At 37.4% G+C, this 60,610-nt stretch overlaps 1 protein-coding gene and 1 pseudogene across 1 annotated transcript; one reads left to right on the forward strand and one right to left on the reverse strand.

The window, feature by feature from the left end:
- Positions 1–3,197: 3,197 nt before the first annotated feature.
- LOC116898442 lies at positions 3,198–16,056 on the reverse strand (annotated as a pseudogene).
- A 12,354-nt stretch (positions 16,057–28,410) lies between these two features.
- Positions 28,411–32,822, forward strand: LOC116898443 (exocrine gland-secreted peptide 1-like). Its single transcript, XM_032899711.1, has 2 exons — positions 28,411–28,479; positions 32,325–32,822. The coding sequence occupies exons 1-2, from the start codon at positions 28,411–28,413 to the stop codon at positions 32,820–32,822; spliced, it is 567 nt and encodes a 188-aa protein (XP_032755602.1).
- Positions 32,823–60,610: the final 27,788 nt, after the last annotated feature.

Below are 60,610 nucleotides of genomic sequence, written 5' to 3' on the forward strand. Positions count from 1 at the left end.
CCCATGTGTTTGCCCATGGTCAGGGAAGGGCTGCTGCCTACAGGCATCCTCTGAAGGATACCAAAAGAAAATAGTAAATATCAATGAAACCACAAAACCCTATATCTACCATCTGTGAGGATACAAATTATGCAGGTACAAGGGTGACTCTAACCATATGGAAGACGTTTGCTTTGACTTAACGTCCACTCCATGATATCCATACTTGATACTGCTTGGGTGACCTGGACCCAGAATATAGATGGCATAGAGACCTTATCTTACTTGTCTAAAAGATGGAAGCAAAAAAGCTAAAACAACCAATGACCCAAAGAAACAAACAGAAACACCCAACACTAAAATCACTATTAATAAAAATCTGCTACAATTACACATTTGAGTCTTATTCTGCCATCACCAGAGAGGTTTCCTCCTGTATTAGATGGGAATAAATCCAGAGATACATAGCGAGATATTATGCAGAGTGAGAGATTCCTTGGAAGGCATAGCTCAAAACATGATGTCTCCATCACATACTCTCCTTGGAACTCAGTGAACTCCTTAGAGGAAAAGAAAGAATAAGTGATGGAGAGTAGAAGGGACAGAGGACATCAGGAAAACAAAGTCTTCTATAATAACTAATCAAGGCTCAGATGAACTTATAGAGAATGAAGCACCAAGCACAGGATATAGGTGTAGACATCTCTGTAGCAGGTCCTCCGCATATACACTAGAGAATTCTGTAAAGTACCTTCACAGCATTTCTGAATATGTAGATGATGATGTCTCTCATTCTTGAGCTTTCTCTTGTGGCTCTTTTATTATTCTGTTGGATTGGATTTTCGAACTTCAAATAGGATTGTTTTCCTTTTCTCTTATTACATTTTACTTTGTTAAAATCTTAAGAAATTCAGAAATATGTTTTGTTATATTTGCCTTTATTTTAATGCATTTTATATTTTGTTATTTACTGAGATTACAACACTTCTGATCTTTCGTTTCCTTTATTTTAATTTTGTTCCCTGTGTCTTTTGAGAATTCCATGCATGAGAATAATGCATTTTAGGTGATCATAAACTTCCTACCCTCATCTATTTCCTCTTATCTTGTCGCTATCCTCCCACTTTCCCTACATTCACGTACTTGTGTGAGAAGCTAAAGAGAAGTAAGATGGCAGTTATATGACATGTAATATAAACTGACGCAAAACATGTAAAAATCAACCTCCGGGATTTCCATTACAAAATATTATCTGTTGTCAGATGGAGTAAATAAAAAAGAAATGACATGATAAAAATATTGTCTTTGAGCCAGTTATGATATCATTCCCTGACAATTTTATTACTTTAGAAGCTAAAAGTGGAGAGTTGCTAAGAGCTCAGGTTTAGTCTGAGCTACATAAAAAGATTTCATCTAAAATAACCTGGAACATAATAGTTGAACAAAATGTAATATTTGTTTTAAAAAACACCTCACAGCCTTAAAAATACCAAACAAACAATGTTCATATAGGAAAGGTATTTTTGGATATATTAACATCACCTAGTAACAACATGTATGTCTATATACAATGTCTTTCATAATTATACTAATGATAAATTTCAGATTATATTTGAATACATTTCAGTTAAAGGCAACAATTAAGAGTTGAGATTGGCATAAATATATGTAGCAACATTTCTTATACTATGTGGCATGGTTTCTGTCCTATTGCCTATTAGTATAGTTTGTTTTTATTCTTGAGTGTAATTGTTAATTTATCTACTCTTTTATATTAAATAATTATTAGTCTAATACTAGAAAATGAAGATGATAAAATTTAAAAGAACAGGCCCCGTGTTTCCCTTAAATTTATATTTGAGTATTTTCTTAAATTTGTAAAGAATATTCAAGATAACCTGGTGGCCCTGCTGGAAATCCTCAAGCTAATATGTGCTCCTGTTAAAAACAAGGATGCAGGAACACAGTAATATATGATAAAGATTGAAAGGTGAATGTGAAAAGATGACAAATTGAAATGACTCATTACTTTGATATGAACAGAAAATATTTAGATTGGCATGTCCTCTCCTAGGAGCCCAGGAAGTCCACTAAAGTTGCCCTTTCTTCCCCATGAATTGGCAACTTTTCTCTAGGATCCTGAAAGGTCAAGTGTAGTCTCAGCTTTATGTTCTTTGTGTTTAATAATGAATCACAAACTTCAGCCATCTTTCTGTTGTTTTTAGTACACATTCTACCTAGTCCCTGAAATCCCTTGTTAATATCAAGTGAAAATTCAAAAGGATTTTAATTTTTGAGATTAATACTCCTTTTATGGCATATTAAAGTGATTGGATACTTTCATTTGGTTTTTATCTTGTCGTTTTTTTCATTTTGTCATAGTTTCATGCAGAACTCTAACATTTAATGACTGTGTGTAACTGTATGTATGGATATTGCGTTTGTGTGTGGTTTGGTGTGTGTATGTGTGTTTATGTGTCTGTGTTTATATGTGGATATATGTGTGTATGTGGTGTGCTTGGTGTAGTGTGTGTTTTGTGTATGATGGTCTGTATTTGTATATCTATCCTAGAATTTCCACCTATCTACTTTTTTAAAAAGGGGAATTACATAGATTTTAATATGAATACTTTAGGTGTATATAAAATTTTGTACTATAATCATTCTATTTGCTCCTTTCCACCAATAAATGGTCCTACTTCACCATCAGTATTCTTCACCAAATTCTAAACTTGGTGTAATCCAATTCACCTACTGTGGTCTAAAACCCTTATCTTTTTAAATAGAATTCATTTCCAGGGTCAAGCAATCTGGTTTTTGATATGTGTGTTAATTGCTTCCACTGGTCAAGTATCAAAAACCAAATTTTCCTTGCCTTTAAAGACCCTTAATTTCTCCCTTTGTTTTCTTTTTCCTGTGTCACTGCCTCAACTCTTTTCATATTTCCATAGTTTTTTATGTTACAGAATGCAACATAGTATAACAATTATTATGTGTTTGAACAAACAGATCCGAGAAAGTTAAGAATACCCAGTAGAAAGAATGTACATGCTAGACATTAGACATTTATCTAAGACAAGGTTGCTATACAATTAAGCTTGAACTAAATAGAGAAATAAAATAGTTCAAAATTAAAAAGTGATTTTCTAGAGAGAAGATAATAATAATTTTCTATTTACATACTTTTTTGTTTTGTATATGTGATTCTTCTTTTTTTGTTTGAAAGGTCAAGATTTTATTGTCTTCATAACAAAATCAGCTTAGAACTGGATCACTTGGCCCTTTCTCTTCTTGTCACCTCCTAGTTCAAAATGCTTGCATCTCTTAATAGCCAGTATCCTCTTAAATCTGTAGTTCGGCTCAACACACTCCAGTCTCAGCACAATCTTCTTTGCAGTTTTAGCATTTAGGAAATGGGCTTAGTCTGCCTGCCATAGCCACTCTGTTTACTGTCATAATGCTGCTTTCCTGGGACATACTTAGAATCTTTGCCCTTCTTGTACTGTGTCACCTTGTGGGATTGGTGTTTCCCACATTTCTTGCAGAATGTCCGGCAGGTCTTAGGAACGTTCACATGTTTGCAGGAGTGCTATCAGCTCAGAAAGAAAGAGGATAGAGTAGCAATAGAAGTTTATATCATGAGATTCTTCTAAAGACATGTGTTTTCAATTGAGTTTCTGTGGCTCTTTTATTAGGATAGCAGAATTTTTAAATCACATTTTCCCAGACATAGCAACATTAGTATTTAAAGAATGGTTGGAAGTACCCCAAGGTCAACTACAAATAACAAATGTGATGGAGAGGTAGGTAAGATAGAAAAACAGAACAGGGAGTGAGATAGGGAAAGAGGTTCAACTGGAGACTTGGAGAAAAGTGATACAAAGACTGAGGTCCCTTTTGAGGACCCATCTGTGCCCAGAGCTGGTGCTGTTCCATAGCTCTTGATCCAAAACCTGCTGGCACAGAGCTGATCTGACAGGAGCACTCACTCCAAAGATCACAGGGTCAGAGGCTCAGTGGCTCAGAGGCTCAGAGGCTCAGAGGCTCCCAGGCCCACAGTCAGGACAAGCTCCAGTCAGAGACAGGAAGACCAACTGACTTCAGAGAAAACCAGATGGCATGAAAAAAGGACATGAACCTAAGCAATAGAAACCATGACTACTTAGCATTATCAGAACCCAGTTCTCCCAACACAGCAAATAGTGGATATCCCAACATACAAGAAAAGCAAGATTTGGATTTAATATAATACTTCATGATGGTGATAGAAGTATTTAAGAAGGACATAAATAATGCCCTTAAAGAAATACAGGGCAATAACGGTAAACAAGAAGAAGCCCTTGAAGAGGAAACACAAAAGTCATTTAACGAATTAAAGGAAAATACAACCAAACAGATAAAAGAATTAAACAAAACCATCTAGGATCTAAAAATGGAGACAGAGAAACATTAAGAAATCACAAAGGACAACAACACTGGAGGTAGACAATCTAGGAAAGAGATCAGGCATCATGGACACAAGCATTACCAACATAATACAAGAGATAGAAGAGAGAATATCAGGGGCAGAAGACACCATAGAAACCATTGACACAATAGTCAAAGAAAATGCAAAAAGCTCCTAACCCAAAACCTGCAGGAATTCCAGGACACAAGGAGAAGACAAAACCTAAGAATGATGGGTATAGAAGAGAGCAAAGTTTCTCAACTTTAAGGGCCAGTAAACATCTTCAACAAAATTATAGAAGAAAACTCCCCTAACCTAAAGAAAGAGATGCTCATAAACATACAAGAAACCTGCAGAACTCCAAATAGATGGGACCAGAAAAGAAATTGCTCCAGTCATATAATAGTCAAAACAACAAATACACAAAAGCAACAAAGAATATTAAAAGCAGTAAGAGAAAATGTCAAGTAACATATAAATGCAGACCTATCAGAATTAAACCAGACTTTTCAACAGAGACTATGAAAGCCAGAGAATCCTGGGCAGATGTCATACAGACCCCCAGAGAACACAAATGCCAGCCCAGGCTACTATATCCAGTAAAACTCTCAATGACCATAGATGGAGGAACCAAGATATTTCATGAAAAAAACAAATTTGCACACAATCTTTCCACAAATCCAGCCCTATGAAGAATAATAGATGGAAAACTCCAACACACACACACACACACACACACACACACACACACACACACACACACTACCCCCCAGAAAAAGCAAGAAAGTAATCTATTTGCAATGAACCCAAAAGAAGAGAGCCAAACAAACATAATTCAACCTCTAACAACAAAAATAGCAGGAAGCAACAATCACTATTCCTTAATAGGTCTTAAAAAATCAATGGACTCATTTCCCCAATAAAAAGACATAGACAAACAGACTGGATATGTAAAGAAGATTCAGCAATTTACTACATACAGGAAACACACATCAGTGAGAAAGACAGACACTACCTCAGAGTAAAAGTCTGGAAAAATTTTTCCAAGTAAATGGTCCCAAGAAACAATCAGGAATAGCCATTCTAATATCAAATAAAATCAACTTTCAAACAAAATTTATCAAAAAAGATAAGGAAGGACACTTCATATTCCTCAAGGAAAAATTTACCAAGATGAACTCTCAATTCTGAACACATATGCTCCATGAGACAGGGCATCCACATTCATAAAATAAACTTTACAGAAGCTCAAAGCATACACTGCATCTCAAACAATGATAGTAGCAGACATCAACAAACAACTCTTCTCAATGGACAGATCATGGAAACAGAAATGGAGACACAGTGAAACTAACAGAAGTTATGAACCAAATGGATTTAATAGACAGCTATAGAACATTTCATCCTAAAACAAAAGAATATGCCTTCTCAGCACCTCATGGAACCTTCTCAAAAATTGACCATATAATTGATCACAAAATGGGCCTCAATAGATTCAAGGAGATTGAAATAATCCCATTCATTTTCTCAGATCACCATGGACTAAGGCTGGTGTTCAATCACAGGAAAAACAAGAGAAAGCCTACGTACACATGGAAGCTTAACAATGTTCTCCTCAATGACAACTTGGTCAAGGAAGAAATAAAAGAAGAAAAAAGAGTGTTTAGAATTTAATGAAAACGGAGGCAGAACACATCCAAACTTATGGGACACAAGGAAAGCAGTGCTAAGAGGAAAATTCATGGCTCTCAGTGTCTCCAAAAAAGAATTTGGTGAGAGCATCCACTAACTGCTTGAGAGCATACCTGAAAGTTCTATAGCAAAAAGAAACAAATTCACCTAAGCGGAGGAGCAGCAGGAAACAATCAAACTCAAGATTAAATCGACCAAGTACAAGCAAAAATGACTATACAAAGATTCAACAAAACCAGCAGCTGGTTCTTTGACAAAATCAACAAAATAGATAAACCCTTGGCCAGCCTAACTGGAAGGCAGAGACACAGTATTCAAATTAACAAAATCAAAAATGAAAAGGAGACATAACAACAGAAACTGAGGAAATTCAAAAAATTATCAGAACCTACTACAAAAGCCTATATTCAACAAAACCAGAAGATCTGGAGGAAATGGACAGTTTTCTAGATAGATACCAGGTAACAAAGTTAAATCAGGATCAGGTAAACCATCTAAAGAGTCCCATAACTCCTAAAGAAATAGAAGCAGTTATTAAAACTCTCCCAAACAAACAAACAAACAAACAAACAAACAAAAAGCCAAGGAGCAGATGGGTTTAGAGCAGAATTCTATCAGACCTTTAAGAAGACCTAATACCAATACTCTTCAAAATATTCCAGAAAATATAAAACAGAAGGAACACTATCCAATTCTTTTTTTTTGAAACCACAATTAAGCTTATATGTAAACCACACAGAGACCCTAAACTTCAGACCAATTTCCCTCATGAATATTGATGGAAAAATACTCAATAAAATTTGCAAACGGAATCTAAGAACACATCAAAACAATCATTCATCATGATCAGGCAGCTTCATCCCAGGGATGCAAGAATGGTTCAATAAAAGGAAATCCATCAACATAATCCACTATATAACCAAACTCAAAAACAAAAACAAAAACAAACAAACAAACAAACAAATGATCATCTCACTAAATGCTGAGAAAACATTTGAAAAAATTATACATCCCTTTATGATGAAAGTTTGGAAGAATCAGAAATTCAAGGGCCATACCTAAACATAGTAAATGCAATATACAGCAAATTAGTAGCCAATCTCAAACTAAATGGAGAGAAACGAGCAATTCCACTAAAATCAGGGACTAGACAAGGCTACCCACTCTCTCTTTACCTTTTCAATATAGTACTTGAAGTTCTGCCAGATCAATTAGATAACAAAAGGAGGTCAAAGTGATACAAATTGGAAAGCTAGAAGTTAAAATATCACTATTTGCAGGTGATATGATAGAATGTTTAAGTGACCCCAAAAATTCCCTCAGAGAACTCCTAAATGTGATAAACAACTTCAGCAAAAGAGCCGGATATAAAATTATCTCAAAGAAATCAGTAGCTTCCTCTTCTCAAACGATAACCAGGCTGAGAAAGAAGTTAGAGAAATTACACCCTTCACAATGGCCACAAAAAAATATAAAACACCTTGGTGTGATTCTAACCAAGCAAGTGAAATATCTGTATGACAAGAACTTCAAGTCTCTGAAGAAAGAAACTGAAGAAGATCTCAGAAGATAGAAAGATTTTCCATGCTTATGGATTGACAGGATTAATATAGTAAAAATGACCATGTTGCCAAAAGCAATCTACAGATTCAATGCAATTCCTATCAAAATTCCAACTCAATTCTTCATAGAATTAGAGCAACTTTCTAATTCATTCGGAAAAGCAAAAATCCCAGGATAGTCAAAACTATTTTCAACAGTAAAAGACCTTCTGGAGTATCACTATCCCTGTCCTCAAGCTTTATTACAGAGCAACCATGATAAAAACTAGGTGGTATTGGTGTAGACACAGGCAAGCAGATCAATGGAATATAATTGAAGACCCAGAAATGAGTCCACATACATATGTTCACCTGATATTTGACAAAGGAACTAAAACTATCCACTGGGAAAAAGGGAACATTTTCAACAAATGCTACTGGTTCAACTGGAGGACAGCATATTGAAGAATGAAAATCAACCCTTATTTATCACCCTGTACAAAGCTTAAGTCCAAGTGGATCAGAGACCTCCACATTAAACCAGACACTGAAAATAATAGAAGAGAAAGTGGGGAAGAGCCTCAAACACAAAGACACTGGGGAATATTTCCTGAACAGAACACCATTGTCTTATATTCTAAGATCAATAATCCACAAATGGGACCTCATAAAATTGCAGTTTCTGTAAGGCAAAGGACACTGTCAATAGGACAAAACAGCAGCCAACCCATTGAAAAAGATCTTAATCAATCCTACATCTGAGGGAGGGCTAATATCTATTATATACAAAGACCTCAAGAAGTTAGACTCCAAAGAATCAAAAATCTTGTTAAAAATGAAGTATGAAGATAAACAAAGATTTCTCATTTGAGAAATATTGAACGGCTGAGAAGGACCTAAAAAATGTTCGTCATCCTTAGTCATCAGGGGAATGCAAATTAAAACAACTCTGAGATTCCACCTCACATCAGTCAGAATGGCTAAGATCAAAATCTCAGGTGACAGCAGATGCCAGCAAGGATGTGGAGAAAGAGGAACACTCCTTCACTGTTGGTGGGATTGCAGACTGGTACAACCTCTCTGGAAATCAGTCTGGAGGTTCCTCAGAAAATTGGACATAGTACTACCTGAGGACCCAGCTATCCCACTCCTGGGCATTTATCCAACAGATGCTCGAGCGTATGCAAGGATACATCTGCCACTATGTTTGTAGCAGTCTTATTTATGTATCCAGAAGCTGAAAAGGAACTAGATGTCCTTCCACAGAGGAATGGATACAGAAAATGTGGTACAGTTAAGTAATGGATTACTCCTTGGCTATTAGAAACAATGATTACATGAAATTCTTAGTCAAATGGATGGAAATAGGAAATATCATCCTGAGTAAGGTATCCCAGTCACAAAAGAACCACATGGTATGCACTCACTGATAAGTGTATATTAACCCACAAGCTTGGTATAACTAAGAAAAAAATTCACAGATCATATGAAGCCCAAAAAGAAAGTAGACCATTATTACCATGGACCACTCAGATGGAGGACTCCACGGAAAATCAGGGCTCTGGTACTCAGGAAGGCACAGGTTTGGCAAAATGACAGATAGACACTCAGGGTGCTTTGAATCTGCTGCAATTTTACTGAAATCTGCTTTGTGGTTATATATAATGCTTGAACAGGATCTAATTTTTTGGCCCCTTGCCGGGGTACACTCAAACAATAACCAAGAAAAAGTTTAACAGTTTACATGAAGTACAGAACAGAAAGCAAGACAGGAAATAAATTTCCCTGAGAATCGGACTGGTGCCAGGTGGTTGTCATAAACCTCATTTACCTCCATCTCTAAATATCATCTCTCAGATAACAACAGGACTGCCAGCTGTCTGGAATCTTTAGTCGTTTATTCTCTCTTAGCCAAAATTTATGCAATTGTCTTTTTAAAGATAGGAAAGCAAGGGGATGTGATCTGGTCAATCGTTCTATAAAATTTAAAGAATAATATAATAATATAACACTCTCTGTCCATCAATATTGACCCATCTATCGTCTTCTTCATCATATGTCTCTGTGTTGGGCAATTACTCCGCAGTAGTCCTGTATCTACTCATGCTGTTTTTACCTAAAGGAGGGGCCCACCACCTTCCTCTAATAAAATAATGTTTTTTTCCATGTAACTACTATATTTTTAATTCATTTCCATAACACTCTAGGGAGCCTTATTTATTTATCTCTGCCTTGACCCAGTAGTCACTCAATAGAGATTTGTTCAGTTTCCAATACTTTGTAGGCTTTCTATTGTTTCTGATTTTGAAATATAGCTTTATTTTTTAGTGGACATATAGAAAATAGGGGTTATCTTAAACTTTCTTGTACCTGTTGATGCTTGCTTTGTGACTAAGTAAGTGGTCAATTTTGCAGAAGCTGCCATGAAGTTCTGAGAAGATATTTTGTTGTTGTTTTGGTAAAATGATCTGTAAATATTTGTTAGGTCAATTTGGTTCACAATGTTTGTTAGATCCAGTACTGAGCTGTATAATTTTTGTCTAGATAACCTTTTTATTGGTGAGAGTGTGATAATGAAGTCTCACACTATCAATGTATGGGGTTTCAAGAGTGATTTAAGATTTAGTAGTGTTTCTTTTATAAACAATTGTGTCCCTATGCAGGGGAATATAGGAGGGGGCAATAAGGAGGAATACTTGTATGGGGGAGGTGAGGGAAGTGAATGGGGGCTTATGGACAGGAAACCGGAAAGGGGAATAATGTTTGAAATGTAAATAAAGAAATATATCTAATAAAAAATTTAAAAAAAAGAATTGAAACATCTTCTCAGTTGATTTTTCTATGAGGAGTAAAGATTTCTTTCCCATATCTTTTGATTAACTTTGGTTTAAAGAGTCTTTGGTGAGATATTAGAATATAGCTACCCTCGCTTGTTTCTAAGGTTTATTTTCTTGGAAAATCTTTTCCGTCCCTTCATTCTTTGGTGATGACTAGCTTTGAATTTGAGGTGTGTTTCTTGTATACTCAAGAAAGAGGGATTCCATTTTTTTTAACCTGTGTCATTTTATAGGTAAATCAAGTCTATTGATATTCTGAAATATTAATGATCAATTATTGTTAATCCCTGTAATTTTGTTGTTGTTTGTCATGGTAATTTTACTCTCTCTGTATCTCTGTCTCTGTCTTTCTGGCTCTGGCTCTCTTTCTTTTCTTTGTGTGTGTGTGTGTGTGTGTGTGTGTGTGTGTGTGTGTGTGAGAGAGAGAGAGAGAGAGAGAGAGAGAGAGAGAGAGAGAGAGAGAGAGACAAAGAGAGAAGGTTTTTGTTTCCCTGTTCAGGATTTTGATAATATTAGATTACTGGCTTGTATTTTCATGGGTTGGAGATTTCATTTTTGTACTGTCTGTAGGTCTGGGTGTGTGCATAGACATTGTTCAGGTTTGACTGAACAATGAAATATATTGCCATTTCTGTTAATTATAATTGATAGTTTTGCTGAGTATAGTAGTTTGAACTTACATCTATGATTACATATATTGTTCAAGATCCTTCTTGTTTATAGACTTCATTAAGAAGTCAGGTCTAATACTTATAAGTCTGCCATTGTATGTTACTTAGCCTTCTTCCTTTGCATTTAATATTTTTCTTTGTTCTCTATGTATGATTACTATGCAGTAAAGGGACTTTCTTCTCCGAATCTAGTGTTCTTAACCTGGTACTTTTACAGACATGTCTTTCACTGGGTTAGAAACATTTTCTTCTCTGATTTTGTTAAGAATATTTTCTGAGTGTTTGAGTTGGGATTATTTTCTGATATTCCTAAAATTCATCAGTTGGACTTTTCATGGTATCACAGATTTCCTGTAAATTTTGTGCCAAGGATATCTGAAATTTAACATTTTCTTTGACAGTTGTACTTATTTCTTTTGTGGTTTCTTCAATACCCAAGATTCCCTCTTCTATTTCTTGTACTCTGTGGGTGATATTTGAGTCTGTAGTTCCTGTTCACTTACCTCTATTTTTCTACTTGCAGAATTCTCACAGTTTCTGTTCTTTTTTATTGTTTCTAGTTTCATTTTTTTGTGCCTTGAAAAGTTTTATTTATTTTCTTGAAGTGTTTGTGTATTCTTGGCTTTCTTGGGTTTCTTTAAGATATTTGTTTATTTCCTCTAATTTCGTTTTTCTTTTTCCTTCAATTCTTTGAAGAATTAATTCATTTCCTGTTTAAAGATTTACATCATCTTTATAAAGTTGGGTTTGAGGTCATTTTCTTGTGTTTTAGTGGAGGTGGATAGTTAATGCTTAATGTAGTAGGATGGCTATGCTCTGATGGTGACACATTGTCCTGGGTGTTTTTGATTGTGTTCTTATACTGGCATCTGAGTTTGGAGTAATTATAGGTATAGTTGTTGATTTTGATGAACAGATTTTTTTCTTTTATTTCTTTGTTTTCCTCTGGTCTTCTAGCTGGAGAGTGTTGTGGTTGAGTGGAGGATCTAGGTCCAATCTGGGTGCTAGATGGCTGGCTTGGACTCTGGTAGAGCAGGAAGTTTCTACACAAGATGGTGAATGGAGTTCTGACAACCTTCCTGGCTGCTGGTCTAACTGGAGATCTTCCAGGATTCTGGGTGCTGCTGTGACTTCTGGGTTTTTCAGTGCTGGCTTGGCTCTGGAGACTTAGATGCTAGTAAGACTTCTGGGGGAGCAGAGGTGTGAGCAAGGATAAAGTCCTGAAAAGAGAGGAGTGGCTGGTGAGTTAGGCTGGGAAGATTGTGGGTTACTGTTGAGAATCCACAGCAGGAGGCTTACCAGGGGATCTATGTGCTAGTGTAGCATCTGTTGGAGCATGTGTCTCCAATTAGAGGAGTAAACCAAAATAGCATAACCAATAGAGGGTTTTTTTTTAAAGAGACTTCAGATGTACTGCTAAGTTTCTAGTATGAGATTTTTCCATTTTTTTCATAAAGACACCCAGTGAATTTACCTCATAGCACCACTTCCATTGTGTTCTATTAGTTTGGGTATGTTGTGCATTCATTTTAATTGAAAAATTTTAATATCTTTATTTCTTCATTTCTATCTTGATATATTAGGTATTCAGTAGAGATTGGTCCCATTTCCATGAGATTGTAAGACTTGTGTTGTTTCTATTGTTGAAATCCAGCTTTGACCTGTGTTGATCTGATAAAATGTTGGGGGATATTTTAATTTTCATGCGCCCGTTGAAACTTGCTTTGTGACAGAATACATAGTCAGTTTTGGAGAAGGTTCCATGATATGCTGAGAGAAAGGTATAATCTTTCGTGTTTGGCTAGACTGTGCAATTGATATGTTTTTGATTTTAACATGCTAACTCCAATATTTTTCTATTCAGCTTTTGTCTCTCCCTGTTTCCTGGTGAGAGTGGGATACTGAAATCTCCTAATATTGCTGTGTGATTTTCTATGTAATTTAAGTTTTATTAATGTTTCTTTAACAGCAGCAGGTACCCTTGCAATCCATGCATCTATGTTTAGAATTAAGAAGCCGTCATGGTAGATTTATTTTCCTTTGGTGACTATGAAATGTCCTAATCCTTCTCTGTCAAATAATTTTGGTTAGAAGTCTATTTTGTTAGTGAATAGAATAGGTTCATCACTTGCTTAGAAAATCATTTCCCAACGCTTTATTTACTCTGAGGTAAAGCCTAACATAGGTATCAAAGTGTGTTTCTTATATGTAGCAGGATATTAGAACTTGTTTTTGTACCCATTTTGTTACTCTTTCTTTATTGGTGATTATATCCCTTGATATTGAGAGATATCAATGAAAAATTGTTAATTATTTTTATTTTGTTGTTAGTGGTGGTAGTGATTTTGGAGGTGGTGATGGTGGTGGCAGTGTGTGTGTGTGTGTGTGTGTGTGCGCGCGTGTGTGTGTTTTCTTACCTTTGTTGGGTTTTGTTGGTATAAGATTATTTATTTCCTGTGTTTGTATGGATGTAGTTAACCTCCTTGGTTGGAATTTTCCTTCAAGTGTTTGCTATGGGGCTGGATTTGTGAATAGGTATTTTTTTTTCTTTTTTTCGGAGCTGGGGACTGAACCCAGGGCCTTGCGCTTGCTAGGCAAGCGCTCTACCACTGAACTAAATCCCCAGGTATTTTTAAAGATTTTTTTTCATGGAGTATCTTATTTTTGATATATATGCTGATTGAAACTTTGCTGGATATAATAGTCTGGGCTGGCCTATGTGAAGTCCTAGGGTCTGGAAGATATTTGTTTAGGCCCTTCTGTCTTTTAAAGTGTGGGTTGAATGGTCAAGTATGATACTAGTAGATCTGCCTTTATATGTTTCACGGTCTTTTTCTCCTGCAAGCTTTTACTATTCTTTCTCTGTTCTACATGTTCAGTGTTTTTATTATTATGTGGCAAGGGGACATTTTTACTGGCCCAATAAGTTTCTTCTGTACATTTCTTTGACTTTTAAATGAATGTCCTTCTTTAGCTTAGAAACTTTTTTATTATTTTGTTAAAAATTATTTCTGGGACAATGAGATGGGATTCTTCTCAATCTTCTATTCTTCTTGGTCTTGGGCTTGGGCTTTCATACTGTCACAGATTTCATGGATGTTTGTTTTCTTTTGCTTTTTAGCTCTCTTCAAGGGACTTATATATTTTCTCCAATTTTTATTTCTCTTTTCCTTGATTTCTTTGAGGGATTTAATCATTCTCTCTTTAAGTGGTTCTATCACCTTCATTAAGTAGGTTTTATGGTCATTGCCTTGTGTTTCAGCTTTTGAAAAAATTCAGAGCTTGCTCCAGTAGCATAGCTGGGCTCTAGTGGTGACTGATTCTGACTAGCTGTCTTAGACTTTGTTAACTCTGTCCATTAAAAAGAAATTTATTAGATATATTTCTTTACTTACATTTCAAATGTGATTCCTCTTCCCAGTTTCCTGTCCATAAGCCCCCATTCCCTCCCATCACCCTCCCCCATAAGGGTATTTCCCTTATACCTCCCCCTTATTGCCACCCCATATTGCACTGGGCGTCCAACCTTGGCAGGACCAATGGCTTCCACTTCCATTGGTGCCCCAACAAGGTTATTCTCTGCTACATATGTAGTTGAAGCCCTGGGTCAGTCCATGCATAGTCTTTCAGTAGTGGTTTAGTCCCTGGGAGCTCTGGTTGGTTGGCATTGATGTTTTTATGGGGTTGTACGCTCCTTCACCTCTTTCAATCCTTCCTCTAATTCCCCCCAAGGGGGTCCTGTTCTCAGTTCAGTGGTTTGCTGCTAGCATTGACCTCTGTATTGGACATGCTCTGGATGTGTCTCTCAGGAGAGATCTATATCCAGTCCCTTTCAGAATGCATTTTTTTAGCTTCATCAACCTTATCTAGTTTTGGTGACTGTATACATGAATCACATGTGGGTCAGGCTCTGAATGGATATTTCTTGAGTCGCTGTTCTAAACTTTGCATCCATATCCCCTCCTATGGATATTTTTCCCCTTTTAAGAAGGAGTGGGAATGGTATCTTGGGATCAAGTCTTGGGATAATTGAAGGACTGGGTGCTGAATTCTGAGTTTGGTTTGGTTTGGTTTGGTTTGTTTGTTTGTTTGCTTGTTTTGGGTTTGGGGGGAATTTTGTTCATTTATTTGTGACAGAGACCTTAAAGAATATGAAGAACTGGAATATAAATTTTATAAAAGTGTATAAAAAAGATAATAGGAAAATGGGGCAACTTAAAAGCACACCTCCTAATCCTTCCTAGTCATAACCTCCAACTGGGAACCAAGAATTCAGAAGACAAAGCCTGTGAAGGAAATTATTATTCAAGTCACCACATGATGTAGACAATGATACTTATAACATATAGACAGTTATGCATGTGCATATTTGTTTGATAGAGTTACATTACATGAAGTTATGATGCTCCCAACAAGAGCCATGAACTATCTAAAGAAAATATCAGTTTCAGCCATGAAAAAGTTTTCTTTGGTCTCTTGACTGGAACAATACAGTAGTCTCACAAAACAATATAGGCTTTTATAACTGTGTAGATGAATTTTAGATGTTGAAAAGGTCTGATATTTTTGAAGACATCAGGTTCTTTGTACAGAGAACTTGGAGGAAGTGATCTGAAACCTCTCTGATCACTGGTAGCCTCTCTGATGACTCTAGTATAGGAAAGTGTTGTGCAATTTAAGGAAAACTAATCAGTTGCACTATCCACCTGCATAGCTGATAAAACCCAATAACAATTGTTTCAGGAAGATATACCCAACATTCCAATACTGACATTTTTATATTGACATTAACCAACATAATTGCTTAATTAAGGCTGCCTAAATGACCATAAGATACAGTTAATGAGAGTCAGTTAACATCTAGTAGTATAACTTACCAAACCCATCATGGTTCTAGAGGTCATAGACCCTAGATGGGAACCTAGAACTACCATTATTCCTCTAACATAAAATAGTGGTATTCTAAAAATTATCTTTATACTCACTAATAAGTATGGTATCACCCCTGATCAAAGCTAAAAATTGTTGCAAAAGATGATGAGACAATTACAGAGACCTCAAACTGGTGAAAATGCAGAGAACTATCCACTAGGTGCCTAACCTTAATTGATACATTTTAAAAAAAGAACATCTAATTAAATGTAAGGCTCATGCAAAATGATTACCAGAAAAAGACCTCCACAATGGTACCACAAAATGTCATGTGGGCACAGATTGGTGACATGGCTGCTGAGGGACAATCAATGTCCTCCAATGTAGAGAACCAGCACACATTGTCGACTTTCAAGTGGTCAGCCCTGGACACATGTTCATAGCATCAATGCTAAGTGGACGCAATAAGTTGTTTATGCATTAAGAAGAGGAAATGTTTGGGGAGAGAGGGTGGGCTCAAGGAAAGTTGGTGCAGGAATGATGTAGATGCAGTGCTTATGTGTGAAGTTCCAAAAAAGATAGGGTAAAGAAACAGCAAACAAACAACTTCAATCCAATGCACTCGACAAATACAGCAGAACAAGCCCATACAAAATGCTGCAAATCAAAGTCAAGAACACATTTTAAAAATTAAACATTAGTCTATGATCCAGTTGTTTTCATTTCAAAGAAGTAAGGATGTTTCAGTATGTCAGAGGTAATGGATGTAAGAAAGCTGTGATAGTTAATGTTAATTCTCAGCTTGACAGACTCTATGCTCATCCAGGTGATGGGCCTCTTGTAGGATTATTTTAACTATGTTAGTTGATGTGGGAAATTCATTTTGATTATGAATGTACAGGATTGTTCCGTGGGCATGGTATACCAGCCTGAATAAAGTGAAGAAAGCAAGCTGAACAGAAGCCTGCATTTGTTGACCCATTTACACTTCGTAGATGTATTATATCCAGTATTTTGAAATGTTTTAACTCAATAAGGTATGTTTTTTAAAAGAATTTTCAAAATATTGAACCAGGAAACCATGTGCAATTAAATGCTTCATGCTGTCATAGGCTGCTATGGGCAAGGAAACATCTCCTGAAGTGGTATTGATGACTCCAAAATGAGAAACATTGAAGGCTTCTTCAGCAACCTCTTCCCCTCACCCCAAGAAAAGTTACAGTCTAGGAAAACATTGAAGAGAGCCATTAAGAATGGCTATAAACATGGTAAAGTGTAGGTTTCACAGTTGATGCCCCTTTTGGCAAGGAATTCAAAATATCTCAGTTATCTTTAAGAGGCAGGTCATGAAGAGGTATGACGATGCACTAAAAAGTACAAGTGTGGATAGGATAACACTAATGTAATGACTACATAGTTCTTTAATTGGAAGGAGAAAAAAGCACAAAATAGGGGATGTGGACCAGCAAGAAGAGAAAGTGTCCTACCAGGGTACATTGTGTAAAATTCCTGAATAAACAATAAAAACATTACATGGTAAAAATAGAACTGGGCATATTTCAGGTTTCAAAGAATTAATCTCATCTGATGAAAAGAAATAACCAGTTTCAATATCTTCTATTTCTATCATTGGGAAAGGAGAACTAAAATACATGATAAGAGTTTGCCATGTGCTAGTCTGTACTTTCTACAAAAAAAAAAAAAAAAAAAAAAAAAAATGCTAATGAAAACAAAGCAAAGAGCCCAGGGGGAAAGGCTCACTAACCAAAACTGGTACCTAAGTAAAAGAATAGAAGCCATTATTATAATGGGTAGAGTCTTCTCAACAAATGATACTGAATAAGTGAGTGTACATAAATCTAGACTGAGATGTTACATTCATCACAAAAAATAAATTCAAAACAAATCATAAATATATACTGAAACAGTATTAAAAGAACTTTGATAAGATACGTGAGGAACTCAGGAAGATCTTAATTATTTGATACGCACAAAAAATATCTTCTAGGCAAAACATACTTGATTATCATGTCTTCACCAGACTAAATCTCTCATGTAAGAGACTAGTTGAAAAGGATGGGAGGATACACAGTTAACATTATAGAAAAAAATGTAAAATACATTTTAATAAATGACTGATATTTTGAACACATAACCCTTCATAACTCTGTGGAAATTAAGGCAAATAGATAGCAAGTAGGTAAATGTATTTATGTGTGACTGTGATGACCTGTTTTAAATGCCCACAACTCACATAGAGGTAGATTCAGCAGCATTAGCATCTATAACCACAGTGTGTCCCTCCTGGGTGACAGGAGCGATTATAAAAAGACATTCAAAGACAGGACAACATAAACCCTCACAGCAGTCAACCAAAATGCAGTTTTGTACTCTCAGAAAATATTACACAGAGAAAATGCTATAGGGAATTAAAAATCAAAAGAATGAAATTAAATTGCATCCATGTTTGCATGTACAAATTCCAAATACTTCACCATTCAATGCATGAAGAAATTATTTTAACATTAAACCTAATTGATTAATGATGGCATTGGAAGACATACAACCATTAGGAATACCTTTTGGCAATCTCCAATAAAACCTAGAAATGTAGTCTTAACTTATGATCCAGTAAGCACGTCCCTTTGAATATAGCAAGGAATTTTAATATCATCGCCTCACAAAAGCCTCTATATGGATATCTGTAATATCTTGACTTATACCTGAAAAACACTTGATTTAAATTGTCAGAATAGGAATATTAATCCAACAAGTTTGAAAGTCCTTCATACTAACAAGAAATTTTAGGAACTAGGTAGAAACTTTACTAAAAAACCATGAAAAGATAGCTGAAATGGGTGAAATGTTATCAGTGAGAAAATAAAGATGAGATTACATATGAGGTTTTCGCATCCTGGAGAATTTTTTCCAGTTCATGGGGAAGAATGGTCTACCTCACTGAACTTCCTGGTGCATACCAATCCAAAAATTTTCTGCTCATATCAATGTAATGAGTCCTTCCAATTTGTCATTTCTGCAGTGCGCAGATTTTACTCTTTATCGTATATGTTCATGTTCCTGCATCACTAGTTCTAACATGAGCTCATATTAGTTTGAGAATTTGGAGCTGGACTACCACATTATCTGGTATATTCTTTACAAAAATACAAAACTACTCAAAAGTAAAAGTAATGGAAAGACAGGGCATGCATTTATTTTTTTCACACATCTTCATTGTATAATAGTGCACCAAAAATTTGTATGTATTGTTTTGTTTTATGTGTAGAAAATAAATAAGCAAGCAATCATACTCAAAGAGAAGTATAAACTATGAATTGCTATCAGGACAAAACACACCGAAAATAAGGTTGCCATCTTGTGGCTACATGTTCTCTGTAACATTAAATTGTTTCTTGAACATTTTTTTTTCTGATCAAGGCGACAATTTTACTTTTTCCCAAGGCTGAATTTATAGCATACAGGGGTAACAGAGAGAATGGGGAAGTGAGAAACATTTACTCAGGCCAAGGATACAGCTCTCTTGTGGTCAACTGATGTCAATAGGATGTTGGTTTCTCGGAAAGGTCACAGGTTTGTCATATCACTAGGCATCCTGACCACCAGATTTGTATTAGTCTTCTGCAGCTGGGTGGGGATTTTTCCATAAACCCAGTCATACTTAACTTTAACTATAATATTAACATCAATAATGGAGGGTTTTAAGGGCATCGCTCCCAACACATCAAACCATTTTTTGAACTTTTTTAAGTAAATACTTTAAATATATATTATTATAACATTTGGTTAAAAATTAGTATATCTATGCAAACCATTTTATATAAGTCTACCCATAATCATATGAGACAATATTAATATGCTAACAAATATTTTTCTTAAGCAAGTATTGAATTCTGGTTTGTTTGGTATGTCTTTAACTGTGGTGGGGGTTGTACAAATATCATAATTAGAGCTACTAATTTTGTTTTGTTTGTTTGTTTGTTTTAGATGGAGTCTTTTTATGTAGTTCAGGGTGACCTTGAACTCCGCTTTCAGCTTATTGAATGATAAGACTAACGGTATATACTATGGCTTAGCCATTGAAGGCTAGGCTCACAACCAGAAATATTTCTCACAAAATGCATCTTGGGAATAGAATCTCTTTATTTTTATTGCGAATAAGTTTTCTAGCTTGAGAAAATATGTTTTCAAGCATCCCATATTAACAGGGACTATTGCTAAACTGACAACCACTAAAATTAATAAATAAAAATAATTCTACAACTATTGCTGTCAAGATGAAATTGTTTCACCTGCCTCATGATTAAGGTTGATAATCCTTTAGCAAAATATGAGAGCTACCTTTTTGGTCTTCACCAGCAGGAAACTGTATACTGCCCATCTGACAGCCAAGATGTGCCCACTTGTGTACTAATAATCTGATTGTTATTGGTGTGCTAACTGCTCTCTGATGGGATTTGAGCCCCATATCTTGGGACAAAATCCATGTCTCTTAACCATAAACTCAGTCAAACACTTATGCTTGAAGAGTTCTTGAGCCCTCACAGGGAGCATGTTATTGTTATGTAATTAAGATGACATGATAACAATGCCTTCTAAATACTTACATTCGTATCAGTCAAATGTGTGAGCATATGCTTTTCCCATCACAGAACCTTCCCTTTGCAATACACACCAGAAGATAATTATATTTGTTTATTGCTAATAATAAATGATGATTGAATGCACAGCTCCAAATAAGACTTTTATACCATCTTCTCCAAGGTTCAGGGAGCACTGTAGAAGAGCAAGAATGTAAAATCCAGAAATTAGGAGAAGAACTTGAAATGCTGTCTTCAGTTTATGCACAGCCATTTCAGTTGTGACTCAGAGCACATGAAGTGAGCCTGTACAAGAACGTGGGGGTAATTGGTTAGTCATGTATCAAAGATGGGTTCTAGTACCCTCTGTGCCACCTTGCTAAAGTATTGCCTACTGGTATATTCTGTGGGAGGAGTAGTCGTTGTCTTAAATAGATGACCTATATATAAACCCAACAGGCTGTTATAGACAGTACCAAATGAGCAGTCTCACAGATGCACTAGTTAAAGCCAGTGTGTGATAAAATATAAAAGCATGAATGTAAGAAAGCTAGTTGTAGGGAAGGTGGGAGCTGGCTAAAGGCTTAAAATGGAAAAAAAACCAAGGGTAGTTGGTGTAAGACTAAGTAGAAGGCATCATATACATGTATGAAGTTGTCAAAGAAATATGTTAGAAAAATAAAACTAAAAAATAGGAATGCCCGAAAGCTTTAATTTCAAATATTAAGTAAAATATAAAATGGATTAAAATATACATAAAATATAGTATATAATACTTCTTAGTTTCTTATTTTTTAACAAAATATAATATAACATGTTAAAATGAAAACCATCATATTGATGTTGGCAAAGTTAAGACAACCAAAAAATAAAAGAGGCCCCAAAGAGGGAAAAGAATCATCATATACATTCAGGAATCTTATAAGAGCACTTTACTAAAAGCTATAGAATATATGTAGGCAGAGGTCTCACTGCAGACAGATGTAGGCCCTATGAATATTGCTTCAGTCTCTGTGAGTTTGTATGAGCCTTGGTCCTTTGTACTAGAAGACTTTGTTCTCAGATACTCAATCCCCTTTCTCCTGTCCTAGGTAGGGTTTTCCTGCTGGGAAGAAACACCATGACCAAGGCAACTCTTACAAAGGAAAAACATTTAATTAGGGGAGGCTTACAGGTTCAGAAAGATTCAGGCAGATATGGGGCTGGAGGAGCTGAGAGTTTTATATCTTAATCCAAAGGCAAATAAGAAAGCAGGTAGGACAGGTGTCTTGAAGCCCATGGCCACAATGACTTTCTCCAACACTTCCTCCAACAAAGCCACACCTACACTAATAAGACCACACCTCCAAATACTGACACTCCCTGGGCCAAAGCTTTTCACATAACAGTCTCCCAAACTCTTTCTCCGTCCCCTGTTGAAGGATTCCCTATGCACTGAGTGGGGAATTTGGTGGAGACATCTCATTCTGAGCCGTACATTCCAAGGTTTCTATCTATATGTATTATCTGGCTGAGGGTGCTCTATTTGTTCCCATCTTCTGCTACAGGAGGAAGCCTCTCTGATGATGGCTAGATAAGACATGAAACTTTGAGTATACAAAATTACCAATAAAATCATTTTACACTTTCTTTTTTTCAACTAGTAATACATGGATTTATCCTAGGTCACTGTCTATCTGGACTTTGGTTCTTAGTCACCCAATCAGTGTCAAATATGGATTCCAACTGATCACGTGGGTCTTAAGTCACATTATACATCAGTTAGTTACACCACCAAAATTTGAACCACCATTTCCAAGCAGAATTTTCAAGCAGGACAAATTGTAGATCTAAGTTTATGTGGTTGGGTTAGCATTTACTGTTTGCTTTCAGTAGCCTGCAGAGTACATTTTCATATCACAGACAATATAACATGATAGTGGAGAGTCCATATTGGTATTAGCTTGCCCTCTTTATGTTCAGTGAGTTGTGTTGGTGTTGTTTTTCAAAAATAGCCTTGCTCTTAGATTCTGGAGAGCTACCCATTATCCTGGTAACACACAAGAGTTGTTTCAGTGTTGCCATGGGATTCTTGAGTATAAAACTCAACTGATTAAAACCCAGCCTCAGCACTAGAAGTTTCTTAGGTGAAAAAATGGCCCCTAGGTATGTGAGAAAGTGATTACAATTTTATCAAGGTTTCACAACTGTGGAGTTTTCCTTTTGCCGTAAAAGAGACTTGGACATTTGAATTATGCTGGAACAATTGAAATCTTGGTGATTCTTGAATATGGAAAGAGTCTTATTCTTTTTCTGGAAAAATAACTCAATATGAGCTTTGATTGACCACGAACAGAATAACATAAAAGGAGAGATGCTTACGTAATCAAAGTGAACTGTAGTTTTACACTATTCTTCTTATGTTCCAGTCCACAGCAATGTGGAAGGGAAAAAGTGGGGACAATCTTGCTAAGTAAGGTAAGATGAATGGTATCAATGCTGAAACGTCAACACTCTATGTGCAACGTCTATGTGCTCATATGTACCATAACCTGAAGAAGGTGTGGCATTAGAGAAGTTGAGGTGAGTAGAAAAGAGTAAAATCCCTTGATGGATGTATTAAATAAATAATGGAACCCTGTCCCTATCCTCTGTGCTTATTCCCTGACCACTGTGAGAGAATTGATTTGCTGTACAATATCTCACCAAAATAACTGTTTTCCCCATTATTTTGTGTAGTTATACATGTACAACATGTGTATGTCAACTTACAGGTAATGCTTTGAAACATTTGGTTTATACATCCCTTATACTTTGCCAAGTTTTCAAGTCCTTAATTCTAATCTATTCTTCCAATGCTTTTGCTCTGGCTTGTTTAAACTGTGGAACTTTGAATTGGTCTCATCGCTTCATTGTATGTCAGTATAGACAATACATTAACTATTTTTAAAAATGACTTGAAACCCATATAAAAGATAGTAAAGAAACCTACATCAATTAATCTTTTGTAAATTTACTCATTCTACATCCAGGTACTTGAGAGCCTGAGGTAATATGGGTCTAATAATGAGCTAAAATCATCAGTCATCCTAATTGTGGGATTTTCTTTTAAATGTTACTTAAGTGCATGCGTTCTGAAAAAAGAAAACAAAAAAACTATTAACTCGTGAAAAATAAAGATACTGAGAAACAATTCCAAGCAACTAGAGATAAAGATGTGACAATAGAATATAACATGGTATCTTGAATCCGATTACAGAAGGAAAGAAATAGTTGCAAAAACTGATGAAATCAAAATGAAATGGAAAATATTTTGAATTCTAATGTTAAGTCCTTAATAACAAACATACCAGTTAAAGTGAGATCACATATTATGCTAATACTGAATGAGAAGTATTTAGAATTTGGATGTAATATCTGGCAAATATCCTTTTAATCTTAGAAAACTCTAAAATAATAATAATATTTTTAAATGAGACAATACTAGTAATGATTTTTCTTGTTCAATGAGAACAGTTTACTTATTTTTAGCAAAATATTTTTAATTATTTCTCACTTTTTTCTAAAACTATAATTCATTCAACTGAATTGCTATTTTATTATCTTTTATTTTCTCATGGACTGTTTATATTATGATAATGACTTGTGAATTTGAATCATGTGTCCATGAAATATCCAGATTCACTACTAATGTCAGAGATAAGTAATTCATTTTTCAAGATTTATTTGTGATAAAGATGGTGGTAAAATAGAGGCAAGCAATACTTTATTAAATCATTACATATCAGAAAAGAAAAAAGGAAACAAAAAATCCAAGTAATGAAAAACATGAGAAGCAAGGGTACATTGTAGTAAGAAGCAGAATAAGAAAATCTAGGTAAAATACATATGTATTGCTTAATACAGATACAATAGGAAATGTAAATTGTGACCAGAAGTGCTAGACCAAAAGGGTGGACAACAGGGGAATTCTCTCCACAGATCTTGCTTTAAAGGGGGCAAAGGAAAATCTCCTGGAGAAAAATACAGCAAAATTAAGTAGTGGATTCCTGACCCACCAAGCAGATGCTAGGAAATTACTCAAGGGTGCTATTCCATGTCACTCTTAAATATTCTGGTGAGAATGAAGCAGAACTCAAGGGAAACTCTGCATTCAAAAAGCTCTGCTGGGAACAGTAGCTAATGAAGCAGAACCACTTCTGGCCTCAGATCATTACAAGCCCTGTCTCTATCCAATGAAACCAGGAGACTCTGAGAAGCTCAGAGAAAGGCAAGGCAGCCTGCAGCAGGAGCAACCTGATAAGAACATGTATGGGATTAGTTATTTTTTGAAAAGATTTTTTTTATATTCATATAAGTATATTGTAGCTATCTTCAGACAATTCTAAGACAAATGGGTGGAAGGGGAAAATATCATCTTGAGTGAGGTAACCCAGTCACAAAAGCACAAAAGAACCTGCATGATATGCACTTGCTGATGAGAGGATATTAACCCCTCATCCCCCAAAAAAGCTTGGATTACCCAAGATACACTTCACAGACCATATAAAGCTCAAGAGGAAGGAAGTGAATGTGTCCTTCTTTCTTAAAGGAGGGAACAAAATACTCACAGGAGGAAATACAGGGACAAAAAGAGGAGCAGGGCCTGCCCTACCTGGGGATCCATCCCATATGCAACCACCAAACCCAGTCACTCTTGCTGATGAGAGAAGTGCTTGCTGACAGCCTGACATGGATGTTTCCTGAGAGGCTCTACCAGAGCCTTACTGATACAGATGTGGGTGCTTCCAGCAACCCTCAGACTGAACCTAGGAGCACCAATGGAGGAGTTAGAAAAAGGATTGAAGGAGCTGAAGGGGTTTGCAACCACATAAGAACAACAATACCAACCAGAGCACCCAGGGACTAAACCAATATCCAAAGAGTACACATGGACAAACCCATGGCTCCAGCTATATATGTAGTAGAGGATAACCTTGTTGTACATCAATGGAAAGAGAATCCCTTGGTCCTGCCAAGGCTGGATTCCCCAGTGTAAGGGAATGTCAGGGCAGGAAGGCTAGAAGAGGTGGGTTGGGGAACACCCTCATAGAAGCAGTGGAAGGGTGCTGGGAAAGGAGAGAGGGAGAAGGGGATAACTTTTGAAATGTAAATACATAAAATATCCAATAAAGTTTTTTTTTTTTTAAAAAATAAAGGCTCACTTGTTTAAAATCTAGTATCTTAGAGATCATTTAATCATACAATGATCATGATTCTCCAGCCTAAAAAACTCATACAACTCTATTTTATTGTAACTTTTATTTAATTTGTTCTTTAACAATTTGACAAATGTATATAGTGCATTCTGGTTACTCTCACTCACATATAACATCTCTTATCCTTCTCTGTACTGCTTGGGGATTTTGTGTTTTGTTTTGTTTTTAGTTTTGTTTTTGTCAATTACATAAAAGTTAGAGATATCTGAAAACAGGTAAATATCAAGTGAGAAAATACACCCATCATTTTACCTGTAAGCAAATATTAAGGGCCTATACTTCATTAATGATTGGATATTGGAGGGCCCAAACCACTGGGATAAGAAAGCAGGAGTAGAACAAACTTGTGATCAGTTATAATTATTCTTTTTAGGTTAGCTGTGAGACCACTATACGGTAAATAAAGGTCATAGACTGGGAATAGACAATTTATTGCAGATGCAATAACAAATGTAAAATGTTGACTAGTTTATCTATACAAAAATTTAAAACTTATAAAACACAAAGCAGATGATTTGGCTCTTGACTCAACCAGGCTGACTTGTGACATAAAAAAATATTGCTTTAAATGTATTATGAAGAGTCTAGAAGATATGTAATAAATATTTAGATAGGAACTAGTTGTTATGAAAAAACGTGTAAATATTTTTGCTGTAACTCTGTCATTTTAAAACGTGAACTATTGTCTTGAACCGGCTATGAACTTATGGAATATAAAGATCCTTGGGAAACCGTGTAATAATTTATCCTGAGAAAGTCTAAGGCCTAAGAATGAAAAAAAAATAAAGTCTACAGGGAAAAGTAGCTGTTGCCTGTACTTGGAATATGTTCTACTTGCTGGGCTGCCTTGGCTGACCTTAGTGGGAGAGGAAATGACCAGCCTCACAAAGACTTGATGTGCCATGATGGGGTAAGAGGGATACCCAGGGGACTCCCTCCCTACCCAGAGGAGAAAAAGGGGAGGGCATCAAGGGAAAGGAATGTGGGAGAAGTGGCCAGGAGGTGGGCAGTATGCCAGATGTAATGTGAATAAGTTAAATACGTATATATATTTAAGCCAATACTATGTGGACTGTGAGAAAAAGTTTCATGATAAGACGACAGTATTTACAGTGCTAAGATTACAGTGGCCAGTGACACATCAGAGCCTTGGTACTTGAAATATACAAGGGAATTGTCAGACTCCCAAGCAAACTTGAAAATGAACCGGTCCGGTAAAGTTATATAGAGCAAAACATGAGTCTGATGACTAGAAAACGCAAATCAAATGCATTTCCTCATCTGCCTATGATTAAAAGAGTCAGGCCACATTTTAACCAAACTTTAGACTGTAGATGTCATGTAGGTAAAAAACACTATTTACAATTCCCACTTTCCTGGGTTCCCATAAGAAGAATAAAGCTTGTCACTATGAAAGGTATTGGCTGTGAATGCATGAAGGTCCAGGTGGACCTGGGTGTTTTCTAGATCTTGGGCAGTGATTCGTGACTATGAGAGAAGACCAACAAATAAGACATTACATTCCTCTGTGGGGGTGTTTTAACTCACATTTTGGTCATAAATTGCAATGAAATAACAGACTTGAAAGAGAGCATTACACAAAACATGGGAGGACTTGAAGAGAGGAAAGGGAAGGGAATGATATAAAAAATGTAAAATATACTAGATCAATTTTGATAATGGTTCTTTGTCATTGTTAAAAAATTGAAGCAAATTTTATATTTATAACTATTTTTAGAAAATTTCTCATGTGTACACAGTATATAAAATGAGACAGAATGCCTTTATTGTACAAAGTAAGTCATTTTTGTGTTCCAAAAGGAGGGAGAAAATATCATTAAGTGGTCTTTAGCAGCATCTAAAGGATGTAGGGTGTGGTGAGTCATTGAGAAGGGATATTGTGTGCAAAGAGCAGAGCGTGTTTAAACCTTAATGAAAATGGGAAACATTCCTTCTAACAAAAGATGGGCTGAGTGAGCTAAAGTAGACTAGATACACAATTCAGTAATTATGACCGTATTTTCTTATTGAAGGGAAAAAGTGAAAATAAATACAAACATATGGGAAAATCTTGTTAAATCTTACAATTGCACTTCACAAAATGCCACTTCTAAGGTTTTCGAGTAATTATACCTGTCTAATCACTACCCTGCCCCCCTGATTTACATCCAGTACAGACAGATGTCAGCGATAAACAGGAAGTAGCAAAATAATACACAGAAAAAAAATAGAAGCTGAATCTTTTTTCTTTCCCACATTTCTCTTCTGAAGGCAGCGGAGCAGACCTGTCCAGAAAGAAACTAGGAATTCTCTATGCTTTGCAGGGACATCAGTCAGGTGACTTAGCTTATTATTCCACCAATTAGAGGGAGGTGGGCACAAGGAAATTACAGCAACCTCACATGTCAACTCTTCCCTTCTCTTGTTAATGAATTTGTCAACAAGACTTGCTTTAGCATATACTCTACCAATGTGTTGGTTACCTCTGAATTTCATACATGGCTTAATTCAAACAGGACTTTACTTAATTTCAGCCATGGCTCCTTTACAAGTGATGTTGTTTCTCATAACTCTGCTGTTCCCATTGATGAGCACTGAAGGAAGGGTAAGTGTTACATAAATATTTATCACAAACCTACATGACAATTTTTTTTTTTTAAAAATAGTACTTTACTTAAGAATACAGAAATCCTGACAGTAAGTGTGTTACAGAATTTGGCCTTGGAGCACATAACAGGGCTGTGGAGATATAGAGCAAGGACTCACTCTCTAGCATTGGCAGCTATCATAACTACTAATGGCATGTAAGAACTGGACACTTGAAGAGGGAGATGTGCTGCAAATATATGATATTTCCTAGGAATCAAAGATGCACATTATGGGCTTGAAAGGCATGTCAATGAGTAAAGCAGCGAGTGGTGAGGTCATCTATTGAGCTTATCTTCACTTGCAATTATATCACTGTGAAATGTGAGTCAGGAGCAGAAGAATCCAGCAGCCAATGAAGGAATTTTTCTCAAGTAAAGTTGCATATAAGGACCAACAGTCAAAATTATCTGCTAATCACTATAGCATGTAAAATTTGCCTAAATCTCAAGGGATAAATAACTCCTTCTTTCTCTGCAGCAGCATGCGCATGGTTTCTCTCTTTCTTTTCTTTTTTTTTTTCAATCTTTATTAACTTGAGTATTTCTTATTTACATTTCGATTGTTATTCCCCTTCCCAGTTTCCAGGCCAACATCCCCCTAACCCCTCCCCCTCCCCTTCTAGATGGGTGTTCCCCTCCCCATCCTCCCCCCATTACCACCATCCCCCCAACAATCATGTTCACTGGGGGTTCAGTCTTGGCAGGACCAAGGGCTTCCCCTTCCATTGGTGCTCTTACTAGGCTATTCATTGCTACCTATGAGGTTGGAGCCCAGGGTCAGTCCATGTATAGTCTTTGGGTAGTGGCTTAGTCCCTGGAACCTCTGTTTGGTTGGCATTGTTGTTCATATGAGGTCTCGAGACCCTTCAAGCTCTATGAGTCCTTTCTCTGATTCCTTCAACAGGGGTCCCAGTCTCAGTTCAATGGTTTGTTGCAGGCATTCGCCTATGTATTTGCTATATTCTGGCTGTGTCTCTCAGGAAAGATCTACATCCAGTTCCTGTCGGCCTGCACTTCTTGCTTCATCCATCTTGTCTAATTGGGTGGCTGTATGTGTATGGGCCACATGTGGGGCAGGCTCTGAATGGGTGTTCCTTCTGCCTCTGTTTTAATCTTTGCCTCCCTATTCCCTGCCAAGGGAATTCTTGTTCCCCTTTTAAAGAAGGAGTGAAGTATTCACATTTTGATCTTCCATCTTGGGTTTCATGTGTTCTGTGCATCTAGGGTAATTCAAGCATTTGGGCTAATAGCCACTTATCAATGAGTGCATACCATGTGTGTTTTTCTGTGATTGGGTTACCTCACTCAGGATGATATTTTCCAGTTCCATCCATTTGTGTATGAATTTCATAAAGTCATTGTTTTGAGAGCTGAGTAATATTCTATTGTGTAGATGTACCACATTTTCTGTATCCATTCCTCTGTTGAAGGGCATCTGGGTTCTTTCCAGCTTCTGGCTATTATAAATAAGGCTGCTATAAACATAGTGGTGCACATGTCTTTGTTATATGTTGGGGCATCTTTTGGGTATATGCCCAAGAGAGGTATAGCTGGATCCTCAGGTAGTTCAATGTCCAATTTTCTGAGGAACCTCCAGACTGATTTCTAGTATGGTTGTACTAGTCTGCAATCCCACCAATAATGGGGGAGTGTTCCTCTTTCTCCACATCCTCAGCAGCATTTGCTGTCACCTGAGTTTTTGATCTTAGCCATTCTCACTGGTGTGAGGTGAAATCTCAGGGTTGTTTTGATTTGCATTTCCCTTATGACTGAAGACATTGAACATCTCTTTTTAAGTGTTTCTCAGCCATTCGGCATTCCTCAGCTATGAATTCTTTGTTTAGCTCTGAACTGTATTTTTTAATAGGGTTATTTGTCTCCCTGCAGTCTAACTTCTTGAGTTCTTTGTACATTTTGGATATAAGCCCTCTATCCGTTGTAGGATTGGTAAAGATGTTTTCCCAATCTGTTCGTTGCCATTTTGTCCTAATAACAGTGTCCTTTGCCTGACAGAAACTTTGCAGTTTTATTAGATCCCATTTGTCGATTGAATATCCTAGTAAGAGCTCTTAGCCCAAATGCTTGAATTACCCTAGATGCACAGAACACATGAAACTCAAGAAGGATGACCAAACTGCGAATGCTTCACTCCTTCGTTAAAAGGGGAACAATAATACCCTTGGGAGGGAATAGGGAGGCAAAGTTTAGAACAGAGGCAGAAGGAACACCCATTCAGAACCTGCCCCACATGTGGTCCATACATATACAGCCACCAAACTAGATAAGATGGATGAAGCAAAGAAGTGCAGACCGACAGGAACCAAATGTAGATCTTTCCTGAGAGACATACCCAGTATACAGCAAATACATAGGCGAAGGCCAGCAGCAAATCACTGAACTGAGAACGGGACCCCTGTTGAAGGAATCAGAGAAAGGATTCATAGAGCTTGAAGGTGCTTGAGACCCCATATTAACAACAATGCCAACCAACCATAGCTTCCAGGGACTAAGCCACTACCCAAAGACTATTCATGGACTGACCCTGGGCTCCAACCTCATAGGCAGTAATTAATAGCCTAGTAAGAGCACCAGTGGAAAGGGAAGCCCTTGGCCCTGCCAAGACTGAACCCCCAGTGAACATGATTGTTGGGGGGATGGTGGTAATGGGGGGAGGATGGGGAGGGGAAGCCCATTTAGAAGGGGAGGGTTAGGGGGATGTTGGCCTGGAAACTGGGAAGGGGAATAACAATCGAAATGTAAATAAGAAATACTTGACTTAATAAAGATAAAGAAAGAGAGAGAGAGAGAGAGAGAGAGAGAGAGAGAGAATCCCTTCCTTAAAAAAAAGAAAGAAAATCCCTATTATCATTTCTATTAGAAAATCATATTTTGAGTTTGAAATAAATTATCTTTATATTTATTTTGAGTCAGATTTGAATATGTCTGACAATATTGGCTTAGACAAATCACAGTGCTTCTGTATTATAAATGTCTCGCATGTGCATTCTTTCTACAAGAAATTGGTAAGTGTCTTAGGTCTATTTGTTCAAGCACACACAAATGGTCTCTGTTCCTGGAAACATCAGAAAGGAGACAGAGACATATTTCCATATGTCTATGGTGAGGTCTATCAGTATAGATCTAAAAAAAGAAAATTAAAAAACAATCTTTAGACATGATGGAGGGAATAACAATAACTTATCTTGAAATATCAGAGAAAATACATAATGATACTGTGATTGTTTATATGGGCTTAAAGTATTGATCTTACCCATAAAGCACCGCACTATTGTGCAAAGTCAACCTTCCTTAGATCTTGTTCAGACAATTCACAAGCATTGTCCTATCCTGAACTTGATCTCCTCATACACATATCTACAAGGTAAAGCATCAACTTGGAACAGTGCTAGTAGCTCATCAGTTACATTTCTACCACGAAACTGAATAAATAAGACTTATTTCATGGGGGGGCGGAAAAAAGAAAAAAAAAAGACTTACTTTACTAGATAAATGAATTCTCCCCAAATAAGATTGTATTTTTCTGCTAATATCTGAAAGCTGTGTGTTGAGTAGCCCTGGAGAACTTGTTCTAAATGTGGAAAGTAGTACTGGTAGAGTACTTGGCTCTTGCATTAGCCTAACCCACTCTAACTTCAATGACAAGAAAGTACTCTGTGTAAAATCTAGGGTAAATTACGAGCTCCCAGTCTCTTCTTGTTTTACTGCATCTTCTGTAAATACAAATGGATAGGTCTCATGTTTCTTATTGCAAACTTGTTATAAACAATTCTCTCTCATTCAGGTACTGCCACAAACTCAGACAGAATCCACCATATCTTCAACTAATAATACAAATCACAAGGCTGCCTTGGACAAGACTGACTGTCAAGGTGAAGGAAATATACAGGGCTGCGAAAAGGTATTCTGTGCTTCCAATCAAGAGCAAATATTATGTGGAGATGTGGCCAATGCTAATCAACACAAGTTAAACCTGTCTCAGAACATGATGTCCCAGAGGACCTGTTGTACTCAAAACCATCAAGTGGACCATGTATACTTCAATTACTCAACCAATAGGCTTCAAGGGACCAGAGTTAGGGACCACGAAATCAATTCGACACACAACGTTATTTCCTATCTCGATAAATACTTGGAGTCAGTGAAAGAGGTGTTGCTTTTCCGTTATACTTCACTAAAGTCTCCTGGCATTCTATATGCTGTGTCTCCTAGAAGTCTCTCTTTTTTAAGTCCTATTGCTTCTTTTGTTAGCCACAGAAACAAAGCAGACTACAGACTATAAATAAATGCAATAAATTCCCCACTCCCTCTGGTTAAATAGTAAAAATGGCCAGAGGCAGCAAAGAAAAGGTACTAAACCAACTGCGGAAGGAGCAGGCAGTTAGGAATTAGCATCTTTTTAGAACTAATGGCCCAACCTTCCTTTCTTAATGCACCTGGTATTTCATGGCAAGATTCTGAGTAAAATTATCATGGGCACCTCACTCTTCCTCACTGTGTTCTGATCAGATGGAAGTGAAAATGTCATAATCATTGAACTATGAAGCTTTGAAGTTTTAAAGTAGTAACTATATTGATTTTTTTCCATTGTTCACAGTTACTTACTTACATACTCTTCATCACCTATCTTTTCCATGAACTGTAAGTTAACGTCCTAATAACTCTCTCTTCTGCTTTTTTGTTTGTTCGTTTGATTTGTTTTTGTTTTGTTTTGTGTTGGGAAGCTCACTTGGTGCAACACATGGTCATATGTATGAAGGGATCCCTGAACCAAGGCATACCACCAGTGGCTAAACCACTGAAGAAAATGACTCACCCTGCTCCAGCAGTTATCCAATGCTAATGCCTCCCTACAGTTAGGTTTGGTCTTAGAAGACACTCGCTCATCTATGACTGAATGGAGACAAACCCAGTCTTGTACAGGGTATGTTCATGTAAACCTAGGTCCATTTCTCCACATGGAAAAGAAGAACAAGTCTGAGCTGTGTGTCCCCATTCATTCAAGTCAGTTAAGTTCTTACAAACCGAACAAAAGGGCTGCTAAAGCACTTTTCCTGTGAGACAAGCTTATTGCAGTATAGTAGAAAAGGTGGTGACTTATTCCTGTGTCACCCCTCCAAACTGGGTCACTGGTACTCTCGGGCCTAGAAGGTCGCTCCCTGACATTAGGGCATTCTGGTAATGTAGGGCCATATAGAACTAACCTTAATTTATCTCAGTGCAGCTGGCTTCAGTGAGGCATCACAACACATTAGCCTAGCTTTCCTCTGGCCTCAGCGGTCAATCTGCTCCCATTGCTAGTCACCCTGGAAAGCCCTAGACAGTCCTGGACTGTCAGAAACTCTGGTAGCAGCTACCTGGTAATATCAAGACTCACAAATGTAACCCAACGACCAGATTTATATGTTTAGTACTCAACGTACAATATATCCACAAACTAAATTTGCAACCAATTGATAAAGATATAAACTGCCCACGTAGATAAGATATAATTTGGACATTTAGACTCACAAAATGCTGAACACATCCATCCTCTAAGAATAATCATAATGACTTCTAGTTTCTGCCTGCACCCAGAGCAAAACCAGTCCCACAACTGTCTATACCAAAATTCTATTGAGGAAGAGTGCTGGTGTCCCAGAGGTGCTGAAAATCCTGAGAACTCAGAGGAGCCAACTACTTTTGCTTACATTCCTGAACCAAGAGGAATCTGCCAAGTGCCATCTGTGCCCTCTGGGCACAGGAGCCTTGGAACAGTGAGGGACAGGACTCTTCGGGGTTTCTGCCTGCTCCCAGAGCTGAAAGCCAGTTACCAGGAACAGTGACACACTTCAGAAAAGAGGTAAGACAAAGGTTTCTGCTCTGAGCAAACCTGGAGGCCTCAGGACGCACAAACCCAGGAACAGTCTCGAATAGGACACTTCCGGTTTCTACCTGCACCCTGAACTGACCCAGTTCCAAAGCTATCTATACCCAGATACCGGTGAAAGAAATAGGTCTACAGAATTGCTGACACACAGGTCTAAGGGAGAGTCAAGCCACTGTCACAGACAGCAAGACAAGCTAACACCAGAGACAACCTGGTGGCGAGAGGAAAGTGCAGGAACCTAAGCAACAGAAAGCAAGAATACTAGGCATCATAAGAGCCCAGTTGTCCCACTAAAGAAAATACAGGACATCCAAACACACCAGAGAAGCAAGATTTAGATTTAAAATCACATCTCGTGATGATGATAGAGGACTTTAAGAAGGACATAAATAACTCCCTTAAATAAATACAGAACAACACAAGTAAACAAGCAGAATCCCTTAAAGAGGAAACACAAAAATCCTTTAAAGAATTCCAGGAAAACACAACCAAACAGGTGAAGGAATGAACAAAACCATCCAGGATTTAATAAAGAAAGCACAAAGAGGGTTGGGGATTTAGCTCAGTGGTAGAGCCCTTGCCTAGGAAGCGCAAGGCCCTGGGTTCAGTCCCCAGCTCCGAAAAAAAGAACCAAAAAAAAAAAAAAAAAAAGAAAGCACAAAGAGAGACAACCCTACAGATAGAAAACCCAGGAAAGAGATCAGAGATCATAGATCTAAGAATCAAAAAACAGAAAGAAGTGATAGAATCTCAGGGGCAGAAGATACCATACAAAACATTGACACAACTGTCAAAGAAAATAGAACACATAAGAAGCTCCTACACCAAACTATTCAGGAAACCCAGGGCACAATGAGAACACCAAACCTAAAGAAAATAGATAGAAAGGAGAGCAAAGACTCCCAAATTAAAGGGCCAGTAAATATATTCAACAAAATTATGGAAGAAAACTTCCATAACCTAAGAAAAGAGATGTCCATAAACATACAAGAAGCCTATAGAACTCCAAATACATTGGACCAGAAAAGAAATTCCTTCCATCACATAATAGTCAAAACACCAAATTCATAAAACAAAGAAAGAATATTAAAAGAAGTAATGGGGAAAGGTCAAGTAACATATAAAGGCAGAACTATTAGAATTACACAACATTTCTCACCAGAGATTATGAAAGCCAGAAGATCCTGGGCAGATGTCATACATACTAAGAGGACACAAAAACACAAATACCAGTCCATGCTACTATATCCAGCAAAACTCCCATTACCATAGGTGTAGAAACCAAGATATTCCATGATAAAACCAAATTTGCACAATATCTTTCCAAAAAATCTATCCATACAAAGAATAAAACTTGAACACAAAGAGGAAAACTATACCCTAGAAAAAGCAAGAGAAGAATTTTCCTTGTAATGAATCCAAAAGGAGAGAGCCACACAAACATAATTCCACCTCTAACAACAAATAACAAGAAACAACAATCATTATTTTTTAATAGCTCTTAATATCAGTGGACTCAATTCACAAATATAAGACATAGACTAACAGACTGCATACATAGAGAAGGCCCAGCATTTTGCTGAATACAGGAAGCACAACTCAGTGACAAAGACAGACACTACTTCAGAGTAAGAGATTGGAAAACAGTTTTCCAAGTAAATGATCTGAAGAAACAAGCTGGAGTAGCTCTTCTAATATCAAATAAAATTGACTTTCAGCCAAAAGTTATCAAAAAAGATAAGGAAGGACACTTCATATTCATTAAAGGAAAAATACACCAAGATCAACTCTCAATCGTCAATATCTATGCTACAAATGCAAGGGCACCTACATTAATAAAAGAAACTTTACTAAAGCTCAAAGCACATATTACACTTCACACAACAACGGTGGGATATTTAAACACCCCACTCTCCTCAATGGAGAGATCATGGAAACAAAAACTAAACAGAGACATAGAGAAACTAACAGAGGATATGAACAAAATGGTTTTAAAATATATTTATAGAAAATTTTGTCCTTGTTATCTTCTCCAAAATTGACCATAGAATCAGTCACAAAAGAGGCCTCAACAAATACAAGATAATTGAAATAATCCCATGCATCCTATTGGATCACCATGGACTAAGGGTGGTCTTCAGTAACAACATAAACAACAGAAAGCCAACATATACATGTAAGTTGAATAGCACTCTAAAAAAAATAAAAAATAAATAAATAAAAAACCATAGCTCTGAGTGCCTCCAAAAAGAAACAGGAGAGAGCATACATTAGCAACTTGACAGCACACCTAAAAGCTCTAGAGCAAAAAGAAGCAAATATACCCAAGTGGAGTAGATGGAAGGAAATAATCAAATTCAGGACTGAAATCAACCAAGTAGAAACACAAAGGACCATACAAAGAATCAACAAAATCAGGAGCTCGTTCTTTGAGAAAATTAACAAGATAGATAAATCCTTAGCCAGACTAACCAGAGGTCACAGAGAGTGTATCCAAATTAATAAAATCAGAAAGGAAATGGGGGACATAACAACAGAAGCTGAGGAAATTAAAAAAAACATCATATTCTACTACAAAAGCCTATATGCAACAAAACTTGAACATCTAGATGAAATGGACAATTTTCTAGGCAGATAACAGGTAGCAAAGTTAAATCAGGATCAGATAGACCATCTAAACAGTCCCATAACTCCAAAAGAAATAGAAGCAGTTATTAACAGTCTCTCAACTAAATAAAACCCAGGACCAAATGGGTTTAGTGCAGAATTCTATCAGACCTTCATCAAAGACCTAACACCAATACTGTCCAAACTATTCCACAAAATAGAAACAGAAGTCCAATTCCTTCTATGAATCCACAATTATGCTAATACCTTAACCACACAAAGACCTAATAAAAGAAAGAGAACTTCAGAATAATTTCCCTTATAAATATCAATGCAAAAATACTCAATAAAATTCTCACAAACCAAGTCCAAGAGCACGTCAAAATGATCATCCATCATGATCAAGTAGCCTTCATCCCAGGGATTCAGGGATGGTGCAATATTTGGAAATCCATAAAAGCAATTCACTATATAAACAAACTGATAGGAAAAAAATGCATGATCATCTCATATGCTGAGGAAGCATTTGACAAAATCCAACACAACTTCATGATAAAAGTCTTGGAAAGATCAGAAATTCAAGGACGATACCTAAACATAGTAAAAGCAATATACAGCAAACCAGTAGCTAACATCAAATTAAATGGAGGGAAACTTGAAACAATCCCTTTAAAATAGGGAATAGACAAAATTGCCCACTCTCTCCCTACTTATTAAATATAGTATTCAAAGTCCTAGCCAGAGCAATCAGACAACAAAAGGAGGTCAAAGGGATACAAATTGCAGAGGAAGAAGTCAAAATATCAATATTTGCAGATGATACAATAGTATACTTAAGTGACCCCAAAATTCCACCAGAGAATTACTAAGCCTGATAAACAGCTTCTGGAAAGTGGCTGGGTCTAAAATTAACATAAACAAATCAGTAGCCTTCCTCTACTCAAAGGATAAACAGGCTGAGAAAGGAATTAGGAAAATGACACCTTTCTCAATACTCCCAAGGACATAAAATACCTTGGTGTGACTCTAACCAAGCAGGTAAAAGATCTGTATGACAAGAACTTCAAGTCTCTGAAGAAAGAAATTGAAGAAGATCTCAGAAGGTAGGAAGACCTCCCATGTTCATGGATTGGCAGGACTTATATAGTAAATATGGTCATTTTGCCAAAAGCAATCTACAGATTCGATGCAACTCCCATCTAGTTCCAACTCAATTCTTCATATAGTTAGAAAGAGTAATTTGTAAATTTATTTGGACTAACAAAAACCCAGGATAGCTAAAAATATCCTCAACAATAAAAGAACATCTGGGGGAATTATCCTCCCTTACTTCAAACTGTATTACAGAGCAGTAGTGATAAAAAATGTATGATATTGGTACAGAGACAGGCAGGTAGATCAATAGAATAGAATTGAAGACCCAGAAATGAACCCACACAACTATGGTCACTTGATCTTTGTCAAAGTAGCTAAACCCATCCAGTGGAAAAAAGATAGCCTTTTCAACAAATAGGGCTGGTTCAATTGGAGATCAGCATGTAGAAGAATGAAGATTGATCCATTCTTATCACCTGTACAAAGCTTAAGTCAAGTGGATCGAGGACCTCCACATCAAACCAGATACACTCAAACTAATAGAAGAAAAAGTGGGGAAGAATCTCAATCGCATGGGCACTGGGGGAAAATTTATGAACAAATCTCCAATGTCTTATGCTCTAAGATCAAGAATGGACAAATGAGACCTCTTAAAACTGCAAAGCTTCTTTAAGGCAAAGGACACTCTCATTAGGACAAAAAGGCAACCACCAGATTAGGAAAAGATCTTTACCAATCCTACATCCAATAGAGGGCTTATATCCAAAATACACAAAGAACTCAAGAAGTTAGACTCCAGAGAATCAAATAAACCTATTAAAAATGGGGTAGAGAACTAAACAAAGAATTCTCAGCTGAGAAAAATTGAATGGCTGAGATGAGATGCACCTAAAGAAATGTTTAACGTCCTTAGTCATCAAGGAAATGAAAATCAAAACAACCCTGAGATTCCACCTCACATCAGTCACGATGGCTAAGATTAAAAACTCAGGTGACAACAGATGCAGGCATGGATGTACAGAACGAGAAACACTCCTCAATTTTCTGAGGAATTGCAAGTTGATACAATCACTCTGGAAATTATTCTGGAGGTTTCTGTGAGAATTGGACATTGTGCTACCTGAGGACCCAGCTATACCACTCCTACGCATATACCCAGATAATGTTCCAGCATATAAGAAAGACACATGCTTCACTACATTCATAGCAGCCTTATTTATAACAGTCAGAAGCTAAAAAGAATTCAGATATCCTTCAACAGAGGAATGGATACAGAAAATGTGGTACATCTACACAATGGTGTGCTGCTCAGCTATCAGAAACAATGACTTCATGAAATTCATAGACAAAAGGATATTCTAGAAAATATCAGATGTTATATACTCACTGATAAGAGGATATGAGCCCAAAAGCTCAAATTACCCAAGATACAATCCACAGACTATGTGAAGCTCAAGAAGGATGACAAAAAGTGTGGATGCTTCAGTCCTTCTTAAAAGGGGGAACAACAATAATCTTAGAAGGAGATATAGAGACACAGTTTGGAGCAGATACTGAAGGAATGGCCATTCGGAACCTGCCTTACCTGGTAATTGAGCAAATATATATACAGCCACCACCCCTAGACTATATTGATGATGCCAAGAAGTTCATGCTGACAGGAGCCTGATATACCTGTTTCCTGAGAGGCTCAGCCAGAACATAACAAATACAGAGGCGAATGCTAGTAGCAAACCATTGACCTGTGAACAGTGTTCCTATAGGAGAAGTTAGAGAAAGGATTGAAGGAGCTGAAGGGGCTTGCAAGCCCATAAGAAAAATAATACCAACCAATAAGAGCTCCCAGGGACTAAACCACTACCCAAAGAATACACATGGACAAACCCATGGCTCCAGCTGTGTATGTAGCAGTGGATGGCCTTGTTGTACACCAATGGGAGGAGAAGCCTTTGTTCCTGATAAGGCTGCACACCTCCCCCACCAGTGTAGGGAAATATCAGGGTGGGGAGACTGGAGGGATGTGTTTGGGGAGGTGTATACCCTCATAGAAGGGGGAGGTGGATTATGAATGAGAAACCAGGAAAGGGAATAACACTTGAATGTAAATAAAAATTCCAATAAAAATGTAAATTAAAAAGTATCCAATAAAAAAGAAAAAAGATTAAATAAAAAAAAAAGAATAATCAAAGCAACCTGTAAATGTACAGAGAGAAATGTTAACAACTGCCACCATGTTCTCTCTGCTGTTCCCTCTTTTTACTCTGGTCTCTTCTCTAAAATTTTTCTCCCCCCATTCCTTCCTTCTTGTCCAATGTGTCACCTCATTCTATCCTGTACCTGCCTTCACCTGCATAATGACATCAACCTACACTGACCTTTGTGCAATTCTTTTTTTTTTTTTTTTTCCCGGAGCTGGGGACCGAACCCAGGGCCTTGCGCTTGGTAGGCAAGCGCTCTACCGCTGAGCTAAATCCCCAACCCTACACTGACCTTTGTAATACAACAGCCTTTATGTTTAGATTTCAAATGGCTGCTCCTTTACCAACAACAACCTCCTCTGGAGCCCTGGTAAACTAATACTCCCCCTAACACTCCATATACTTATATCTGTTAGAGCACTTTAATGTCAGCTTTGAGAGTGTGAGGGTCCCCTCAGAGATTGCCTCTCCTTGATATTCTCATCCTGGAATGTCCTCAAACCAGATACAGGATTCATAGTCTAGTGTTGACTTTTGATGGTGAAGCCTTGTTATTTGAATTTGTTATTCTCTGTATCTTGTACCCCATTCATAGCCAAAAATTGACCGTGATGGGTTGATTTTTTAAGTTGATTGAGATTTTTTTATTTGACTGAGCTGAGTATTATCTACCAAGCTTCAATACTCAGGAGAAGACTGTGAACTCTGATTTAATGTCTACTTTACATTCTAAATTCATATGCATTTTTAAATTCTTAACATAGATATTCACATATTATGTTCTGTCAGAAAATAAATATCAAACTTTTTAAATCTGCTAATAGTAGCTTTCTTCAAATAAATATGAAGCAATATATATTTTACCAGTAAGATTATATTACATAGAAGATACTTTCCATTCTAAAATATAGCTCACATTCTGTTCAGAATGCAACAATGTTTTGCCTTTTATCTAAATACAATTTAGCCTCAAAATCTTCTAAAAAAATAACAGCAGGTTAATCTCTAGCACCATATTTATTAAAACTCTGTAATATCTCTGTCTTCTCTCAGAGCATGATCTACATACATCAATTCTCTCACATGGAAAGATAGCATTATCTGTTCCAGTGTAGATTCTCTGCTGTGTAAACTAAAGCCCATTGGTTTTGTTGTTGTTGTTGTTGTTGTTGTGGTGGTGGTGGTGGTGGTGGAGGTGGTGGTGGTGGTGGTGGTGGTGGTGGGGGTGGGTGGTGGTGGTGGTGGTGGTGGTGGTGGTGGTGGTGGTGGTGGTGGTGGTGGTGGTGGTGGTGGTGGTGGTGGTGGAGGTGGTGGTGGTGGTGGTGGTTGTGGTGGTGGTGTGGTGGTGGTGGTGGTGGTGGTGGTAGTTGTTGTGGTTATTGTTGTTGTTGCTGTTGTTTGTTGCTGCTGCTGCTATTTTTATAAAATTCTATGCCACTGGAATTTTCTGTGATTGTGGGGTTCTTAGTTTTTATGCTTATTTTTTATTGCTAATATAAGAGTATCTGTCATATTTTATTCTCAGCAGAACAAATGTACAAAAGTAGATTGTAGGAAATAAATATATCTTTCTTTGGGCTCAATGTTTCAGAACCTGCAGATCAGTTGTTTTCTTCTAGCCCATATTACTTTCTACTGCTGACAGAACCTAGGAATGCTGTCAATCATGCCCTAGATGAAAAGCTAAAGGGTGATAAGTGCCTGCTGAGGGAGAGCCAGTGTCCTCTAATGTAGAGATTCTGCTGAAGTTATTCACAATCATGTGGCCAGCTCTGGACATACGTTCATAGAATCAATGCTAAAGGGACTCAATAAATTGCATATTCGTTGAAGAAAGGAATCAATTTGGAAGGGGAACACTGGGAAAGTTGAAGGGGCATAAATGATGTAGAAGCTCATGTGGGAAGCTATCAAAAACTATTTTAGAGCAAAAACAAAGGAAACAGCCCAGTGCAGTTGAGAAATAGTAGGATTTTTCTGAACAATATACTTGTAATTCAAATTCAAAAACACATTTTAAAAATTATACAGAATGATCCAGTTGGTTTCATTCCAAAGAAGTAAAAACATTTGAATATGTCAGAGCTAATGGATGTAATAAACCTGGAATAATCAGTGTTAATAGTCTCCTTGACACTGTGAAACCTCTGGGCATTCTTGTGTGGGAAGAATTTAACTACATTTATGCAGGAATACGCATTTTGACTATGGGCAAGTCCATCCATGGACAAGGACCCTGGACTGCATAAAATGGAGAAAAGCAACTTGAGTAGAAACCTGACTTTTTAGTTGCCTCTTTAGTGAATGTGTTATATCAATGTTTAAAGGTTTTTTTTAACTAAAAAATAAAGTATTTTAAAATAATTAAAAAATACAAGTGGAAGTATTAAAGGTTTTGAAGAATCAATTCTATCTGATAGAATGAAATATCAACATTTGCTCCCATGTTGTCCTGTATATTTGGGTAAGAAAACACAAGACACAAAAGCCATGTAGACATTTGTACTCAAACATGGCAATATGCACACACACACACACACACACACACACACACACACACACACACACACACACACACACACACAGAGGTGTAGAAAGGAAAGAGAGAAGAGACGAAGAGAGTGAAACTTATATTATAAACATTATAATAAGGCATCCAAGGACAGGACAGCATATTCCATAACAACAGTCTAAAAACATTGGTTCTTCTACCTACTAAAAAGAGCAGTCTACACCCTTCAGTCAGGAAGCTTCTCTTTGCACAGAATCTACTCTAGAGAGACACAAGAAACCAAAATTTATAGTGATGGAGCCCAGTCCCACACCTAAGGCTCAGACAATATTACTTGGAGAAAATGTCTTAGGGAATTTAAAATTGAAAGACTGAAATGAAGCATACATGTTTCAATGAATGAACTCCAAATACTGCCGCGTTAAATGCTGTGAAGAATACAGTGCAATGGGAAAGTTAATTGATGTATGATGATATTGCAAAACACAAAGCCATTTGTGGATACTTTTGACAATCTCTAATAAAACCTAAAAATGTAGTCTTAACATACGATCCAGTAAGCACATCTCTTTGAAGATATTAAGGCCTCCCTTTGGATATTTGTAATATGTTGGCTCACAGTTGTGAAAATGTGGAATCAGTCCAGACATCTTTCAAATGGCAAATGGTTCAATGAGCAGTGGTTTTTCTAAATAATTGAATGTTATTCAATGCTACACCAGATATAGTGCTCATGCTAAGAAAATACAAAGAGAACTACATAAATATGATTGAGTAAAAGATTCCAGATTGTAGAAGTGACATACGACATTCTATTCTACATTGAGAAAACCTGTGGAAATGTGAAAAGATTTGAGGCAGTGAAATGGGGAAAAGGAATAAAGGAAAAACTTATGGGACTTTAAAGGCAATGAAAACATGTTTCCTGGTACTTAACCAGTGGAAACAAATAACACAGGTATCAAAAACCAAAACTCAGACCGTGTGACCCTGGAAGTGAATTCTATTACAAAAGATAAGGGTTTTAGGCAACAGTAGGTGAATACAGGCTCATTGATTACACCAACTTTTGAATTTGGTGAAGAATACTGATGATGAAATAGGACGATTTATTGGTGAGAAAAAGCAAATAGGAATGATTCTATTACAAAATTTTATATGTAACTAAAATACTCATAATAAAATCTATTTAATCCCATTTCTTAAAAGGTAAACAGGTGGAAATTCTAGGATAGACATCCAAAGATTGTCCTCTGATTCCTATTCATGTGTTAATGGAACATGTGCATTGTACCCAGATACAGAAACATGCACACATACACACACACACACACAGACACACACACACAAACACACACAAACATGCACCACATACACACATACATATACACATACACACACACACACACACACACACACACACACACACACAAACCCCCTCAAACCAAATCAGACCACACATACATACAGGTAGACAGATTCATTAAATATTATCGTTTCATCAACACTTGAAAGAATGAAAAATTAAAAACCAAATGAAAATATCTAATCATTTTAATGTGCCACAGAAGGAATATTATTCTCAAATATTTTAAATCCTAATGAATTTTCACTTGAGATTAGCAAGAAATTGCAGGGACTAGGTAGAATCTGTCCTAAAAACAACTGAAAGTTGACTGAAGTTTGTAAATCATTATCAGAAACAAAGAAAATAAGGATGAGACTACACTTGACCTTTCAGAATCCTAGAGAACATTTTCTAGTTCATGGGGAAGAAAGGGCAAAACCATTGGACTTCCTGAGCTACTAGGAGAGGACATGCCAATCCAAATATTTCTTGCTCATATCAAAGTAATGAGTCCTTCCATTTGGTTGTCTTCTAAATATTCACCTTTCAATCTTTGTCTTATATTTCCTTGTTCCTCCATCCCTATTTTTAACATGAGCTAATATTGGTTTGAGGATTTCCAGCTAGGCCACCACATTATCTAGAATATTGTTCATATAATGATAGAAAAATATTGAAACATAACCTTAATGGAAAGACAGAACATGAATTTTAAAAGGTTCCTCCATCTTCATTTTCTAACGTTGCACCAATAATAATTATGACATATATCCCTATATAGTATAATGATATGTTTGCTTCCAAGTGTAGACAAATTGAACAATTGCATTAAAAAAGAAATAGTAATTATGTTAATAGGTACTAGAATGAAACCTAGTACAGATAGTAAATCTAAGGTTTTATGGTTGGGTTGGTGTTTACTATTAATTTTGGAATCCTGCAGAATATTTTTCGATGTCATATCTGATTCAGCTTGACTTCTCCATGGTCAATGAGTTGCATGAGTATTTTCTTCAGAAACAGGATCTATAGTCAATTTCTGGAGACCTACCCATTGTCTTGGCAACACACTATGTTGTTTGGGGACATCCACAATACCCTTGATCGGATACCTCGATTGGATGAAACTGAGTCACTGAGCATGACACTTCCTTTGCTGATAAGAGATGTCAACACAGGTTCAATCTCCAACATTATTTGCAGACATCTTTAGGATTGTCTTCACATATTAGATGATGTTTCCACCACACTAGGTTTCCATAGTGCCCCTCAAATGCATTTCAATTCTACCTGTCCTTTTGCATATTATCTTTCTTAATCCTCTGTCCCTCTTTCCTACCATCAGTCCTCCCATTCTTATTCCCCTTCCTAGTTCCTAGGCCACAGATCATAGCAACATACTTTGGGTGCTTATCATGGAGTTCTCACCAGCATTTGGTCTTTCTTTATGGGATTCCTCCTTGCTATTTTTTATTTATTTAGTTTTTTGGGGGGAACAGGAATCTTTTGTAAATGGCATTGTATTGAGAAAATATGTGACAGTTATTATAAAATTTTCAAGGGTTTAAAACTGTGAATTTTCCTTTTGCCCAAAAAGAGACTTGTACCTTTGAATAATGTTGGAACTGTTGATATCTTGGTTATTTGTGGACATTGATAAAAGTCTTTATTCCTGCATTGTAGAATGGAGATGAGCTTTGGTTGTCCAAGAATGGACATAAAAAAATGGTTTTAAGACAAGAGGAGTGAAATACCGTTTGATAGTCTGCCAGGAGCCATTGAGGAGTGGCTAAAAGCTAGAAGGTGATCTTCCTGAGATGGTTTCCCTGAGGATTGTAAACCATAATGAATGAGCCCTTTTCAGGCAAGGCCAAAAGGGACTACATTTTAGGAAAGATTCCTGCTGTTAATATGCTTTTCCTGTTATTATTAAATATATGTAACAATCACTAGGAATTAGTACTCTGGGTAGATTTCTGCAGATCAACAAAGATGTTCTGTCCTATAGTGATGCTATATAGACAGATGATTTCTTCATTCTTAATGATGATCCTATAAGAATTCCTAAAATTATACTAGTTAATTATTACGTCCTTCTTAATAAATGCTATCTAAGCCCCCTCTGATATGAAAACTTCAATTAGAACTCAGCCAGTCTTTACATGTCAGGAGTAAATTGCTTCTGAGGTACAAAGCAGGTATTTACAACTTCCAGACACATTCCTGAGGCTGTAAAACAATTACCCAAAGGTCATATAAGGGAACTAGTGATTTATTGTAGGGGTAAACACAGAAGATAAAATATTGACTGAATTTATCCATACAAACTTTCAATGCTAACTTAGTCACTAAAATTATAGTATTAGATTCTCAATGAACCTGTGGAGCTAGTGAGAGATAATAATGTCTAGTTCAATGACTAGTCTTAATAAAAACACATGTAAACTTCTTATTTAATTTATGATTTGAATTTGTATTTGAACTTTTACTGAAGTTTTGTTTAGAAAAAAAGAATGCTTGTAAAAAAACCATGTGATCTATTCTAGAGAAAGTACAAAACTATGAACTGTAACATTACAACAGAAGGAATTAGACAAGGAATTAGAAGGAGAGAGCGAAATTAGGAGGAAGAAGAAGACAGCAGAGTAGAGTAACATTGAAGTTAGGACAGCAACTAAGAGATTAATATAGTGGATGTCAAGATGGCAGAGTGGTCTAAGGTGCCAGACTCAAGGGGGAGGGGAATAGGATAGGGGCTTATGTCGGAATCCAGAAAAGGGAATAACATTTGAAATGTAACAATATATTACATTTTGGATTTAAAAAAATCCAATAAAAGAAAAAATTAAGATAGCATATATATTTATAGATTTTTCTCCTTTTACTTTCTCTTAGAAATAAACATTACAATTCTTTTTAAAAGTGTCTCATTTTTTTCTCTTCCTGGAAGTAAATTTCCTTAGCTGATGAGGAGTTAAATAAGGACTCAGCCTTAGTGCTGTGAAGAGAGTTCCCGCAGAGAAAAGAACAAAAAGACCTCTTTACTTAATACCCAGCTTTAAAATAAAAAATGTGTCAATAGACCAAGGGGCCTGCAGCTTCTGGCTTCAGAGTAACTTAACCTCAAGACAGGTGTCTTTGTTATTAAATAAAAGCAACTCTAATCTCCCCCAAAACCAAGAAAAAAACAGAGCTCTGGAGCCGTATGCTCCAGTCTACGACTTTGTGAACAGTGAAAAAATCAGAAAGTATCATGCTGAATTATCAGCCGTCTACATACAAAGCTTGTGCGTACACATAGAGTGTAGCTTTGGCATTTAAGAAGTTGAGCTGTATAGAAGGAAGTGAAATGATTTGATGTATGTATTAATCTTGAACTATTGACCCTACCCTCTGTCATTGTTTCCTAATCACTATGAGGACAATAGATTTGTTCTACCCTGTTGCTCCAAGATTACCTTTCACCTCACTGTTTTGTGTAATTCTATTTTAATACACATTTTTCTCACTCCACTGGTAATGGTGTGGAATATGTGGGTTTATCCATCCGTTACACATTGCAGGCTTGCACACACTTTATTTTAAACTGTTTATCGATGCTTTTGCACTCACTGCTTGCATACTGTGGCAATTCCGTTGCATTTCACTAGTTAATTCTATGTCTGGTCTACAGTACATTAACTGTTTGGAAACAGCTGTGAAGCCCATGTAGGAGGTAGCATAAAAATTTACTCAGTCTCCAATTCCAGGTACTTCAGAGCCTGCAGTAATGTGGGTCTAATCATGAGCTAACAACATCAGTCATCCTCAAACTGTGGGATTTTTCTTAAAATGTAACTGGAATGTGTGGGTTGTAAAAAAGTAAAGAAATAAAAGGAGTGCATGTAAAATAAAGAAATCTGAGAAACAATTGAATTGCAGGCAACTAGAAACTAAGATGTGACAGTTGAATGTAACATGGAATCTTGAATTAAGTTATGGAAGGAGAAAGATGAGGTGGAAAAACAAATAAAATATAAATGAAAACTGTTTTGAGTTCTGATACTAAAACCTTAATCATAACAAACACTAAGTTAAAGTAAGATCATGAAACTAAATAAGATGTAGGTGAATGAAAAATATTTGGGATTTCAATGTAATATCTGGCAAATTTTCTTTAAAACCAGGAAAATTCAAAAATGATTATGATATTTTAGAATGTACCAACTATAAGAACATTTTTCTTAGGTTGATGGGAACATTTTCTTTATTTCTCCAATATATTTTCTAATATCTGTAAGAATTTTTCTATAAACTCCAACTCATGTCATTGACTTCCTGTTTTATTTTGTTGTATTTGCCCATTGACCTTCCATATTATCACAATGAACTCTTAAATTTGAATCATGAGTCTATAAAGTATCAAGAATTACTAATAATATCAAGAAACACAATTCTTCCTTTCAGCCTATATTTGCTAATAAAGATAACAAAAACTATTCTGCTAAATTCTCACAGTCTGAAAAAAGAATCCCACAAACTATCAAAACTTCAAGAAGCATTGGAAAGCAAGGGAGCAAAAATAAAATAGTGAATTAATGACACACCAAATGGATGTGTAAAATTAGTTAATCAAGGTTGCTGTCCCATGTCACTCTCTTAAATATTCTGAGGAGCAAGAAGCAGAATGCAAATGGAACTCTGCACTCAATTCACTCAGGTGGGAACAACCGCTAGTGCACCATACCACTTCTGAGCTCAGAATATTACAAATCTCACCCTCTAACTGTCCCCGCCAGCAGGGACCCAGTTATTCAGGGTCCCAAAGAGGCTTTCTACCTGTGGGCCAAATGGGGGTGAAGAGAAAGGAGACCAAGCAAAAGTTCTGTTGTCAAGGTCTCGTTTATTGGGGTGAACGTTACAGCTTTTAAGGCTTTCAGGTAGGGGGAGTGTCCTTTGTGAAACACAGAGGAGGGGGAGATGAGGATATAGGCAGTGATAGCTGGAGGCAAAGAAGTCAGGTAGTAGACGATGAGGTCAGGTGGTAGACAATGAGGTCAGGCGGTGGAGACACTGGGTGTTGACTCAGGAGATAACTGGTATCTGCTCGAGCTGAAGCATCCCTTGAATGTTATCTTCCTATGGCGTAAATTCATGGGAGAGGCCTCTGTCCAACAATCTTAAGACTTATGGCAGTCATCTTAGGGGTGAATATCTGTGGCCAAACAGCCCAGAGTCACCTAGCCACTTTGAGCCATGCAGTCAAAAAGTGGCTAGGCCCAAATCCAATATGGCTCCCTACATCTAACCACTGAAAAGGATGAACTCAGAGTAAAGCAGAAGCACAGGGCCCTTCATCCGGAGCTGACCCTAATTCAAAGTCCATGGATCAGGCAACTTGAGCTAAGACTGTGAAGCATTGAAGCAAGTTCCATGATGAGATGACAGTATTTACAAGGGTGAGATTACACTGTCACTCTAGAAGATGTGGGCACTGAGTATGTGAAGGTTCAGGTAGATCTGGGATGTTTTCTAGATCCTGGGCAGTGGTTGGTGTCTACAAGGGAAGGCCAACAAGCAAGACATGACAGTCTTCTGTGGGGATGTTTTGACCCCCACGAAATAGACCAAAGGGAAAAGATCAGAAATTTACTCAATACTCTGCTAAGAAATGACTAGAATGTTGTCGGACTTCAGGACTTCCAGAAGCTGGATTTGGTTCTGATGGTAATTGAGAATAATTTTCTGTTTGGAAACACTTGATCCACAATGACTGAGAGGGCCTTGCAATAACTGGGGAGCTTTAAAACTGACGTACTAAGGGAATATCACAAGTCATTGTGTCAGTCTGTGTCACTTCTGGACCAAAGGACAAGCCATTGATCCCAAAACCTGGGATGCGTAGCAGGGTCCCTAGTGCTACTGCATAGTGTCCACTAACATCTTGCCTCGGCAAGCACGAAACCATGACTCCCAGCAGCAGTGCTACTCTTCCAAGCCTCTTGGTGCACAATAAACCAATTGCTGAATCTTTGAGCAACTGGAAACGTAGTCTTGAGAGGCAGAAACCGAAGGTATGAGAGCCAGTGTTTTATGTGCAGAAACTAGAAAGTTGTTGAAGTAGAAACTGAGAGTGCAGACCTGTGTCTATTTACTCTTGGTGACAGTGCACCTGAAGGGTATGGTGCGTTTATCTTCGTGTTGCATGCTCATGACACGCCTGAAAATTTTAACTGACTAGGGAGGTAGACTGGGGAAAGTAAGAAAGCACAGGTACTTGACAAAGGGTTTCTGGTGTGACCTGTGGCTGTGAGGTCTCATACAGCACATTTATAAATGTTACTCAGGTTTAAAGTACTTTAAAATATAGTTACCTAGTTGTAAATAGGCTGTTAACCAAAAGAGCTCCCCTCCCGCAGTTTTCTTTTATGACCACTCATGACTGCAGCTGTCTCAGGACAGCCAACTTCTCATCTCCTCCCCTCTACAGTCCCTAGAGGACACTCTAATGTTCTCTCAAGGGACCACCACCTTGCTCTGAGGCTGCTCCTGTCACCCCTGTTTAATTGCACCATTCAAGAAGGGCACAGTGCTGCTGGTCCTTCTACCACTCTCACTCCCGCCAGGAACTAAGATCAGCTTTTGAGCCTGAATTTGTTGTTGTTTTAAAGATTATTGTGAGAAACTGAACTAAAGGAATTAGCATCTTTATTTTTGTATCAAACATAAAGGTTATTTGGAAATCATTACGGATTTTACATTAACTCCGAAATCTGGTCCTTTTGTAAACAAATTGTTCAATCTTAGGAACTCCCGTTACCTCCAAAGTCAGTTGTGAGGAACTGACTAGCCTGGAGCATGGGATACGATTTTTTTCTAGAGCACATTCAAGAGTCTTCCCCTCCTCAGCATCATTAAAGTCGAAAAACCACTAATTGCTTGACTTTACAAAGGACCTGGCCCACAGAGGAGCAGGAGAGCAGGGCTGGAGTAGCAGTTGACCAGGATCCCTGCTGTCTTAAGCTCCCCCAACCACTGTAGTGCTTAAAGTTCCCAAAGAAATTTAACTTCCTGAATATTAATTTTATTAGAACACTGCTATTGACTGAAAACATGCAGATGTGCTGAGCTAATGGCCTCCCACTGTTTCCTGAGTGCTTATATGAGCTTGAGGTATTCTGCAAAGCCTAAGAGGTGGGGTCACTGTGGAGTGACTGCTTCTTACCCGCCCTGCTTACAGCTGGTGTCTTCCCTTTGTAAAGTGTCTGCATAGCAGTGTGGAGGTTACTCCTCACCCCCTTTCCCAAATGCTTTTAATGAAGAAACCTCCCTTGTGTTTCAACCACTCAGAAACTACTTTATCTAAAGGTACTAACCATTACTTTTTCCTAGTTTGGTTTGAGAACAGTATTTTGAATGAATGAAATGAGATAGCACAACTTCAGTCTGCAGGGTTAACTATTTTTAATAGCACTTTCTAGCAGTCACTGAAGAAAATTTAAAACTTAATTAAAAATGATTTAAAATGCCGTAACTTGCAATACTTTTTACAAAATTACCATTATAAGATGTTTGTACCGGGATGCATCTCCAGTATAGATGAAAGCTGGGCATAGGGAATAACAAAATAAGAGATGTCCGCAAAACAAAAAATAATACTTCAAAATTTTTAAGCTGGATCTTTTTTCCCCCCACATTTCACATTGAGGACAGAGAAAATCACCTGTGCAAAAAGAACCTAGAAACTCTCTAGCCTTTGCAGGTTCATATCAGGGTCATTACTCACATGCTTTAGCTTTTGAATCCGGAGGTCTGGAGGCAAGGTGGGCACAACATTGATTTGTCAGTCAGAGCTCCTTTTGCATTTCTTCTACCAGCATGTTGGTTGCCTATGTCCCACGCATGTTTTCTTTGCTTAGTTTCAGCCATGAATTCTTTGCCAGCAATGTCATTTCTAACAACTCTGCTATTGTCATTTCTGATCACTGAAGGAAGGGCAAGTTTTCCAAGTATAATTATCTCAGAGCTACCTGACAACTTTGTAAAATGGTACACTATATGAGAGTAAGTACAGAAATTCAGAGGCTCAGTTAGGTGACAGGGTTCTTAGGGAGTCTTGGACTGCTTAAGGGGTCTATGGGAATAAGACAATAAGTTCCATTCTTTGTCACTGGCAGCTATGGTAGCCAACAGTGACAACAGGAAGGTAGACACTTCAAAAGGAGTTGTACCACAATACTGCTCTTACCTCTAGACGTTTGAGACACGATGCGTATCAATGAAGAATGTTTATGTAAATATTTGAAAGCTGGATTTTGAGCAGTCAGATTGGATGGTTTCCAAATCTGTGAATTAGTTCTGGTAGCATATTGGCTGAGTGGTACACCTGCTCTTACATTACACTTTCTACCTGTGAGAACATGGAGGTCAGGTTTTTTTGTTTGTTGGTTGGTTGGTTGGTAGTCTAAGATAAGTAAGTCATGAGCTCACTACCTCTTTCCATCATTCTGTGTTCTGCACAAATAAAAATGGATAGGTCTTAAGTTTCTTACTACAAACCATGCTTTAAAAAGGAGCTCTTCCATAAGTTTTGGCAAATACTCTAAAAGAAACCACCATATCTGCTGATAACAAGACCACTCACAAGGCTGTTGTATATGAGATTGACTGCCAGTATGAAAGAACTAACAAAGAGGCCATGGAGTGGATACTCTGTGCCTCCCATCTAAGAGCAAACATTGTTTAAAGACCTGGTCAGTGCTAATCAACAAAACTTAAATCTGTCTAAAATTTTACCTGCAATGAGCAAATGTGTTCACAAGAATAAAATGCGCCTAGCAAACCTCAGTGGCATGGCCCATTAGCTCCAAGGGACCAGAGTTGGGCACCAACAGGAAAACTATGCAAGCCAAATCCTCTACCCTGTGTACGAATTTATGTACTTAGTGAAAAATACCTTTATTTAAGATTTGGTTAACAAGGAGACTCCTGGTGTTCTACCTGTTGTACCCTTTATTAAGCTCCCTTTCAAGTCCTACAACATCCTCAGTTAAGCACTCAAATGAAGGAGAGTGGAGACTCTGAATAAATACAATAAACTACTCTCTCCTCCTAGTAAAATCTGAAGTGGCCAGAGGCAGCCGAGAAAGTGTCCTGAAGCAGTTATGGAATCAGACTGCTAGAATGCTAGGCTGCTAGTGTCATTTCAGAGCCAATGGACTGACCTTCTTTTCTTTATATGCTCAACTCGTATTTTGTGGGAAGATTCCCCATCATCATAGCCTAATCACTGTTCCTCACTGTAGTCTGATCAAATGTAAACAGAAATTTTTTTTTGCTTGAGACTATACACATTTATGGTTTAAAAAACCATTGCCTATTGGATATTTTCTCTTAACTTTTTTTGATAATTTCATACAAATATATGGTATGTTTTGCTCACATTCACAACTCAGACTCTCTTATTTCAATTTATTTCCCATGAACTATAAACACAATTCTCAATGAGCCATTCTCTTGTTGTGTTTATCTGTTTTGTTTTTTCTTTGTTTTTGTTTTTTGTTTGTTTGCTTGTTTTTTTACGTTGTTGCTGTTGTCTGTGTTTTGGATTCCACTGATTTAACCAGGATAGACACAGGGTCATGCCTGAAGTTACCCCTGAACAAAGGCAAATCAGCAGTAGCTGCCACCAAAGATAATGAACTTCGCTGCAGCAGCCATCTGCTTTCCCAGAGATGGCCTTTTGGTCTTTGAGAGCCCTCTCATCTATGACTGAATGTTGGCAAGTCAGTCTTATGCAGGCTCCTTTATTCACAAACAAGGTTCATATGTCCATGTTGAAAAAGAAGAGAAATTTTTTGTTTGATGCCCATATTCATTTCAGTTAGGTTCATTTCTATCACTGAACTCCGATGAGGGGGCTGGGAAAGCACCTGTTCCTCATGACAGGCCTTTGAAAAGAGAACAGACTTCACTCTTACATCTCAAATGGCTGCTCCTGTACCTCCCCTAATTTCTCTGGAGGCCTGGTACGGTTATACTCCTCCTGCATCTTCACACTACAACCCTTGTAAAACACTTTAAGAAAAATCTTTGCAAGTATTAGTGGTCTTCTCAGAGAATGGATCTCCTTAATATTCCTTTGTTGTTGTTATTTTGTTTCTTTTTCTAATTCCTTTTACATCCCAATCACAGCCCCACTTTCCTCCTCTTTTCCCTGTCTCACCCTTATGAATCACTCTACTCCTTAGGGTGGGCAGAGGGTAGGGAAGAAGAGCTCTAGCTAGTTTTATCTGTGATAGTGCTTGGCTTGATGGTAGTTGCCTTCCTGGTGGTTATGGCTGGGATCACAGACAGGCCTACTATGGAAGTTTAGGCTGAGGCTCTGTAGAAGGCTGCCTTCATGGCTCCCCACAATGGATCTTGGTGAAAAGTGAGTAGACTTTGATAGACTTTGTAGACTATGGTTCCAGATAGTTTATTGTCATGACAGAAAGTAGATGTATAAAACCAGCCCCCAATTCTCAGGGTGGGCCTGAGATTAAATACCTTTTGCAAGGAGGAATGTTTGGGTAGAGAAGCTTATTGGCTATGCCCTCGGGGTCTCTAGGTACCTCATCAGCATGTAGAACTGTGTTTTGAGCCTACTTGACCTGTGGTTATGTCTCTTTTACGTGGGAAGCATGGCATGTGTTCCAAATCTGGAGTCTGGCAGGGAGATGAATCACCTAAGCCTCAGTTGTCTGTCCACCAAGTCTCCAGGTCTCAACCTGCTCTGCCTTACCAAACTTCCTGGCATGGTTTTATGCCCCACCCCACCCCAACCTGGGGCTCTACACGTAGAGGACCCACATGAAGAACAAGCTGCACATTAGCTAAAAATTTGTATTGGTTCTAGGTCCAGCTTCTGCTTGATCCCTGGTTAGTGGCCCAGACTCTGTGAGTCCCCAGAGCCCCAAGTTAGTTGAGTGTGTGGGTCTCTTCTGGTGTCTTTTGACCTTCTGACTTGCTGACTTGTCCCTACTCTTCCACAGGACTCCCAAGGCTTCACCTGATCTTTGGCAGTAAGTCTGTGCATCTGCTTTCATCCCCTGCTGAGTGAAACCTATCAGGAGACAGTTATGCTAGATTCCTGTCTGCAGGCATAGCAGGGTAATAGTGTCAGCGGTTGGCTCTCTCACACAGGATGGGCCTCACGTTGGAGCAGTCTTTGGTTGACTGTTCCCTCAGTCTCTGCTCCATCTTTATTCCTACATATCTTGTAGGGAAGACAAATTTTGGGTCAAAAGTTTTGTGGGTGGATTGACATCTCCTTCCATCTTTGAAAGTCTCCCTGACTACAGGATATTGCCATTTGAGTCTTTTTATATTCTTCCCTGGTAGGAATCTCAACTAGGGTCATCCCAATGGATGTCCCATCTACTCTTTCATCCCAGGTCTCCAGCTAGTCACCAGAGATGTCCCTCATGTTCACTCTCACTCCCAGCTCTCTCCAGGAGACAATCTTTCCACACCTGTTTGCTGTATCCATTTAGCTCCTCACCTTCTTACCTACCCAGTTCTCTCCTTCCATCTAACATACCTAAATGTAATAAAAGCAATATGCAGCAAGTCAATAGCCAACATCAAATGAAATGGAGAGAAACTTAAAGCAATTCCACTAAAATCAGGAACAAGACAAGGCTGCCCACTTGCACCCTATCTATTTAATGTAGTACTTGAAGTTCTAGCTAGAGCAATAAGACAAGAGATCAAAGGGATACAAATAGGAAAGGAAGAAGTCAAAGTGTTGCAATTTGTAGATGATATGATAGTACACATAAGGGACCCCAAAATTTCTACCACAGAACTCCTTCAGCTAATAAGCATCCTCAGCAAAAAATAGATGAATACTGAATTAATTAAAAATTTTAAAAAAGAATCCATAGCCCTCCTTTATGCAAATGATAAATGGGCCTAGAATGAAATTAGGGAAACAACAGTTACAATAGCCACAATACTATAAGATATCTTGATGTAACTCTAACAAGAAAGTTAAAGACCTATATGTCAAGAATTCAAGTCTCTGAAAAAACACATTGAGGAAGACATCCAAAGATGGAAAGATCTCTCATGTTTATGGATCAGTAGGACTAACATAGTGAAAATGGTCATTTTAGCAAAAGCAGTCTAGAGAATCAATTCAGTTCCCATGAAAACCCAACACAATTCTTTACAGCCATTCAAAGAGTAATTTTCAATTTCTTATGGAAAAGCAAAAAGCCAGGATAGCTCAAGTAATCTTGAACAATAAAATAACTTCTGGAGCTATCAACATTCCTGACTTTAAGCTGTACTATAGAACAATACTAAGTAAAACTGAATGGAATTGGTATAGAAACATACAGATTGATCATATTGAAGAGAGCTACACATCTATGGACACTTGATTTTTGACAAAGAGACCAAAACCATATAATGGGGAAAATCATCTTAAAACCATACAATGGAAAAAAAGAAGATCATCTTCAACAAAGATGGAGCTGGTCTAATTAGATGTCTGCATGTGGCAGCATGCAAATCGATCCATATTTATCACCCTGCACAAGGTTCAACTCCGACTAGATCAAAGACTACACTGAAAACTAGATACAATAAATTTAATAGAACAGAACAGGGAATAAATTGAACTTTGTTCAGGGAGACAGCTTCCTGAACAGAAATAATTAATGCTCCAGATTCTGAGATCAACAATTGCTCAAGTAGGATCCTCATGAGAAAGAAAAACTTCTAAAGCAAGTACTCATTAATAGTACAAAATGTAAGCTAAGCTTGAGAATTATAACAGAAATTGGCTATCAATAAATGAGCAGTAGTTAAAACTTGATGTAATGTCTTAAAATTACTTTGGAATCGGTAAAGGGAAAACTCCAACATGATAATAGTATTTTGAAATGAACCAAATGAAAAACATTTTATTTATTTTTCAAAATGTTTAATAATCTATCAAATTTTCCATCCCTCCACAAAATTACAGAGATGGGCAATTCTTATTTCCCAAAATTATTTGTTGATAAAAATGGTAGAATAGAGGCAAACAATGCTCTATTAAATCGACACAAATCAGAAAAAACAAACAAAAACACTCCATGCAATGAAAAACATGAGAAGCACTGAAAAACAAGGGTGTGTTACAGTAAAATGTAGAATAAGAAAATAAGATAAAATACAAAAGTATTGCATATTACAGTTACAATAAGAAAAGCAAACTGTGACCAGAAGTACTAGACCAAAAGAGTAGACAAGAGGGGAAGTGTCTATACAGGTCTTGCTTTAATGGGAGCAAAAAAAAATCGACTGGGGAAAAATACAGAAAAATTAAATAGTGGATTACTGGTCCACTAATCAGATGCTGGGAAATTGCTCATGGGTGCTATTCCATGTCACTCTGTTAAATATTCTGGTGAGAATGAAGCAGAACTCAAAAGAAACTGAACTCAAAAAGCTCTGCTGGGAACAGTAGCCAATGAAGCAGAACCAATTCTGGCCTCAAAACACATAAGCCCTGCCTCTAAGCAATGAAAGCTTAGAAACACAGAGAAACACACAGGACTCTGAGGTGAAACACAGGCCCAGCAACCCCTGACAGAGCGGCCTGATATGAAAGCCATGGGAAAAGTAGCTAATTACCTGTACTTGGGATATGTTCTACTAGCTGAGCTGCCTTGTCTGACCTTGGTGGAAGAGAAATGCCCAGCCCCCAGATACATAATGTGCCAGTGTGGAGGGGAGGGGTGTACCCAGGGGGCCCCTACCTGCCCAGAGGGAGGAGAAGGGGAGGGGAGAGAGGAAAGGATTATGGGAGGGGTGACCAAGAGGGGGGCAGGAAGCCATATGGAAAGTGAATAAGTAAAAACAAAAAAAAAAAAAAAAAAGATAAAAAGGTATTCAAGCCAAGACTGAATTGTGAGAGCAAGTTCAATGGTAAGATAACGACATTTACAATGCTAGATTACAATGACTAGTGAAACTTCAGAGCCTTGCCCATGCACATTGGAAAATGAAATATGTCAGGAGAGAAGTAATAAAGAGCAACACACAGCTCTGATTAGAAAATTCAAATGGAATGTATTTCCTCATCTGCCCATGATTGAGTGAGGCCACATTGTGCCTAAATGTTAGCCTCTAACATAAGTGGCATAGAGATGAGACACATCACTTACAATTCCTATTTTTACTGGCCCACCATGAACAAGAATAAGGCCAATTTGGAAGATCAAATGGGCATTAAGTGTATGGAGGAGACAGATGGACCTTGGAATTTTTCCAGATCCTGGGCAGTGGACTGGTGGCAATGAGGGAAGACCAAGAAAAAGGTATTAGAAAACTGCAGGGACATTTTAGACTCAAATTTTGGACATAGATTACAGAAAAGGCAGGCAGTGAATTGGAAAAGGAACATTACAGAGTTCATGGAGCTTGAAGGAGGAAAAGGGAAGGGAAATGGTCCAATGTAAAATATACCAGATCACTGTTGATAATGGTTCTCATTGTCATTCAGACAGTTAAAAGATTTAAAAACAAATTTTTATGGTTAAAAAAAAAAAAGATTTTGAGGATTTGAAATGTATACATTATACAAAATCAGACAACACACCTGTAATTTACAAAAGTTCTTTTATATTTATCCGAAAGGAAGAGAGTGCATTCCATACTAAGTGGTCTTCAGACACACCTCAAGAATGTGGGACTTGGTTTCTACAAGGGATTTTTTTGTGCAATTAGCAGAGGGTATTGAAACCTTAACAAACATAGGAAACAACCCATCTAATGAAAGATGAGTGAGCAAATATACAATTCATTAATTGTGATCATTTTTGTTATTGAAAGGAAAATGAAAAATATATCAAGTATAAAAAAAAAAAAAAAAGAAAAGTTACATAACTTGTACTTTATGCTTTTACAAAAATGCCACACTTCTCTTGATGTTTTTTATATTTATATCCCAGTAGTCAAACCCTGGGCACCCTGATTTATGTGAATAGTATAGATGAGTGCAGTATAAAGAGGAAATAGTAAAATTCAAGACAGTGTGCAAGAAAAACAAGTGTTCAGAAAATAAAACTGAAGTTTTCTTCCAGCTTCTTTGTGAAGACTGGGGAATAAACCCAGTAGAGCAAACTAGCCTTTGCAGGTACACATCAGGACATCAGTCAAAGGATATGTCTTTTAACTTATTATTCTACCAATTGAAGTTGAAGTGGACACAATGATGTGACAGCAACCTGACATGTCACATTGTATCCCTTTAGTTTGTAAATTAACAGCCATAGTTGCTTTGATATTTCTTCTACGAATGTATTCCTTACTTCTATGTCCCAGGCACTGCTTAATTGAACAGGGACTTTTCCTTTGCTGAGTGTCAGCCATGGCTTCTTTCCCAACGATGTTGTTTTTTGTAATTCTGCAATCCATGTGCTCTGAAGGAAGTGTAGATTTTACATGGATGATTATCTCAGATATACCTGATATTTTGTAAAATTAAATAAGAATACAGAAAATTTGGTAATATGTTAGGTTACAGCATTCTCTTTGGTTTGTGGTAGCACTTACCAATGCTATGGAGATAGAGCGTAAGGTTGTATCCCCCACAACAGACTGTTATAGTACCTCCTAGTAACAGCTGGGAACTAGACACTTGTAAAGGGGAGATGTGCAACAAATATATGACATTTATCAGACACCAAAGATGGACATTAGGGGGATTAAGATATGTGTCGGTGAGTATATCATCAAGAATTGAGTTCACATATAAAGCTTATTGTTTGGTTGTAGGCACTTAACTGCTCCTCAACAGGCATGGCTGCTTGTGTATAAGGCCAGGGCAGTGGGCTTCTCAGGCCATTGGGAGTCACAGAACAGAGAACTGAACTTGGGGTCTGGGGTCTGGGGACAGTATATAGGCTGGGGCTGGGAGGAGGGGGAAGGGAGCTCCAGCTTGATGCAGTTGGGGGAGGGGAGGATACTTGGTTTGATGGGCAGCGAGCTTGGTGGAAGTTTTGGCTGGGAGTGCAGAGAGAGGCCTTCTACTGCAGACTAGATTTCAGTTCTGTAGGCAAAGGCCTTCTTCATGGTTCCCCTCTACAGATGTCAATGAAAAGAGGCAGTCCATGATTCTAAACAGTTTATTGTTAAGGCAAAAGAAGAAAGAAAGAAAGAAAGAAAGAAAGAAAGAAAGAAAGAAGGAAGGAAAGAAGGAAAGAAAGAAAGAAAGAAAGAAAGAAAGTAAGGAACGACCTAAGACAGGATCAATGACAAGGTTGACGTGACACCCAGATCTAGACCAGTCATTTTATTAAATAAAAAAGGGGGAGATGTAGAGAGTGGCGCGGTGAAACAAAGATGGTGCCGACATCCAGCCTTGTCTGGATATAAACGACTTACTGCGCATGTGCAGGCTTGTCTCCTTGCTAGGGCTCCCTCT

This window comes from Rattus rattus, chromosome 4 (genome assembly GCF_011064425.1).
Source record: "Rattus rattus isolate New Zealand chromosome 4, Rrattus_CSIRO_v1, whole genome shotgun sequence".
NCBI lineage: Eukaryota > Metazoa > Chordata > Mammalia > Rodentia > Muridae > Rattus > Rattus rattus.

Coding starts and splice junctions, on each gene's coding strand:
- LOC116898443 (XM_032899711.1), top strand. CDS start 28,411: ATGGCTCCTTTACAAGTGATGTTGTTTCTCATAACTCTGCTGTTCCCA. Junction 28,480..32,324: donor TGATGAGCACTGAAGGAAGG/GTAAGTGTTACA, acceptor TCTCTCATTCAG/GTACTGCCACAAACTCAGAC.